The 72089-nt window shown below is 36.3% G+C and overlaps 4 protein-coding genes and 3 long non-coding RNA genes across 7 annotated transcripts in view; 5 read left to right on the forward strand and 2 right to left on the reverse strand.

The window, feature by feature from the left end:
* Nucleotides 1-14173: 14173 nt before the first annotated feature.
* LOC110453934 lies at nt 14174-16748 on the forward strand. The gene is made up of 3 exons (XR_002463322.1): nt 14174-14259; nt 16022-16112; nt 16563-16748. It is a non-coding gene; the product is annotated as an uncharacterized LOC110453934 (long non-coding RNA).
* Nucleotides 16749-21290: 4542 nt separating this feature from the next.
* Nucleotides 21291-23995, forward strand: LOC110453933. The gene is made up of 3 exons (XR_002463321.1): nt 21291-21632; nt 22957-23061; nt 23397-23995. It is a non-coding gene; the product is annotated as an uncharacterized LOC110453933 (long non-coding RNA).
* Nucleotides 23636-24138, reverse strand: LOC110453935. The gene is made up of 2 exons (XR_002463323.1): nt 23830-24138; nt 23636-23757 (listed from the first exon to the last, which is right to left on the reverse strand). It is a non-coding gene; the product is annotated as an uncharacterized LOC110453935 (long non-coding RNA).
* A 10630-nt stretch (nt 24139-34768) lies between these two features.
* LOC110453929 (carboxylesterase 1D-like) lies at nt 34769-41626 on the forward strand. The gene is made up of 3 exons (XM_021503176.1): nt 34769-34881; nt 35393-36946; nt 40121-41626. Exons 1-3 carry the CDS (start codon nt 34850-34852, stop codon nt 40293-40295), a joined length of 1761 nt encoding a protein of 586 aa, XP_021358851.1. The 5' UTR covers nt 34769-34849; the 3' UTR covers nt 40296-41626.
* Nucleotides 41627-51574: 9948 nt separating this feature from the next.
* On the forward strand, nt 51575-56039 carry LOC110453931 (fatty acyl-CoA hydrolase precursor, medium chain-like). Its single transcript, XM_021503178.1, has 3 exons — nt 51575-51700; nt 53324-54881; nt 55555-56039. The coding sequence occupies exons 2-3, from the start codon at nt 53332-53334 to the stop codon at nt 55727-55729; spliced, it is 1725 nt and encodes a 574-aa protein (XP_021358853.1). The 5' UTR covers nt 51575-51700; nt 53324-53331; the 3' UTR covers nt 55730-56039.
* Nucleotides 56040-62345: 6306 nt separating this feature from the next.
* LOC110453930 (fatty acyl-CoA hydrolase precursor, medium chain-like) lies at nt 62346-68467 on the forward strand. Its single transcript, XM_021503177.1, has 3 exons — nt 62346-62554; nt 64377-65937; nt 66276-68467. The coding sequence occupies exons 2-3, from the start codon at nt 64385-64387 to the stop codon at nt 66463-66465; spliced, it is 1743 nt and encodes a 580-aa protein (XP_021358852.1). The 5' UTR covers nt 62346-62554; nt 64377-64384; the 3' UTR covers nt 66466-68467.
* A 2500-nt stretch (nt 68468-70967) lies between these two features.
* The window catches only part of LOC110453932 (fatty acyl-CoA hydrolase precursor, medium chain-like), a 6866-nt gene continuing 5744 nt past the window's right edge, over nt 70968-72089 (reverse strand). The window contains exon 3 of the mRNA XM_021503179.1: nt 70968-72089. This exon is cut by the window's right edge and continues 756 nt beyond it. The gene's annotated coding sequence lies outside the window, so the exon portion shown is untranslated.

Genomic DNA, 72089 nt, shown 5'->3' on the forward strand with positions numbered 1-72089 from the left:
TCGTTATAATCCCCATTTCTGTGACAAAATGAGTAACAGTCGCCTTGCTTGGGTATTGGTCTATAGTATAACCTAAGTGTAAAGAAACAGAAAGAGATAGAAAAGAAATGGACTTAAACACAGCTACAGGCAAAATATCAGTGTTTGATTCACAAAAACCTATTAAAAGGTTAAAACATATGACGCCTGTGACCTTGAACGTCGAACAAGGGCATAAGGTTGAAAGTGGGTCAAGGTCATTCATTTCAACACACTTGGTAGCCTTTCATCCCAGCATGCTACTGGCCAAATATCAGGAGCCTCGACCTTTTACGGACGGACGACGGATGCCGTACCTTCGGGCCAGGTGACCTAATAACCCATGACTATAACCATGTAATACATGTTCACTACCACCGACATCTAGCTATTCCAACTTTAATTTTGATAATATTTCCAGGTGAGTAATACAGGCCCTATGCGTCTCTTGTTGTATCACCATATTGTTGATGATGTAGTGATTTCATTTCCACAAGGGCTTTAACTTTGTATAATGTAAAATATTGAAATATATTTCAGGTGGCAGAAAGTAGATGAACGCCAGCTCGGTATGCCTGTATTATAACATTGTGTGTTGAGTGAAAGACAAAACCAAATGGAATTCAAATATCGAACAACAACCTACAGGCAAAATATCACTATTAATGACTATGAGTCATTTAAAACAGCCTGTTAACAGATTTTAGATCATTTGACCCATGAGACGTTGATTTTCGAACAAGGTCATTAAGTTGAACAAATGTTATAGCCTTTCATTTCATCATGCAAGTTGCCAAATATCACCATCCTAGACCTTTTGGTTATTAATAACAACTTGTTTAAAGAGAAATATTTATGCCACACGACGGACGGACAACAGAAGCCGCACCATGGAATAAGCTCACTTGTCCCTTCAGGGCAGTTGAGGTAAAAATGTAAAACAAGGGGAGATAATTATGAAATTATCCCCCTTTGGTATTTAACATATTATGTTGTTTGCTTATAATGTAAATTATGTGCCCGCAACAAATCGTGAAACGTATTATGTGGACAAACTGTCCGCTCGTCCATCGGTTATTTACCTGTTGTTAGGTTTTCTAACACACTATGGATGAGGGGTTGTATGTTGTCATATGAGATTCCTCTTGACAGGAAGTCATAATAGACTATCCTGAGCTGCTTGTCAAACGGACAACCTTTCTCATCTCCCCTTCCATATATGATAGCTGTATCCTCATGTTGTATCACTTGATCTTGGAGATAAACAATCTGTTCTGCCATGTTTTGCATATTGCATTGTGTAGCTTTGTGTATTTTTTTTGGAAAATGATGTCCACAATGAAGATATGTCTTGCATTTTCCATACATTTTCAGTTGCGTTTGGTTTTCTTTTAATTTCTTTTTACAGGTTTTGATGTGTGCACATTTTCTTTTTAATTGCTCATGCAATCTTTTAATGTTGTTAGTTTTCAGTTTGCTGCAAGTTGAAACACGTTCTGCTTAAAATGGCATTCTCTTTTCCAATGTTAAATAGGGCCAAAGAGGTAGATGATTTCAATCCATGCTGCTGTCAATAAATGTTAACCACTTTCTGTTTTGACAGTTGAAATGTAGCTTTCAAGAAGGAATTATGTTTTTCTGTTCCTTTGGGTTTCCCTAATCTCTTATTCCAGGAGATCACAGGTTTCACTCTGGATATGAAACTGGTCAGTTTAACCGAGGCAGTTGACATGTCGTTAACCCAATTTTGCATGAGTTTCCATTTCCCTTTAATTTTGCGACAGTGTTTTGCCATGTGCAAAATGGTCTCATTTGTGAATGGTGAATCTCTGAACGGGTAAGAAGGGGAAGACATTTTCAAAACAATAAATTAATAAATACCCAAGTGTACACACCTGTGGAAGTTAATCATCAGTATGAATACTTTACAAATAGATGATTTAACTGCATATCAGTACATCACATGAAAAATATTTTACTTATTCATGTCTTGATCACAAACATAGGCAATACATAGACAGGTACATGTCGAATGATCACCAAGTTCCATGATGTAAAAGAAATATCAAAAGGCAAATGCATATAAATAATAAGTTGAGTTAAAATTAACTAATGAACTAAACATCATGAGATGTACTGAATACATTATTACCTACTTCTTTGGGGACGGTGCTACTAAAGTATTTCTCCAAGAAGTATAATAGTACCTTTCCCATGAAGCAATACTATACAAGCATAGTTAGCTTGGCAGAAGGTAATACTATATAAAAAGTGCTACTAAAGTACACACTTACAGACGGAGAAGGTTATTATGTATAAATAGTGGTACTAATGTAATATTTGTGGATTGACAAGATTCCACATGCTGAAGTTTGGACAATATTGTGAAGGCATACTTACTTTTGTTGTGCACTTGGATGTGTTAAAGAGTCACTATATCATATCATCAAATGGCTGTTAATTCTGAAATCAAAAGTCAAAGGATGCTTTTCATATTCATTCAAATAATTTAAACATTAGTAAACAACAATAACCTTATTAGGGGGGGGGGCAACCATTTAAGTTGTAGGCAATACTAAATATTTAACATATTTAACAAGAGGGGCAGCATTACCTTCATTACTTGTTGGTACAGGTTTCCACAATCATCATGATANCTGTATAAATCAAGAGGTTAATTACCGGTATTTCTGTCTATAACGTACGTAAAACAGGGTGGATGGTCGATGGTCGATGGTTGATGACCAGATAGGTCAATTGGTCGAGCATCCATGTAGAATTTGGAGGATCACAGATTCGAACCTTGGTGTGGCCGTTCATTTTTAGGAATTATGTTTTTGGACATGAAGTATTTTGTTCAAAATTCACCATTGATCATTTGAATGAGGGTCAATGGTGAAGATATAGGTGATAGTAACCTATGAAATAATATACATCATTTGGATCACTGGTTAAAATCAGCGGCCTCTTTATCTCCTGGGTCCGAAGTACCTTTGGAGACAGTTTCATTGGGCCTAATATGAGAATATTACCCAATAACATAATTAGCCCAACAATAGAAAGCTGTAAATATAGGAAAACATTCTTTAAGCATGGAAGTGCGCTCATCATACATAAATAAAATCTGAATGGTTAAGTTGTAATCCAAATGAAATATATTTGTTTTGTATTATACAATATTTGCGTTACTTTATATATAGTTATATGCATTATTATATGCATTATGGCCGAAATTTAATATGCTTTGTTTATTTATTTAACAATATAGGCAAGTTATTTTGCAGTATTTTTTTTTTTATTGTTTGAGGGTGTTTAATTGACAAAGATTGTAATATTACCTAATATATTCGTGTCATGGGAATTGAGAATAAATATGTATAAATATATATACATTTAGAAGGCAAGGGACGTAACCCAATGCATAGAAATATGCAACAGACTATGCTATACAAACGTGTCACAAGGGAAATAACTCATGCATGTTTACGCTTCGATATTTAATATACAAATAACTTTTGAAGGCACACCGCTACATATTTACAATTAACGTGTTGTTGTTTTTTTCAGTTGTAGTAAACGTGTAAAATATTGCTTTTCCTACGAAAAGCTAAAACAAGCGAGGAAAGCATTGACGAGCGTTCCGAATATTGATAAAACTTAAAAGTGATTTAACACAACTGTCAACATTACAAACATGGATTTCGTACATATTTATATCACATAAAACACTTTGGGCATATGCTTACCTCCAAAAAACACTTATATCAGTACAAACCAACGTACCCGTTTTTCAACGTGTCGGGTCGCACACAACAGTACCATAGAGTTATCTGCCCACTACGTCCTCCTTGCGGTAAATGTACTCCCTATATATAGGTCAAGCTGAAGAAAGTTACATTGTATGAGGTAGTGTGTGTGTGTGTGTATAGAAAGCCAATAAATACACTTTTTTTTCTCACAAAAAGTGCAGAAATAGAAAAGACGATGATCCCAAGCATTCTTTAATGTCCCCAAGCAGAGGACATTGAAAAAATAAAGCATTTATTTCAACTCACGGTTCCATAGAAAGTGTTCATATATTTGAGACCGAATCTATACGAAATGTATCTATACTTTTAACTAAAATATATACTTAATGACGAAATATATCTAACAAATATATCTATTTATATATATTAAGCTACCTTACATGTTTTTAATAAAAGTTTAAAAAAAACGCTTCGCTAAGCACTGAACTTCTCGGAAAGGGCCGAATGTTTAGTCTGTCAGAATCAATAAAAGTATTAAAACGCTTTATATATTCGTTCGCATGCGGGTGCTTGTTCTGTTGTTGATAAATATCATAATGGCTTCCGAATTTGTTACCAAACTTTTCGGGTTATCTATGTTTCTATGTGTTACAGTACTACTCCTTTGCGTCCAAATGGCTTGTGCAGGATGGACTGTTGATGGAGGATACGAAGGAGCGTACCCGGGTGGATGCACAAAGCTTACCGGGTAAGTAAGAATTTGGGTACTGACGTGTCACATCTCTAACTTGTAGAAGGGTCAACTTAAAATATAAAGTAATTCTTTCGCCTATGAAAAGTTATTTTTTAAATATTTCATGTGTCAATTAATTGAACAGTAAGCCAGGTTTTTACTGGTTCCTGCACAATTGAATGCTATTAATAATTCATACTTTCTGAGGTCAACTGTAAACTCACAATCAAGGGAAGCAATCAATATATCTAGTACTGAAGTAAAATCACAGCAAGGGAGGCAACCCTTCCATTATTGTCATCCTAAAGTAAAGTATAGTTTATTTCGTAAATCTCCACATTACCAATTACCATAGAAAGAATAGTAAGTTTTTATATCCGGCATATTAAATCTTAATTTTAAAATGTTAAACAGTCACTAACAAGAAATCACCTTAAAAAATTAAAGGACTGTTCTCCCTATCGGTAATAAACATGGATGAAATGTATTTAGAATTTGTTCAATATATAGACATTTACTATCCCTACATCATTTTTTTTTGTGGAAAACGACTATAGCACAGGGGATGCAACTCATGCAAACTGAAGTTGTGGTAGAGGGGAAAAAAATGTGCATCAACATGCACAAACAAATCGCATTATAAACAACATGTAAATCATTTACGATCTTTAACTAATGCACCAGTTGAAATCAGCTAAGGGTTAAGCTAACTACTTGAATAAAATTATGGAAAATAAAAATGAGGTCGTCTTGGGGCAACGCCATCACTATTGGGATGAAAAGTACGATATTTTTTAATACTTTGAAGAAGTGTTACTTTGTCAGCATTGGTGTGAACAGTGCATAATACCACGATAATAAGTTCCCCAACTAACTGAGTAGCTGTCATTCAATTATTACCAAACATTTTGTTAAACAAAACAAGGTACCATATACAGCATAACCAGCGAAAGTGTCATGGCATTTTCTAACATTGCGAAAGTATAAGAGTTATCTGCATTGGAGCGACCCCTGCTGACAATTGACATGCCTATAATTTGAAGGAATTATTACATGTGTTGAGCATTCGGGGAGGGGGTTTGCGTCGATGCGTGAAGACATTATCGGAAGTAAGCATACGTACTGATAAAATTTCAATAGGCATGGCTTTGGTACCGAAAATACAGTTCAGTTTTTACAGATCAGAGACATACGTCTCTGTACAGATCAGTGGAATTCAGGTCGTTCAGGTACCCGGTCGTTTAGGTATTCGGACGTTTCGGTACTTCTGAAATTCGTTTCGTTACTTATGGATAACACATTTTGGTACCAAGTTATAGTCAACGTCACCACTTTTTGCGTGCTGTAAACCTTCAAGGGAAGTAACTCTAAGTGTGGAGTCAAACTTGTACCATAATACATGTGTTTGTATCAGTTTGTTATTTTGATTTGCTTATGTTTCTAATATCTTTCTTTAATAGATTTTCTGAATTGGTCTTTGCTAAATTTTGATACAGTCCATGTTTATTTGATATAAGCACGACCTTGATATCTAATATGTCAGGGACATAAGTTTTTTTACATGCGAGGGTACCGCAAAATGAGTTTGTACTGTTATTTAATGTTTTATATCTAGAGCTGCTATTCAACATTATTTAATTTGGAAAAGACAGATCTTACATCAAGTTACTAACACCACCTAGTGTTGAAATGTGTAAACGGTCTGCCGCCATTACTCGAAATGGTTTTCTGCATACATACAATTGCTGCGAGACAAACAATAAATAAACAAGAAGCTTACCCTATCAAAAAAGTCACGCATTTCTAACACTTTTCTGATTGACAAACATGTCAAACATAAATTGACATTGTTCTAGTTTACATTAATTTTCTGATACGTTGACAATATGGCGGGACGAAATGGATTATGGGATGACGGACTTTGCACTAACGTGTCGCAAGTCGGTCAAACCAGGAACGTATACGTATTATCAAACCAACATATCATTGTGGATTTGAAACTTTTAATTAGTATTGTGATATCAATTTCATTTGTCAATATCAATGTATAATTAAATTTAAAAAATCTTCGGATATTAGAAAAAAACAGAGCTTCCAAAATAATCGTAAAATTTCTTCGGACTTCTACAGTTTTCTTCTGAGATTCACTTTTTCTTCTGCTGCTGAAGAGAGCTGACATAGACCACAGGGGCTTGTATAGACTTGTATGATAAAATTAGCTTGAAATACCTATATATAAAGACTTTATATATAGGTATTTCAAGCTATTTTATCATATATAAGTTGTATGCAAGCCCCCGTGCATTGACTATCAACTGCTCGCATTTTACGCCTTAGTAAAGATCTTTTCAGACCGTAAGTAAGCACAACCATATGTGATGTCTGTAATTGAATACTGTGAGAATACATTTTTCAATAGCAAATCTTTTTCAAAACGATGGAGAAGTGAGGATTTAGACGTTTTACAAGCACTATGCACGCATGACCACCATGACACTATTTACATTGATCACACAGAAAATAATTCTTTTCATCAACTTTACAGAGCAAGGAATACATGCCCTATACTTATATAGAATTTTGATTCAGCAGGTATTTATTTCAAGGTGTTGAATGATAACAGTTTAGTGTATCTTGTACATTCAGTAATTGGCACGTCGGCTATTCATGCATATCGGACCCACGCGTGTAACAGTCGCCATGACACCTTTCGAAGAAAAAACAACCCATTATGTTTATTTGCACCTAGTTTTTCATTAAATAACTTATTGAAAAGAAATCATCAGTTAATACAGCTGATATAGAAAACTTAATACCACAACATGGATAGTATTTTATGCACCCTTTAAAGTGTACCCGGAATGATTTGCAATATTAAGTTTGAAAATAATAAAAACGTCATAAAACAGAAACATTGTGACTTTCGTTTTTACCACACCCCCAGTGACACCTGTCCGATATCCTATCGACGTCCCAATAACACTACATTCCGTCCTACCACCCAAATCGGGAAAGAGGCTGAGCATGCCGGTATCTCCCAGAATTCACTGGGGATGTTACCACACCCCCAGTGACACCTGTTCGATCCTGTCTTGCCCTTCTATCATAAGTATTGGGTAGAAACATGTTCAGAAATGTCATCCATCATCGTAGTGGTAGCATCAATACACAATGTCAACATCCAGTATCCCTCTCCCAACAATTAATAATAAATCACAAAATATCAAACAACACAGTATTACAAGAAAACAATTTTATTCTAAAACCCAATATTTCTGTATACATATGCATATACTAGGTTAACAAAACTGAAATATTGACACTCACATTAATTGGTATCATCTATATGTTCACTCATTCTTTTCAAACGCATTCCTCAAGATAGCGTAATCTCCATATTTTCTGTAAAATTCCTGTACATTATCATTAGCTGACATACTTGCAACATTATCCGCAATCACACTCGCTTCACTGATGGACGACGCACGCGAGTAGTATTGTGCTGACCTCTCACTGGCCCAGCCCACGTGTTTCATCAGGTCATTTGACCCATTTTCTGTCCTAGATACCGACATACTGACAGCAAACCCTCCTCTCAAACTATGGGGCGTCTCCCCCTCATCAATTCCTAATGTAACAAGATAGCCTTTTAATCGCTCATATATTGCAGAGTAGCATAACTGATCATCAAGCACTCGCCCGTTCTCTAAAACCGGCCGGAACAGGTAGCCTACACTTAAATCGACCCCATTTAAACGTGCCCAATTGTAATAGAATTCAAGCCCTCTTACGGGACATATGTCATGATCTTGGCATTTTTTAACAGCGAAAGTGTTACATCTTCCATCTCCTCTCAATGTTTTCCCGTATGTATGACTAAATACATATCCAGACCCATCAGATAATTGCTTGACTTCTTGCGCTAAAATGTTTGTCATATCACTAGCACGATCTCCTGCAAAAAATTGCAATTTAAACAATGCTTGATCCCTTGCTAAAACATATTTCTCTCTAAGAGTAAGGTCTGACTGTAACTCCCTATCAATATATTTTGACATGGTTTTAATTTTATTTAAGAATAATGGTTTTGCTTGCTTTGGGACAATACGTGCCCGTGCAAGCTCCTCTTTGTAAGACCTCTCATATGTGTGGACCGAGGGCGCCATACAGGGGTTTCCTTTATTCAATGAAATATCCCAAATGTGTCCCCTCCCATGTTTCTTGAAAATATCGGACAATTGACTGATCAAATTACGTAAAGAACCCGCCGCCAATCTTAACGGACACCCACATTCGAACACACCTGACCGTCCAAGAAATTTGCAAAATACCCCACGTATCTGTGTTTTTCCAAAATGATCACTCCAAACCAAAAACCTGCATACATCCTTTGGACCCACATTATCCAGGTTTGGGGAGTGTGATAATTGCGACAAAAATGTTACAAATCTGCATTTCAAACTATCACGTTTTCTGTTATTTTTTGAGTTCCTAACTCTCTCGTCCAGAGTATTCAGTCGGTTGTCAATATCCTGCAGATCGATTACACCTACCGATGACACCTGAAATAATCAAAACGCATAACTAGACTGCGACTTATGATTGAACCTTATAAGCACAAAGATCCCATCTCAAACCAAATTTATCCGGGACAACACCTTTTCTTGAGGGTATTCTTAGTATGCCCTTATCCCCTTTTTTCCCCAAATGGAGTACAGCGATTTCCATAGATTTTATAAGTGGCCACCATACCGGCCTCTGATCAAAAACTGGAGCTACCACAGTACATTGATGTATTTTATGTTCTCTCAGTAAACAAAGTATTGGTAAAATTAAATGAAACGGTGGAAAAACATAAGGGTTTTCTTCTTGTCTCAAATCCTGTGCAAAAACATTGACACCTGCAGAGGTCGGGGTCGGATAGAGCGAGAAATATTTGAGCGAGTCACCATTATTCGAGCTCATGACATTTGTCTCTGTAGCCATCAAATCTACCGTATGCGGTCCAAAACAGTCATCTACATATTCCCAGGTTTTAAAATCGAGCATACACTCTGTAGGAGAAATGTCTCTAGACGGTGCATCAGCTACATTTTCCTTTGAAGGGATATAACTCATTTTCAGATCTATGTTTAGCGCCATTGACAACTGGAATATTTCTTTAATTATATTCGTGAGACGGTCATCTCTACCCCCCTGATTGTTCCATGCATGCAGCACAGCCGTATTATCAACAAATAAATCAACTCTGTGATCTTTTATCTCTGATTCCAGGGACTGTATAGCTTTTAAAACCGCATGTGCCTCTTTTAGATGAATAGGGCGATCATCCGTTTGATTCCAGAAATCGCCGAAACGTAATCCCTGACTTTCCCCCGACAGTAACGCGACCCCATATCTGAAAGATGAAGCATCTGTTGCCATAGATAATTGTAAATGACGTTCTACTCTCCACGGGGAGCACCCATCCCACGTGTCAAGGAAACGCCAATACTCAATCTCTTCGCGCACTGACCCCGATAGCCGGACACACCTACTATTCCTCAGGCCAGCCGATATCGCTAAATTTACCTCACGTGTGTAGAGTTTTGCGGCCGGGACAACTAATCCCATAGAAACACATTTACCAGCAAAACGCTGCAACGTCTTGACACTAACGTCTTTATGTGACAAAATTGTTTCTCTTAATTTTACAAATCGCTCTTTCTTATCATGTGGTAGCGTGTAAGCTTGTTTTTTAGAGTCAACTAAAAATCCCAAAATTTTTACACAAGTTGTCGGAATCACTTGACATTTCTGTATGGACAGTGTATAACCCAGACGCGTCAATATTTGTAGTAGTTTTTGAACCATCTCGTTTGATTCATTCGCGAGTTGTTTGTCTCCCCCCTTTATAACACCATTCAATGTGGGCCCCGTTACAGCAAACCTGTAATCTATGTACTGAATTGTACTGAGGCCACAGTTCCTCAGGTATGACGTAACTTGCATCCCTATTGACTGGTATATATATGGAGATCCTTTCCATCCAAATGGTAAGGTGGTATACGAAAACACCCAACCCCCAAATTGAACTCCAATGTATGTTTCGGACTCCCTCGAGAGGCGCACATGATCATAACCTGATTTTTCATCACAGCAAACTATATATGAATTCTTATCTACTAATCTATGGATGTTTTTCAATGTTTCTAATTTGAAAGGCTGATCTTTTGTCCATAAATTCAAAAACCTTTCGTCATGACAAAACCGTGGCTTAGATGGCTCAACGGTCAGAGGCATAATGATTTTGGTAATTCACATTCACCAACTTTCCCTCACAATCTCATGGAACCATTTCTTACTCTTTCACTAAGCTCTATTCTGATGAAATCGGTGAACGGTTTACATGAATGCGCATTTTGAAAATGCCTAGATGGATGGGTACTGCTGTCATATGACTGGTCTTGAAAATTCCCCCTGAATGACCTCATTAACGGCTCTATATGTACTCCCTTCTCAATCCAACCCTGTACAGTGCCTGACATATCGTCCGAATTAGACTTTGTAATCTCTAGCCATTCTGCACGAACCCCTTCCTTGACCTCTATAGGTACCCCCTCCCATATTGAAGTAGCGACGATTATTTGCATAAGGGTGACCCATCTGTACGGGGGAAAAAGGAGTGGCCTGTGGCATGATTTGGAGATAACTGGGGGTCTGGGACTGAGGCTGACCATACACATTTAGTAACGGAGACACCATCTGAAGTTCAGAGGCCTTCGGAGGGGACTTGGGCTGCTCTATCGGTTTTTTCATTGCCTTAGCGAGTGCCCTCCCAACAATATCAGAGGTTTCCCCCCCGAGTACAGATACACAAAATGCTGCAACATCTATTTTGTCCTGGTTGTTTAATGCTTGTCTGGAAAGTTCCTCGTATAGTAATTTATCGTCGTGATTTAATTTCCGTGTTATATTTGATAAATCCTCCAAACACGATAGTATCAATGGAACGCTAGGTGAACACTGCATGGCCAGATGCCTCACCTTATCTTTAATTTCCTCCATGGCACTAGTTTTCTCCTGTTTTTGCTGCTCCTCGAGCTCTTTTATCCTTTTCTCTAGCATGCTGGTGTCACTGCTGCATCTCTTTTTGGAGGTGGTTCTTTATGCTCCTCTACAGCCTCTGACAGATCCTGTCCACTCGGCTGACCGATCTCATTAGCATGGAGGATTGTGTAATGCAGAAGAACTTCCACATTATCTCGCGTGTCCTCTTTCCCTGCCATTTCCAAAATCTCTCGGGCCGTGTCACCCGTCAAACGTTTGAAATTACTAACAGGGCCTCCTCCTTCCTTCATGACTTCTCATCTTCTTAATTATAGGCAAGATGTTTTTTCCTTCCAGCGAGTGCGGCTTTCTCAAAACAGGAGGTGGACCCGTACTGAATTACAACAAACAACCGCAAATTATAGATAACATCTCTTTTATATCACAATATATTCTCATTATATCCTCTCGCTTTATTTATTATATAGATCCACCGCAAGCTAGCCGTCCCCTTACGTAATATAACAGACCTACACAAGTCTATACATTGTCACATGCTTCTCAGATCAATCAACACTACGACCAAAAGTCCTTCAGATCACTCATATAGGATACGCTTGCTCTCTTCAGCGCGTAACACCTCGTGTGTCTTATTACTTAGCTTTAACACAAATACCCTCATCGGTATTCAGTGTTTTATGCGGAACCAACATGGCATTTACTCAAACACAAAACCCTCATCGGCGTTCACTGATAGTGATAATAATAATAATGCCCTCTGCGGCATATCAATAGCATGCGATCAAAATAGAAGTTATTTACCTTGTTAATAAGTGACTCCCAAAAGCACGTCTTGTCCGTCTCGCGCCCAAATCGGAAAAGAGGCTGAGCATGTCGGTATCTCCCAGAATTCACTGGGGATGCAGAGAAATCACAATATTTCTTGAAATTTCGCCTGTGGCCCCACAGCGATGACCCCGTTTCAGTGTCCCAGACCTGTGACGTCACAAGTTCAATGGGGTCAACTCAACCCTATTAGATTTTACCAAAGAGCGATAGGAATACTGTGATATCTGCAGTCTGTCATGTGATTAACAAAGTTTTCATCTTCTTTTTATTGTGATTACACACCCATAGGCATTTGTTTTAACGCTGAGGTGTTGTGAAAGGTGCTCATATCGAGGAGGATTAAAACACGTGTTGTGTATGGATGTCGGAACACGCATGCAAATAGTTTCTCATTTCCACGCAATTCCCTTCAACTTATTAGTGTTTAGAAACAATGTGTACAGTTTGTTGAAAGTGGGAAAGACCTATGAAATGTTCCTATTGTGTTCATTTTATAAAAACGAACAAAGTCGTTCCGGCCTCTCCCGGTCCAACATCCTACTCGTTCACCTCGGCCCCTAAACAATGTGATGTCTGTTTTCTTCAACGACATACATAGATCTACAGGAACATATATAATTTGAATATATTTTTGATGTTATACAAATGAACTACGTCTTTCATTTAATGAAGGACCTTTATGTTATATTGGCTGAGAGCCATGAAATACCACGGACTTGTATATATCTAATATATGTTCGTGGAAGTACGAAAAGTTTTTTTTTTCAGCAAACGCCTTTGAGATCTCGTACTCGGGGAAGGGGGGTGCTCATATTTGTCAACAGAAACATTTACAAAGGGAAATTGATTCATATCTATACATGTATGTGTTATTCAGTGTCTTGACTTCGGGGTTTTTCAAAATCGTTTACGAGACAGCTAAATATAACACTAATTAACAGATTAAACATGGCTGACGTGCAACTAACAGTGATAAATTATGGCACTCAAAACTAATTTTATAACTTACAATAGCAGGATAATTGTTTATCACTAACACTATGATATTTTTTGTTATTGATATACGATTAATTTAACAGATAAACCCAAACCCGTATAAGGCGAACCGTGATTTAAATACACATCCTTTGTAAATCTTATGATTTGGGGCAACTTTATCTTTATTTGAAAATGAATTCTTAGACAATAGAGCTCAATAAAATATACTAAATTTGATGGGGATATATGTGGATAAAGCTACATATACATTTTGGTCTTCACAGCTATACTTCACCGCATTGATTAGTCTTTTTGGCCTGGCTGGAAATGGGTAGGGAGTCTTAAATTGGGAGGAAGCAGGAATACCCCCCCCCCCCCCAAAAAATATGGTCTTCAATCATCAAGACATGTGACCCTGTACCTTTCCATATCCAATTGGAGAATAAAACTCTGCTTTCTTGGTGACAGCCAAATAAAATGTCGGTACTTGTATTCTGAAAAATTATGAAATAATAAGAATTCATTGTTAGTCAGAAGTTCAAAGACAGCTTCCGGTAAAACACGGTTGTACAGTTAAGGATACCTTTATTACAGATAAGCCAAGAAACACCAAGAAAGCATTTTCTCTTGTCAATTTCTTTACATTAATTATTCATAAGGAGTATCATATTATATGACCATGAAGAATTCTGTGATAAGATTATATGAAAAAATAACTTTCTTCACTACATGGTTCGTTTAACATCTCTTCATTTAACCATAAAGTTGACAACAATTTAAATGCATAATATAAAAATTGGTGTAATTTGCCTTTGATCTACAGAGAATGTCCACAGTTTGAGTATTGCATCTATGATGAAGAAGAATGTCGCCCTGGAAGTAGTTTATGTCGCTGCATGTATGGTAAGTTTGATAGTCAGGAAAACCTGTTTTTTTCACTTTTGCTTGAAGAATGAGGTTAAAGGAACTTGCTAAGAATATAAAACTTTTTTTTAATTACCAGTACACTCGTATATTTCGTTTGGGTGGTTTTAAATCCGCTTCACTACCACATAAAATCTAGTTTGATTATCTAGACTACAGGACAAGCCAGTACATCACTCAAGCTTACTATATGCTATATTTATTATCCCCTCGCAACAAAAGAGGGGATTTGTATGTTACACTCTTTATCATGGCTTTTGCGACTTCATTCCTCAACAGAATTTCATGAAACTTCGTACCAGTCTTTGGTATGGAAGTACCTTGAGGAAGTTCACGTATTAGGTTATTGTGTTAAAGGTCAAGGTCACTTTTACTATTTTTACCAAAAACTTTGTTGTTGCTCTAGCAACTTCTTTTCCTCTTACACATGTCACAATTTGTGAATGTGAGGGTATTTGTATCACTTGTGATGCCTTGTTTTACTTGTACTTTGTTATGAGTGACCCTATGATCATTTTGGTAATAATTTTTCAGACTGTATAGGGGTGTACAATTTGATATTTTTAGTACTAACCTTTTAGCAAAATTCCACTTACCCATCCTATATTTTTAGGTTACCCACAGGGGTTTGTTACAAATGTCTAAAATACATATAAGATACACATATATATGGTATACAAATATGTTAAATGGAGCATAAACATACATGTGTGTTAATGTTAATGTGTGCTGTGACTCATATCAGTATGGTATATGTGTATCTTGGACATTTGTAACAAACCCCTAAAGGAATAAGATTAACCAGTCTCCAGACTATGGATTGCTTTACATTATTTTAATGTTTAAGTTGTTATTATGAGACTACAGATTGCCTCAAATTGTTTTGATGTGTAAGTTGTTATTATATTAGGAGACTATAGATTGCCTGACATTATTTTGCTGTGTAAGTTGTTATTATATTAGGAGACTATAGATTGCCTGACATTATTTTGCTGTGTAAGTTGTTATTATATTAGGAGACTACAGATTGCCTGACATTATTTTGCTGTGTAAGTTGTTATTATATTAGGAGACTATAGATTGCCTGACATTATTTTGCTGTGTAAGTTGTTATTATATTAGGAGACTACAGATTGCCTGACATTATTTTGCTGTGTAAGTTGTTATTATATTAGGAGACCATAGATTGCCTCAAATTGTTTTGATGTGTAAGTTGTTATTATGAGGCTACAGATTGCCTCATATTGTTTTGATGTGGATGTTGTTATTATGAGGCTACAGATTGCCTCATATTGTTTTGATGTGGATGTTGTTATTATGAGGCTACAGATTGCCTCATATTGTTTTGATGTGTGTGTTGTTATTATGAGGCTACAGATTGCCTCATATTGTTTTGATGTGTGTGTTGTTATTATGAGGCTACAGATTGCCTCATATTGTTTTGATGTGTAAGTTGTTATTATGAGACTACAGATTGCCTGACATTATTTTGATGTGTAAGTTGTTATTATATTAGGAGACTATAGATTGTCTGACATTATTTGGATGTGTAAGTTGTTATTATATTAGGAGACTATAGATTGCTTTACATTATTTTGATGTGTAAGTTGTTATTATGAGACTGTAGATTGCCTGACATTATTTTGATGTGTCAGTTGTTATTATGTTACACAGGTTATGGTGATAATGACAATGTATCACTTACAGGTATTGTAACATAACATTTAATATTTTTACTAAGGTTGTGTTTTGGAAGGACATTACTTGCGCTATCAGTATCGATATATTTCTGGTAAAGGAATATGTTTCGTGAGGACCCAACAAAAAATAAGGTAAGATTCAGAATTTGTAGTCATTTTACATGTACACTGTATATCTTGAATGTTTTCCACTATCAACATTTTCAAAAGGAAAACAGCATTATAATTAACCATGTATATCATGATTATTTTCCAATACCCAGTATTTGCATTTTCAAAAGGAAACTGGTGTTTCATGATCAGTTGACCATGTATTTTTTTTACCAGTTTAGTTTTTCACAATTTTCTTTTTCAAAATAAATAGAACTGTGCATGTGTTGAACCTGTTACAATTACATACAAAGCAAAGACAATGCAGTATGAGGAATACATTGTATTAGGTATTGGGAATGGCTTTAGAATGCTCTTGAAAAGTACAGAGGTCCAGAGAGACACTGCTCTACTTTAATTTGTAACATTATACAGTACACTGTCTATGTATGAAGCTTGTTAAATGTGCATATTGTTTTTTTTCTTTTTCAGGCAGATTGTAAACAGCAAGTGAATGAATTTTAGGACATCTATTTGCTATTCCAGCCAAAATGGAAATGTGTCAAAACCGTGCTGTAACAACTGAGGTGAAGTGGAAATAAGGGAGGGTTCTGGGGAAATAAGTGAGGGTTCTAGGGAAATAAGTGAGGGTTCTGGGGAAATAAGTGAGGGTTCTGATAATCATTGTAAATTGTAGTATACAGTCTCATATACTGCAATTTGGTTTACTAGCGACATATAGGCAAATGCAACACAGAATGTAAATATATGGTGTTAAATGACCATGTCTGTGTTTGTATAACAAAGACAGGTGTCAGTATGGCAATCTACTGTTGATTTTGTGTTTTTTTCACCATAATACAATTGGGCTCATTTAAATATACTTGAGACTGAAAAATATGCAACAGTCGTTTGGACATTCTTTTAGTTTTTGTGAAAATATCATTGTGACTTGGTGAATAGTCTAGTAAAAACTGAAACACTTATATAGAAATCCACATCACTTCATCATTGCATTTATTTATCTACAAAGTAGGTTAGCATAAGAAATCCGGATATGTTTTGTGATGGGTTTTACAGTAATTATGTATGGAGGCTAAAACTATCTATTTTATATATAGTGTATGTAGAAGTCGGTGGAAATCATTGATTGTCAAGTGCTGCACAAATAACCTGTGATCCTATAAGCAATAACTATGTAAATAACCTAACATTACCTTTATTCCATGAAAAATGCTCAATTACTTTACTTTGTTTGAACACATTCCTTTAATTAGTCTCTACTTGAAGAAACCAATTATGATACTTTTTTGTTTGAATGAACACACTGGTTGGACTAGTCATCAAATTAAGAAACGGGCCAAGTGGTCAAATTAACTTTGACCAAGACTTAACAGGCTTGTAGTTATTTCCAGAGGTCTTTGGCGAAGACTTACCAGGCCTGTAATCATTTTTGGGAGCTATTTGATTGTAATATATTTTGCAGGTCTGCTCAAAACATTTACAGGTAAATGAATTGATACAATCATATAAATAAAAATGCTCTGGTGTTTGGTAAGGATCTCCTGGTCAAGCCTTATTAACATTGTGATATCGTGCGTCAAATTTTTCCTATGCCAGTTTCATAATTTACAGAAATTGAATAATTATGAAAAAACATGTATTACAAATTTAATTCTTATCTTATCTGCGTAATTGAAGCTGCTACCTTTTCAAAATTCATGGCGGGATATTGCGCTGGCTAAATTTTGAGTCTAGTACCGACTTTTTGTGTGACACTCAAGAAATTTCTATGTTAACCGGAACCTATAAATATGGTAAAATATTGTCAATGTATCTTTATGAGATTTGCATCATGAATAATAATTTATATTTTGTATAACTTTCGAAATCAACTCATGCTGTTCTGTGTTTGATGACAGTGAGGCTTTCTACCGTATTGAAATTAAATACTACAGCCACAGATTCCAATCCTAGGAAGTGTGTTTGTGTGTTGACGAACCTGCATAATTGCCACATTCTACACTGTTTTGTATATGTATATATATGAGGGGTTTGTTTTAAATGTATTTATTCGTTTTGTTATATTGACAGGTTTTATATATTTGATGCGTGATAACTGAACTCGTACAGTTCAGTGCTGTTGATGTGTGAATCTATGTTTGACACTGGTTTATATCAGTATTGTACCAATTCATTCCTTTGCAATCTGTAGCAATGCTGATACCAGTGGTATATCATTACCATACTAGTGGTATATCATTACTATACCAGTGGTATATCATTACCATACCAGTGATATATCATTACAATACCAGTGGTATATCATTACTATACCAGTGATATATCATTACAATACCAGTGGTATATCATTACTATACCAGTGGTATATCATTACTATACCAGTGGTATATCATTACCATACTAGTGGTATATCAATACCATACCAGTGGTATATCATTACTATACCAGTGGTATATCATTACTATACCAGTGGTATATCATTACTATACCAGTGGTATATCATTACTATACCAGTGGTATATCATTACTATACCAGTGGTATATCATTACTATACCAGTGGTATATCATTACTATACCAGTGGTATATCATTACTATACCAGTGGTATATCATTACTATACCAGTGGTATATCATTACTATACCAGTGGTATATCATTACTATACCAGTGGTATATCATTACTATACCAGTGGTATATCATTACTATACCAGTGGTATATCATTACTATACCAGTGGTATATCATTACTATACCAGTGGTATATCATTACTATACCAGTGGTATATCATTACTATACCAGTGGTATATCATTACTATACCAGTGGTATATCATTACTATACCAGTGGTATATCATTACTATACCAGTGGTATATCATTACTATACCAGTGGTATATCATTACTATACCAGTGGTATATCATTACCATACCAGTGGTATATCATTACCATACCAGTGGTATATCATTACTATACCAGTGGTATATCATTACTATACCAGTGGTATATCATTACCATACCAGTGGTATATCATTACTATTCCAGTGGTATATCATTACAATACCAGTGGTATATCATTATCATACCAGTGATATATCATTACTATTCCAGTGGTAAATCATTATCATACCAGTGGTATATCATTACTATACCAGTGGTATATCATTACCATTCTAGTGGTATATCATTACCATACTAGTGGTATATCATTACCATACTAGTGGTATATCATTACTATACCAGTTGTATATCATTACTATACCAGTGATATATCATTACCATACTAGTGGTATATCATTACCATACTAGTGGTATATCATTACCATACTAGTGGTATATCATTACTATACCAGTGGTATATTATTACTATACCAGTGATATATCATTACTATACCAATGATATATCATTACCATACTAGTGGTATATCATTACTATACCAGTGATATATCATTACCATACCAGTGGTATATCATTACCATACTAGTGGTATATCATTACTGTACCAGTGGTATATCATTACTATACCAGTTATATATCATTACCATACCAGTGGCATATCATTACTATACCAGTGATATATCATTACCATACCAGTTATATATCATTACCATACCAGTGGCATATCATTACTATACCAGTTATATATCATAACCATACCAGTGGTATATCATTACCATACCAGTGGTATATCATTACAATACTAGTGGTATATCATTACCATACCAGTGGTATATCATTACTTTAGCAGTGGTATATCATTACCATACCAGTGGTATATCATTACTATTCCAGTGGTATATCATTACTATACCAGTGATATATCATTACCATACCAGTGGTATATCATTACTATACCAGTGGTATATCATTACTATACCAATGGTATATCATAACTATACCAGTGATATATCATTACCATACCAGTGATATATCATTCCCATACCAGTTGTATATCATTACAATACCAGTGATATATCATTACCATACCAGTGGCATATCATTACTATACCAGTGATATATCATTACCATACCAGTGGTATATCATAACCATACCAGTGATATATCATTCCCATACCAGTGGTATATAATTACCATACCAGTGGTATATCATTACAATACCAGTGGTATATCATTACCATACCAGTGGTATATCATTACTATACCAGTGGTATATCATTACTATACCAGTGGTATATCATTACTATACCAGTGATATATCATTACCATACCAGTGGTATATCATTACTCGACCAAGTTTAATGACCACTTTCAGTGGACTTATAATAGAGTTATGGCCCCTTGAATAGCAAAAAAAAGTCATTATCTGCCGTCCTGTGTAATAACTGCAACAAATGTTAACCGTTTTTCTTCAAACTTTAGTACCAGTGTTGAATGCCTCAAGGGCTTGACCAAATTTGATGACCACTTTCAGCAGACTTTATTTGGCTGAATTATGGCGCCTTAAATAACGAAAAACATCATTATATGCTGTTTCTGTTCATTAACTCCCACCAATATTATCTGCTTGTCCTCAAACTTGGTAACACATTAAGGGCTCGGCAAAGTTTGACAACCGCTTTAATCGGACTCCATTATGCCGAGTTATGGCCCTTTGATTAACGAAAAAAGTCATTATCTGCAGTTTCCGCTTAGTAACTCTAGCAAATATTAGCCAAATTCCTTCAAACTTAAGAAAAATGTTTGTGTTCCTCTGTCTTTCCACCCATCTCGGGCACACTTTGGTTTTCGTGTAATAATTGCTGTAGATATTGTTTACATATTTCAACAAAATTCTGTATGCACATCCGACTCATGCTAAGTTTGCAAACCCATGTCTTCTGTACATATTTACAGATAATTAATGAGGTTAGTAAATTCTGATGGATTAAACGATTAATTTACACCTTAAAGTTTCAAGCTATACATTATGTCTCAACGGCATGATACTCACATGTTTAAACCTTACCTCAATCATGTTAACCTACAATATGTCCTACAAGCGGGGGATATATATTCCACGAATTTGCTTGTTGCTTTACTGATGGTACATGTATAGCTATGCTGTACCAACTGTATAGCATTGTTTTACAAGTGGTATAGCATTACTTAACCAATGTTATATCATTTTCATACCAGTGATACATCATTGTTTTACCAATGGCATATCATTGCCTTGCCAATGGTATATCATTGCTTAGCAAAGATGTAATCTATAGCTATAGTTCATGGGAACAGTGGTTATTGAGTGATATTGGATGTCAATATTGTTGACCAATTATCAAACATATCTTTGATTTAAGTTAATTTGAAATACTTGTTTTAAGTCGTTATCAATTTTTTTCATGTGCATTATGTACAACATTTAGCAAATATTACTGAAATCTCAATGACATAATTGTTGTAGGTCTGGTTTGGTCAGCATGAAGTGTTATGAAGTGCCAGTTTGCCAACCTGATCACTGGTTTTTGACAGCAGACCGTCTACTTCCTTGATACTCTGAATAACTCCTACAGTGAAGAGGCATTTCCTGAACAATGGAGGTAGTGCATATAAAAATGTATCATGTTTCACAATGTTTGAAACTGTTTATATGCTGGTATACATGTAAATTATTATTAGGTCACCACCCGTCTGTAAACTTTTAGATATTTTCTTAAGAACCGGGGAATGAATCTTTTTAAACTTGGTAAGCTTCATCCTTGGTGTCCACTTGTCCTGAAGTCGAACAGCTCAGTGGGTTTTGACTACATTTGGCCTTGAGTTCGAGTATCCTTGGTCAAAAGGGACCCAATTTTGTATAAACAGAGGGTGTGACCCTCCTGGGGGCAGAGGAGCGGGGTCCAATAGGGGGGAAATATTGATAAGTGTTTAAATTATTCTCTTTCAATATGCTGAGAGACAGAGCCTATAGTTGCAGTACATGATGTATTTAATCACAATATGTTCCCGTGGTTGTTTCAATATCCAGTTGAGGGATTCAGGCCCTCTAGGCCTCTTGTTTGTCTTTTTTTTTTTTTTACATCTAATGGTAACTAGTGATGGGCCAATACTTGATAATATGACTCAAAATTGATAAGCTTGCCTTTTCAATTATTGATTACGGGTACAAATTCCATAATTTGATCTGTCCATTACTGAACTCAAGTGTCAAATGTAGATTGTAAGTCTGAGCTATTTATTTTGTTAAAGGCTTAACAAAAATAAATCAGGTTGGCTTCCTGTTACATGTTAAGTGATTCCTTGAAATTTTACCAAAATAATAGGTAGGCATAAAAAAATAGGATGGTTTCCTGTTACATGTCTGAACAAAAATAGGAATTAGGGTTGGGTACATGTACATGTAGTTAATGTTTTTTCCTTTTTCACAACGCTTATGTAGGAAGTGATCCTGACTTTAACAGTGCTTCCTTGAAATTTGACAAAAAATAGAGGAGGCACAAATCATTAGGGAGGGTAACTGGAAACAAACAACATTTCTTGTTTGGCTCAATATTTATTATATGATTGATGTTATAGTTAATTATGTAAAATACTGAAGCAGGAAACCTAATGTATAGTTAACAACTCTGTCTATTGATTCAGTAATTAAGCACCATAAAATTATAGACTTCATAATTATGCAATCATTCATCCATCAGTTTACTACTTCCAGTAAACTGACCATCGGATATGCTTTTGAAACCAGATGCCTGTCACTTAGGTGACATTTAATGCAAAGACATATTAAACACACTACAATTAAACTTCATGCTGATCAATAAAAGAATTTAATATTTTGTTAAGTTACCTAAATGGAATGTCAAGATTTATATGGATAACCCGTCATAGTTTTAACTTGTTATTTGAATTGTCCTCTTTATTCAGCGACATCCTCGAGACACAATAACAGAAGCTTTCTAAAGACATGCAAACCATGAGATGGAAACTTGCTTTGTAATTCACTACCAGTGACTGGCAGTCCTGAAACAGGTGGTTAGCTTAAGTATATTCAAAATGAGGTGTTATTATAATAAATTAGTCCTATTATCATAAACACAGTTTCGAAGTTCCATAGTGGGATCTGTATATATACTTAAAATATATGTTTCTTCTATGAAATGATGCTGATGTATTCAAGGTATATTATGTTTTATTGTAGGTTTAGTATGAACCAACTTTTAGTCAAATTTCAAAAATTGAATGGGTGACCTCGCAGAGTATATATTGCTATTCTCCCACAAAAGCATATCATACAGTTACAACTATCATATCTACAGTGTCTATGTCTGATTCATGACAATATTTTATTTTTATTTTTTCTCCAGAATGTCCAACTTTTCTTGGCAAATCCAGACCTACCATCAGGATGCAGTGTCATGTAAGACACTGCAAGAGCTTTGTCTTTCTGGGATTCCTAAGCCTTTGAATGGAGAAAACAAGACATTGCTGCATATATGACGATGAAAATACCATATTGTTGGACATTAATTAAAAAGAGCATTGACCAATGACATGTATACCGTGGCTAGTGATTGATAATTGTTGTGATTTTTCTGATTTGGCCATACAGTCAGAATGAAGGAAAGACAAATATCATGGTTCATGAACTTCAGATACACTTTTAAGCTCCTCTGGTACAAACTGTCATAATCTTATGGTATAGTGAAGTGTCTGTCATAAGTCTGTCTGTCAACTTTTTCTTTAAATTACTTTTTTAAATTGAAAATCACAGGGCCCTTATATTTGGTCAGCAAGTACCTGGGATAAATACTTTAAAGTTTCATCATGTAGATTACCTTGACCTTCTTTCAAGGTCACAGGTGTCCAAAACAGGCATCAGTTTCTTAAAAACTGGTCTTGAGTCATGATATTTCATGATGATTATATTTTATTCAGTATTCCTTTGCATTGCTTTGTTTAAAAAAAAAATGTTTTAAATTGTTCCATCAAATATATGTACATGTATGTAGATATATGTAATGACAGCATACTTGTTGATAACTTTGTTGTAGTGATTGTTTTGTTAACTTTTATGCATATTGATATTTTTTATGAAATTAAATCATTGACTTATGTAAATATGTATGTTGTTATTTATCTTCATCTTTGTATGTTTGCCTCACAACAGAAACGTATACGTCTCTGCTCACAAGTTACATTTTTTATTCCCAGCCCCTACTCAACGAAGTTTGCAGAGGATGAATAAATGGATTCGTTCTCGACCTCCATTCCCATTAAGAAAAACTGTTGGGTCCATTTCTGGGTACATCTAGGTAATAAATTCATAATGATGGCATCAATGACACAGCTATAGGGACACTGATTAATGCGTGTAGATGCTGAATTTGACTTACATTTTAGACTCCAGTGACTTCCTTCTACATTGTACATCAGTGCACATTAGGAAAAGTTGTGCATCCCCATATCTCAGTAACAAAAACTATTATATGGTTAATACTTAAATTAATGATGCAGGTAGGGTTGCTCTACTGAATGCATACATGCATGATGAGGATGCTTAAGCTGACCTTTCATTAAACACTTCAGTACCTTTCTTTTATTTTAAATATAAATGTAACAGGAAAGAGAATAGTGTGCTTCCACCGGGGATCGAACCCTTGATCTCCAGGTTCCTAGTTGGACGCTCTACCACTGAGCTAAAGGGAAATTCCCTCTAGCTCTAAGCTAGGAGGCGACCTTAATCCTAATGTACAATTGAACCCTGCCACACTACTCCAACCTTTTAAAATGTGTTCGCCCTCGGACACCACAACCCATGTTCTAACTCCCTGTCACTACAGGAAGGGCCACAGACACCATTTGTAACAAGAAAGAGAATAGTGTGCTTCCACCGGGGATCGAACCCTCGATCTCCAGGTTCCTAGTCGGACGCTCTACCACTGAGCTAAAGGAAAATTCGCTCTAGCTCAAAGCTAGAAGGCGACCTTAATCCTATGTACAATTGAACCCTGCCACATAAATAAACTTTAACCTTAAAAGGGAATTGCATATCTTGGTAATTGTAAACGCTGCATAGATATTAACTTTAAAAAAATGTTCAGTGTTGCAAACTAAATATATTTGTCATTATATTAGAGCAATTAAAGGTTATTTATTTGATTTGAATTATTCTGTTAGAAATATATAACCATTCACAATTGTATAATTTACCACAGAATTAAGTCTGTGAATTTACTAAATTTTGACATGGACATCTGCTATGGACTTGTCTATGAAGCAGTGGATATTGATGACAGCACGTTTTTGTTGGGTTTGAAAGTTTGTATGATTTTGTTTCAATTTAACATTCTTATCAAAAACTCCTGTTTCATTGGTATGGACAAAAACAGATAATGGTTTACTCTGATTGACTCTAAAAATAACTTGTTAGGTGGAGGAAGTTGGTTCATATTCTTCTATCTTTGACCTATGGTAATCTTGCCTCAAAAGCCACTTAAAACTCTTCTCCAAACTTCAGCTAAAATGTATATAAGAATATGACATGCACAGTACAGGTGATAAAGAATTAATTGTAATTGGGGTGGTGGTGGGGTGAGATTGTCATAGGGGGTAAGAGATTGTTAATTAAGTTACTGCAACATTTAACCTACATACTTTTGCTTATTTTTTTTTCACTTTTGTTTTAAATGTGTGTATTGGAGTGGGGAAGAAAAGCTCTACGCTCTGTCAATATTAGACTCGCATTTAGTTTATGTGATTATTTTCTGGACTTGAGCAAGTCTAATTGTTCTTCTTGTGCAGGCCCTTAAAATGTTTCTCGCACTGTCCGAGTCTACATCAATATTGACGGCGTCATTAATATGTTCTTGAACATATATTTAATTTATGCAGTAATGAATATAAGAACCTTAAAAATACAATAGTCAAAACGTAAACAAATAACGACATTGCGTCCGTACGGTGATCCGGATGCGGTTGGGGAGCGGTCCGTGTATATTTAAGACGATCGCAGCGCAGCTTGTCGTCATAATGAGGAAACCTAACGTATTTCAACTGCTGGCTTACTCGTTTACTAGTTGACTAGCTAGCTATTTCTGAATTAAAACTTTGTTTCGAATTTCTGTTTTTACAAAAATGACGAAAGCTTCAGATCAACCGATAGAATGTACTGAGTATATAACATCACGTAAGTCTGGAATGGATTGAATACTACAAGCTAACACGAAATCGCGATCGGTAAAACTAGCATAGCATGAAATGAAAACTAGCATAGCATGGAATGAACACGCAATATATTTGTAAACGAGTGCAACAACACAAATGTACATAGCATGGAAAAAGACACTTATCAACTAAGGAATTAATACAAATGAACATAGAATTAATACAAATGAACATAGAATTAGATTCAAAACCAGAAGTAACTAATTCTATAACTTATCAACTAGGGAAATAATACAAATGTACATAGAATTAGATTCCAAACCAGAAGTAACTAATTCTATAAAAAATAATTATGGCGACTGATACCTTCCATAAAAACACAGATAAAAACACGGATAAAACGTGATTCGTTTCAGTATACAAGTATAACGGCCATACAAATATTCTAACTAGAATCTTAGCAATACAATTTTTCATAAAACGTCATTTAATGACCACAGGCATTGGCCTCGTCTGTTTATTGACCTCAACTGACAGGCTGGTCCGAGTTCATATCTGTGGTAACATCTATATTTACTTAAGTTTACTCAACTTAACGATTGAGAAATGAATATATAACCGTTACTGAAACGAAAAAGAAAACGCAAATTCAATCTAATTAAAATTATATCTTCACATCGCTCCCGTTTACTGATATGTCGCGTTGAAGATCTAACAACATCCCATAGAGGGTCGCGTCAGAGGTCAACTTGAATGCATTATCGTATTTATAACAAGCCAATCAAAACGCGACATACCTCTTTCTTTCAACCATTCAGAAAGCAGGACCTGTAGCATTTAATGCAGACACCTCGTAGCCCAAAATCCACTTTTTCGTCTGGTCCAGTGATAGTTTGAATATTGCGAAGCCTGTCATTGGTTAATTTTAGTTTCAGGTTGTTAAACTTTTTAACGACAACATCACCAGAAAAGGAAGTCCCTCTTATTTCAAAGCAAAATCCACAAATTGTACAAACGTTGTCTTGTAGATAGACACGGCGTGGTGTCATGGGCGCCGCCATTTTCGATGCTCATTTGACACCTCTCGGTCTTTTATCATAGCAAGTGTGTTCCGAAATCATTACATCATCACTTACAGAAATGCGTAAGCTCTCATCTGATTGGTTAATGCAAAGGTCGCCTGAACATGACCCTCTACGGGATGTTGTTAGATCTTCACCGCGACATATCAGTAAACGGGAGCGATGAGAAGATATAATTTTAATTAGATTGACGCAAATTAAAACTTAATGTTTAGAAAAATAAAATCTTCTAAGAATTATGTCTAAATTTCAGATGTATAACCGTTTATATTGAATATTGATGTTACCTGGTCGATCATGATTGACTTGAATCAAAGTTCAAATGGCAGCAGTTTTGAAACTTATCGAACAGCTATATAGCACCTCTAGTTCTTCGTTGCATCCAGAACGTTCAATCTTTGTATTTGAATTTCGATTTATTCTTGGAAAAGTGCTTTGGTTAACTGGAGAAGGGTATTTGGGTTGGTTGGGTTGGGTTGGGGGTAGGGAGAATCCTTGTACGCTTCAGTCTATTGTAACATGTGGCTGTTATCTTGCTGCAACGTTAGATTATGCTGCCAACAAAATGCACAACATGGGGAATATAAGGATCTCCTCCCGATAGCGTACGTACGGCCGTTAAATGATTCCCATGGACAATCACCAACGGTGTCTTTAAACCAATGGAGATATCCCCAAACCATAACCGAACCACCCCTAAATTGGTCATGCGTCAAAACAAAGGCGTCAGCAAAGCATTCGTCTCTACGTCGGTACACTAGTTGACGGCCATCAGCGCTGAAAATAATGTGAATCGAGATTAAACTGTAAAGAGCATGGACCTCCAACGTCTCATAGAAAATAATTAGATTAGATCTAAGTCCGTGGTGCCGTCATCCATTGCATACGACAATCAAAATATAATCAAAATGGTATGCCTATATTTTACCCGAATAAATATTCTTATTATTAATTCGACGTGCTCGACGTTGCGGTGTTGGTGGTAAACCAACGTACTTTCTCCGTGCACCCAAATCAGTCTCACGTAGTCTGTTTATCAATGATTGAGGATCAATCCGATGGTTAAGATTACCGGTCGTATTCCTTGCTGTTTCGGCAGCCGTTAACCTCCTGCTACGCAGGTGTGCCGGTCTTGGCGCATACGCGTAGCGACGTTACGCGTGGACTTCCTGATCGCGGCCGGTCATCGTCTTTTCCCGTACCGGCGTTTTGACGTAACGCTTAATGACTAATTATCGTTGATGTTACACTTGCTGACCCCTTTATAGTAAAACAACATTGTTGGGTAATGATACATATCCTAATGTTGTGTAACGTCCCGGATATGACGAAGGATCGGCTCTAGGGAACAACATTTTGGGGATGTCCGGACGGATGAGAGTCCGGCAACAGATAAGAATTAAATGAATACTGAATCATTTCAAACGATAAAGTTAACGTTGGCTGTACTAAGCCCTGGTAAATGTCAGGGTACAGAAGGCTGCGTCTCAGATACACATACCGGTATACGTAATATCTTCGGTCTACATACTTGCATACAACGGTTAGAATACCGTCGTGTTTAGTAAACAAGCATGGCGCTACATGAGCAAACAACGGTTTTATCATTAAACATTGATGCTTAAGTTGTACAAAAATGGTGCATGCAATGAGTTTGTGTATCCGGTTAAAATAAATTGGTACGTTTTATATTCAATTATTACTGAATGAATCATATTCAGCACCGTTTATGGGCATGATCACATGTACCTGAGAATTTGTTACAGCTATATTTCGACTAGATCAACTTTCAATGATGATATAAACGCCTATATATCATCATTGTGGGTGGCATTTTAACCGAAAGTGGATCTAAACCATATGTCCAAATATAATTTTAACAATGCTCAGGTCCCTGTGGTCATGACCGGCGTATTATCGTACTTTGAAGTCACCTAAATAAAAATGATGTAAATGGCGTTTTACAAACCAAATCAGTACCAATGAAAAAATAACTCTCTTGTATATTTACCGAAAAAGATTTACACAAGTATGTTTTGTTCGACAATGTTATGAATTTAAAAGTACATTATGCAAGTATTATGAAAATTGTATTGAAATCCAGTCGTGCCGTAAAAACTGTAAAGAATATGGGGAGGATTACATCGAGGAACATGCCAGTAGCAGTTTGTGATAATCGTTACTGTAAAAGGAATTATTGTTTGAAAAAAATATTTGCGATGATGGGTCTCCATGTTAGTGATAAATGGATACTGGTTTGAATGAAAAGGAACGCATTATTTTGTGCAGGCACCTGTATTTTGATATTTTAGCAGCACCGGATGTGCATACGGTTATCGTCCCACCTGGTTGATTTTAAACATTGCTTCGGCTTCTAGACAGGATGCACTTTTATTTCCCCGATTTTTATATAGCTATATGTATATTTAATTATATACAAAATACATAAAAAAAAATTCTTTTTCGTTTAAGTATATACATGTACATCCGAAGGAGTATATTGTAAGAGGCTGCGGTGTGGAACCCCCTACATTATCATGGATGTGGAACCCCCTACATTATCATGGATGTGGAACCCCCTACATTATCATGGATGTCAACTTTCATTCCTTAAGTTTGACAACATATTGGATAACCATAATTTACAATAAATTACAAATGATATATATACGTATATATTGTGAATTCAACAATCATTATCACTCCCACATCAGTATTGTGCATTCAACAATCATTAACGCTCTCACATCATCATCATCATCATCAACAACAACATGTAAGTTACATAACCCGTAATGACACAAACATATTCTAAATGCCAACAATACATACATAGACATTTATATACATTATATTGATATGTATGTTTTACGTCACTCGTGCCTTATTAACCTCAAATATATATCTAGCAAGTTTACGAAGATCGCTGATATTGTCAACACTTAGTAACTGTACAAGTTTATACATGGAAGGATTTCGCCAGTAATATGGTTTTAAGTATTTAACTCTCAGAATATGGTAATTTCTGCATATCAAAATAAAATGATATTAGTCTTCTTTATCTGAATTGCAGCTCAGTGTCTGTTCTCTCGTTGTGTTATTGTATCTACCAGTCTCAATAGCTAAATTATGTGCAGAAAGACGAAGTTTAGATAAACAGATTCGGTATTTCATAGGAATATACTTTGTCAAATAGTATTGAAGAATATGATGATTTGCTAAGTGCTTATATAAAATACATTTAGGTGAGGCTTCTAATAGCCCTCTCAGATATTGTTGACTTTGATCAAATATTCTTTGCTTTATCATATACAAAATACTTTTATGGTTTTATGAATAGTAATTTGTCCATACATCTGCGAACCCGAGAGAAAAAAAGACAATGTTTGACATAATTAACCCAGTTAAAGCAATTGCCTGTATTGCTATTACTTAAAAAGGAATACGCAGTTTGCAAAATACAATTTTTCGAATCCATTAGTTTTAACCAATATTTTATCATTCTGAATTTTCTTATATATTCCAAAGGATATCGACCTTATTCTAAATACACCATTGCATTGCAAGTCGACTTCTAAACTTTTAAAATCTTCTTATATACATGTAAGTTTAAGTGTAACCTCTCAATATCCGTACCTTTTGTAGATCCCCAAACTTCACATGCATAATGCAATATACTGCAAACATACGTGTCAAATAAATGCAATAACGTTGTACAGTTTAGGCTCAAGTTAGAAGGGCATGCATGGCCTTTCGTCCTTGGTCAAATAACAGTGGTTAAGAACTATATGAGGCACAGATCTATTAAAAGATATGTGAATACGCCCGTGTTTGTTCGTCGTTGATGTTTTATATTGTGGACAGAATAGACTATACCTGAAATCGTTTTGCTTTTTCCCGTCCGTTATAAAATACTTGAGACCATATATTACATTTACAAATTGAGATGTATCTATGAACCTGATAATGTTTCTGTATTGTATATATATCCATAAACACTGCCATAGAAAGCAAATTGCTTTGTACAAAACCTGCAATATAATAATATTTTTTGATATCATTTATACTGCTTAAGAACCGCATGTGATTATTAAGACCAATTGATTTTACGAATGTTGCCGACTTTTCGTATTTCCTTATAGTTAATCCCCTACATATCTATTAGCAGGGTATCTATTGAAAGTAAAAAAATAAATTAAAAAAAATACAGAAATATTTTGCTAAATTTGGAAGCGCTCTGACTGTGACGTGAACGCACTTTTCACTGTTAAGCTAACTTGAGATTTCGTTGGTTTTTTTTAAACTTGGCTTAAAAATGTTAATTCAAGAGGCTTTGTGGTGCCATGTGGTGGCTTTTGGGAACAGTATTTGAGAGTTATTTTTTTCTTTATTAAGGTTTGTATATCGTATTTGTTTCAGAATTTCTGAAAGAAAAAAAGAAGGAGAACTGTTACTAGTATCGCAGAAAATGTAATATATATATAATATAAAATTCCTAATGATAACAGCGATCCCCAGTACCCTGTATTCAGTACACTCTGAATACGTAATGCCAATTTGGTTGGTAGACAATGGTAGTCGTTATCTATTCCGTCTTTGCGTATTGCAGAGTTATCTTCTCTTGTGAGCAGGTATTGATTGTTACGTCATTGGTTTGTGAGAGTAACATCATCAATTTTTGAGAAAACGACGTAATTTTCTCACATAAACCAATGACGTAACAATTAATACCTGCTCACAAGAGAAGACAACTCTGCAATACGCAAAGACGGAATAGACTAATATAATAATTAAAAATAACCGTTTTGAAAACTCCTTAAAACCAATTCATACATATAAATCACTATTTCGAACCACACACAATAAATAGAAGTGAAAAAATGCACTTGAGATTTTTTGATACTAGTATGCAGCTTCGCGACTGCTGGCAAATATTGAATGATATGATACGAACGAAATGTAATGAAAAACTACATATTACAAGACAATGAAGATACACTCATTAATTTTATCCGTGTATGACAATTTTACGAAAATGTTTAAATCAGATATTTATCCCAAAGTATTACACAGGTATGCTGTATGTACATCAAAGACGTATACATTAGCATATACGTCTCTGATATACACATATATAGTATAATTTATCAAAGTACATATCGGAGTTAATTGAATTACGTTAAGAAAGATTTATGAATGTATAGCCACGGACTTAGAAAAAGCTATTTATTTTAATAAATATGAAATGTTTCAGCAAAAAACATTTATGGAACTCCCAATCATATTTTCTGTCCTATACTGCTGCAAAGTTTTACTTTTTACACAATCAACGTATTAAAATACGTTTAATATGTACATTGTTTATTATTTATATATATATTACATGTTTCTAAACTGATACATGTATCTTATTGAAGACATTCACTGTTGAATTTATTGTTGGTATCGCCTAATCACATCACATTAAAACCTATCAATGCACTGAAACTAGATCCGCCTTTCATTGAAAGTGAATAATTCACCTGACACGCGGCACTATTATGAAATAGTCGCCCAATAGCCCATTCAGCTTGCGTGTTCACGGGCGGGATCACTGATAATTATAACGCCTAATTATAAACCAAAAATCGCAAGCGGAGTGATCTGTGTAGTTCTCTCGAACTTTTATATTATACCCAGACATGTCATTATCCCTTCTACGTATGTCAAATGTGGAACAGTTATAATATAAGGCACATTGAGGTTCCCGAACGAGTGATGGTTGGTTATCATGTTTATCTAACTCGAGTTAGTTAGTTAATTTTCAAATTGTATAAAGACACCAGGTTTACCGAGTGTCTTTTACAATTTGAAAATTAACTAGCGAGAGTTTGATAAACATTATAACCTACCATCACGAGTTTGGGGTCCATTTTCTCTCATAACGTTCATATTTTATCTGAAAAGCCATATATTTCCCTTGAACATACACTATGTCGGCTTCCGATTGGGGGAAACAATTGCTGTGAATCATGACGCCACAATGGAAGATGACGTCGCAAAGCATTGTTACGTGACGTCATAAGTGAAAAATTGACCAATAAAATCACGTCCAGGGTTTTACCCACTAGTGGGTAACCAAAAATGCTTACCAACTCCTATATATATATAAGGTTATTTACATGTACTTAATTGCATTTTTGTTTATATATGCAATCAGTTCTTTCATAAGCACATGTATGTATGACATATAATGAATATCTGTAAAGAAGAAATAAAACACCTGTCTGTCTGTCTTTTGTTTACTTTGATAGAGCAACAACTTGATAAATATGTTTAGAATTGTCATAGAGTCAGAGTTTCGGTCCCTTGTACCTGATAGTGGAAATTTGACCCGGACCCGGAAAATATCAGATACTGCCAATGACATAAACCTCGCTATTGACAGTATATTTTTTTCTCCTGGTATTAACTTATATCCTTATAAGATTGTATAATGAACCATTATTAACTTCATTTGCTCACTGAAAATATGTTTCATTTCTACAAAAATGCATTAAAGTCCGATATTTTTTAATAACATTTGAATCGATTAAGTTAGTGAGTAAAGATTTATTTTTAATCTTTCATCACACATACTAAAAACATTTCTTCTTTTATTTACATATCTCTGGAAAGTTTGTTTGCGCCATAGACATTTAGACACGGTTCATATTTAAACTTTACTTGTAGACTTATATACTAAATACATATCTTGAAATACGGAGATGCTGACTTTTTTTAGGTTAGTAGATTTTTTAAGTAGAAAATTGCATGTTTCGAGCATTTTAATTATCAGTTCTATGAAAGATTAGTGACTCTTTAATTTGCATAGGATGGGAAAAAACTGGGGTTTATAATTCCTTTCGTGATTCCTGGTGATACCATATCCGATTTATTATGTTTTGCAGTCAATGAGCACAATGGATTACAACACCTTCATGTTCATTTGGATTACACATTGTGTCATCTCGTGACGGTGATGGTGAGTGCAATATATTACATAACCAAATTAAATATTTGTTTAGTATGATTATGTCACAATTGAATTATAACACAATTAAAATAACCTCTTGTGCCGAGCTTTAAAACTTTGGCGCGGTGCCTCTCAAGAGTTACTCCCCTTCAATTGCATATAGTGCAAAAGCCTGCATAATGTCCAGACTTTGCACTGTACCGTACGACCGACTTAAAATGTTGCATGTAGTAATTTAATTATTAAACAAAATCTTTTAGCGTATTCGTTGGCACGTAAGAACCTCCCTGGTTATTCCTGAGACATTCATTCCTCCCTGGACATGCGCTAAAACTACGAAACAATAATTCATGAAGGTTATTCTCACAGCATTCCTTTTCAATTGGTTTTGAAACTATTGAATTTGTCTAGAAATTTTAAATCGTTAGGATGAGCCAATCGATTCAAACACATGCGAGCTAAAATTTCAATATCACTAGTCAGTGCTCCTGTCAGAAAAACAGCGGTGGTAGTGTACTTACTCGTGCTATGATACATATAGAACGGGTCCGAAAAGTGTGACTTATTCTATCTATAGATGAACAGAGATCAACTCCTCCACATTTCAAGGTAAATAGCCGTTTTATAATTTCCATGTGTGATATGTATTTAATATTTAAGAAAGCAAACCTATGCAGGCAATGCTCGTTTCATTGTTGGGTAATGCTGTTGTTGATAAAACAATAACAGCCATGATCGTAGTACAGTGAATTACGGGGTCGTGTGATACAGTAAGGAAACTCGACTCAGTTGAAGCCTGGTTTTACGTGATATCTGAAATGTAATGTGTTGTATTGTGGTGTTTCTTATTAAATTGTTTGGGTTATGAATTTATTGTATTGTATTGTATTTTACTGTAAAATGGTTCTGATGACGGTAGGCAACCACACAGCGATTTCACTCACTATGTACTTTGTAGGTGTATGACATATTTTCTGATACATCTTTGCGACTATGGGGGCAGTTTGGGGGACTTATGTAATGGTCCCCCATTACAATTACTACTTGCTGTAACTGAGTCTATATGTACTAATTTTATCGTGAAAATACTCAATAGCCAAGATGCATTGTTTCTTTACAGAGACAAGATGATGACGATCAAGACATCGTGCCAAATAGCATGGATGGCTTCATTCCTAATATTGGCCACCTGTCAGCCTCCTCCGATAGTCAGCACTCCCTCTGGTCCCATCAAGGGCGTTATCGTCCCAACTCTTGGACAAGATATGGTGCAGTTTCGGAACATTCCCTATGCTAAACCTCCCGTTGGGAACCTCCGATTTGAAAAGACTGTCCCTGTTGAACCATGGGCAGATACTTTAGACGGCACATTTTTCGGTCCATCATGCATTCAAGACACCCAATATTGGTTTTGGGAAAAGGCGGAAAACAATATTACTACAGAAGACTGTCTGCAACTTAACGTGCATGTACCAGGAGCAGTATCAACAACGGAGAAAAAGCCAGTAATGTTTTGGATTCATGGTGGTAGTTTTCAAATAGGAAACTCCTGGTTCCTTGATCCGTCATTCTTAGTACTCAAAGATGTCATAGTGGTGACCATTAACTACCGTCTCGGAGTATTCGGGTTCCTTAGTACGGGAGATTCTGCCTTACCGGGTAACTATGGACTGTGGGACATGATCGAAGCTCTCAAATGGGTAAATAAAAATATAGCATCATTTGGCGGCGATCCTGAGTCTGTTACTATTTTCGGTGAATCGGCAGGAGGTTTTGCTGTATCCTACCTAGCAGTTATTCCAAGTAATGAAGGGTTATTCAAACGTATTATTCCACAAAGTGGAACTGCAATAGGCGAATTGTGGAAAGTAAGGAATCCATTTAGAGTTGCTAAGAAAGTTGGAAGCCATGTTGGTTGCATCACGAAGAATGACTCGATAATTAACAAGGATGCTCTTGTAGCATGTTTGAAAGAAAAGTCTTCAGACGATTTATTCAAAGCTCAGAGCGACCCCAGTACATTTAACTTTGGTGGAATATCCGTAGCTCCTGTGCTTTGGCCAAATGTGGACGGAGAATTGCTCCGTAGGAATCCGTACGAAAGCTTGGAGGACTTGACCTCAAAAGAATCGATTTTCTTTCGGTCTCTTGATGTGATGACAGGAACAACGGATAACGAAGGTTCCGTTTTTCCATATATAGCGATGCCGTTACAAGAATCCAAGAACTTTAATTTGTCTGACGGTGTTCCTACTGCTGTCTTGTGTGATGATTTAGCCCCACTATTTGCCAGAGATGCATTTAACGATGAAACCGTCGTGCCGGAAATGCTCTGTAAAGGTTATGGAGAGGATAACATGGAGGAACAAGCCAGAAGCGCGAGCAATTTATATGCTGATACTGCGTTTATTGCTCCAACAGTGCAATTTCTTGGTTTCCATTCGAGGGGAAAAGCGATTTCTAACGCTTACCAGTATCTGTTTACGAAAGCCATTTCGTTTCACTTTTTAGTTCCAAGTTTTCCCTGGAGTAGGGGTTCTGCACATGGAGTGGACATGCTCTACCTGTTTGGTCCAGGAACAATGAACCAGTTCGACGACTCCTTATCCAGTCCTGAAGGACGAGAGATAACCGAAATTCTCACCAGATATTGGACAAACTTTGCCAAAACAGGGTAGGTCATTTGTATTTTTTCTGTTGTATTTAAATGTCTGATTTGTTATATTGTTATATGTGTAACAGGAAAGAGAATAGTGTGCTTCTACCGGGGATCGAACCTTCGATCTCCAGGTTCCTAGTCGGACGCTCTACCACTGAGGTAAAGGGGAATTCCTTCTAGCTCGAAGCTAGTAGGCGACCTTAATCCTATGAGCAATTAAAGTCTACCACATATGTATCAAACTGGGGTCACACATTATTAAACGGTAACATATTGTACATAATATACAATTGTGTATGAGTGTATTGTATTTGGTCATCTTGGGGTACATTTACGAATATTTACACTCTGCATTGACATTTATTCAATAACATGCAAACTTGAAGAACGTGACAATTTTTTATGACGTCGACAACACTACATGTGAGCGGAGTTATGCAAATTTTCTGCAAACAAGACACAATTGTGTGACGTAATCAACAGTACACATGGGCGGAGCTAATCAAAGATGCAGATTAAGGCTGTTACTTGCATTGAACCGACCACAAGTTATTATATATTTTAATACGAAATTCGTTTCCACTGATCAGAGTAAAGAATGAAATAGTTATGAAGCATTCACATTACTATACTGTAAATGTAAGGAATAGTTTTCTATTTTCGGCATCTGTGATAAATTTACTCCTGCTTCACTGGAGTTATCGCCTTATAACCTGATCTCCATCTGTGATATATTTCCTCCTGCTTCACTGGAGTTATCGCCTTATAACCTGATCTCCATCTGTGATAAATTTACTCGTGCTTCACTGGAGTTATCGCCTTATCACCTGATCTCCATCTGTGATATATTTACTCCTGCTTCACTGGAGTTATCGCCTTATAACCTGATCTCCATCTGTGATAAATTTACTCCTGCTTCACTGGAGTAATCGCCTTATAACCTGATCTCCATCTGTGATAAATTTACTCGTGCTTAACTGGAGTTATCGCCTTATAACATGATCTCTATCTGTGATAAATTTACTCCTGCTTCATTGGAGTTATCGCCTTATAACCTGGTGACTCGACTGTAAATCAGCTTTTATCTATGTATCACATAATGGTTAGTAATTTAGATAGGGGTAAAGAAGTGCGATTTGTATTTTGTGATGTGAGCAAAGCTATCGATCGAGTATGGCAGGATGGTCTTATATTCAAACTAGAGTCATATGGAATAAAAGGAAATTGTTATCTTGGTTCAAAGACTATTTATTTGAAAGAAAACAGAGAGTGTTTACAGAGGGCCACTATTCAAATTTTACTAATGTTAATTTTACTAATGTTAATGCTGGAGTTCCTCAGGGATCAATTCTTGGGCCTTTTTTTATTCTTACTGTACATTAATGATATAACAGATCAAGTTAATAATAATATTAAATTATTTGCTGATGATACTTCCTTATACATAATTATTGATAATAATCCAATACAAGCAGCAGAAAGTCTAACAAATGATCTTCAGAATATAAGTACATGGGCAGAAAAGTAGGACTTGAAATTTAATGCTGCAAAAACTGAAACTGTTATTTTTACTAGGAAAAAAGAACCAAATCACCCACCTATTTCTTTCTTGAATGAACCACTAACTAACAATAGATTTCACAATCATCTTGGTCTTACTTTCACTGAAGATGGTAAATGGGCTGAACACATACAAAAAGCATATGATAAGGCATATACAAGAATACACATTCTTAGAAGTCTAAATAATTCTGTAAATAAAAAATCACTTATTATAATGTATACCTCTTATATCAGGCCAATCTTAGAATATGCAAGTGTAGTATGGGACATTGTACAGAACAGGAAAACACACTTCTCGAATCAGTCCAATTAGATGCAGCCAGGATAATTACAGGATTACGTCGAGGAACGTCTCACGTGAAACTTTATGAAGAATAAGAATGGGAAACATTATCTGAAAGAAGAAATAAACAAAAATAATTTTAATGTATAGAATTCTGCATAATGACTCCCCATCTTACTTATTGAATATCATAGATCCATTTATTAATGATATTTCAAGTAAAAGATATGAGTTAAGGGGAAATAGAATTTTTAATCCGCCTCTCTGTCGAACAGATCATTAGTTGAACAGTTATTTATCTACTATTACGAACTCCCAGTCCCTATCTCAGTTTAAAAAACACATAAAAGAAATTAACAAACCTCATAATGATGTAACCCTCATATCTAAATATTCAGGATGCAGAAAAAATAATATTATTTTATGCCAACTACGAAATAATGCCAGTAACTTGAACTTTGACCTTTATGATGATCACTTGTATGAATAACCTACTTGTGATTGCAGACAGGATCAAGAAACCCCCGGGTACCACTACTTTTTTGAATGTCAAAATTTCAATAACCAAAGACATGTGCTGATGAACTCCTTACCGAATGATGATCATATGCATAACAATATAATGTCTTACTCAATGGTTGTTCACAATGTAGTGATGATGTTAATGCTACTATGCTTGAAAAAGTATCAGTCTTAACACTGATACAAAGAGATTCTTTAACCACCATTAGTTGGTACTGTACTGTGCATAACAAAATTCATCATGCTTGTAAGTCTTTCTATAAAAAATAATTCTTACTTTATAAATTTGTAAACTTAATTGATGAATGTAGGTGGTTGGATGATGATGAAAAAAATGATGACTTCTGCTGAAAATATTTAACTATATACATTGTATTACCAAAAATCTCCTAGTTTTGCATGGCTAGGATCCAAGGTCTGCTGGGGTGAATGACCTAAGCCAGTGTATGGCTAAGGTTTTTGTATGGTCAGAATTCCTAGTAGCTTGTGGATCTCTTGCTGTCTAATATTGGGGGGAATCCTTGGTCTCAATAAATGAGGCTTATTTTTTATTTTATTTAATTAGATTTTTTTCTGTGGGAGTTACTCCCCTTGCATCACTTTTCTGTGACTACTTCATGTAACATTTCTCTATCTTTCCTTCTCTCTCTATATATATAGTTTATATTTGTTTGTAATTCAAGCTAGGAGAGGACATATATAGGCATAGCGCTTTGCAAAGTTAGATAAACATGATAACCAACTATCAATCGCTGGGGAACCTCTATTTCCACAATTAACCTGTTTTATCTTTAAACAGACATATTTTTCTATTATTTCAGAAATCCAAATAGCGAGGACCTTGTGGAATGGAAGTCGTACAATCCAAGTGGACGCTACTACATGAATTTAAATTTGAAACCTTTTATGGATCAGGATGTTTACGCAAAGCGGATGAAGTTGCTAATTGAGGATATTCCTAAAAAGCTCAAGCATAGTGCTAAAACGGAATTGTAGATAATACAGATTAGTACTTTTGAGCATTTTAAAGTATAGAAATAAACGAATTAAATCAACTGTTTGTGTATTTGACAGCAATGTTGTGCTTGTTAAAGTGTGGGCGTGAATTATCCATCATATTGCTTCATATAGCTGGTCACTTTACGTGTAAACATGTGTTATCAACTTATCAATCCTTTGAACATATGCTTAAATGCAATAATTAAAAGTTTAGAAATGTCTAATCCTTAGCTCAGAATAACGTGTTTTTTTAAAGTGAACGATTTACTTCTCGTGTGTTATAAAGTTCCCTTTGTTATATTATTTTATTAACTTTGTTTTCATTTGTCTTGTGTTTTGAAGTTGTAAATAAATCATAGGTATAGGGGAAGAACAACTTTTCAAATTTGTTCATCTTATTTAATTTCAAAATTGTTTCAGGAGACGTTTTTGTTAGAAATATATTTGTTTGCTGCAGCAACCCGTATTGAACACGAAAGGCATTGAACATAGGATAACAAATATAACTTACTCCAAAAACTCATATTCCATAATCAGCTCCCTTTCGAATTATTCCTCTGCAGAAGTAGTCTAGTCTACTAGTATATACAATGTACGTTTATATCTGAAGCTTTCGTTTGTTTTAAATATGTAATCATCAGCAGGAACAATGAAACCAGTTTGAACAAACTAGCCGGAATGATGGCTTGTTTTCAAACCGTTTAAGCAGTTTAATGTAACTGTGAAATACTTACTGAAGGTTCTCGGTTGCGTATGATAGCCGCACCTAAAAAAAATGTTCCTCATCTTCTAGAACAAGACATTTTTCTTATTCTACCACATGCTAATCCCTCTTCCAGCATTTCAACATTAATCTATGTTTCTGAAATTAGGAATTAGAAAATTGAAATTAAAACACAGAAACAACCGGATAATTCCTATTCGATGATTTCAGTATAATGCAATGCAGGTAAATTGAACCGTATGACAAATATAACCAAAATGGGTCATAATTCAGGTCGTTAATGCTAGTCTCTACAGGTTAACAGGATCAACGACTCGCTGATTTAATATAGGGCACCGAATTTATCACTCGTTACGAAATCTCCTTGTCTTTTTGTTGCCATTATGTTTATATGTTGTACAAGTATGACAGCCGAAAAAACATGGTACAGAAATGCATGTAACCCCTGGATTGTTTGAAGATCACATTATATACGTGAACAAACAAATACTTTACAAAAAGAAAGGTTCAAAGACTATATATGTCTTCAGATTCACTTCGTCAAAAAAGGATAAATAGAATCGTATGTATGTATATCATTTGTACAAATAAACTGTGTCTATAATACAAAATGTAGTAATTTGTATTTAACGTTGTATACATAGTCAACAACACACATAAGCTTTGAGCTTTGATTACGACGCCGCTGAGAAAACAGATGGTGTTTTTCGTGGTGGAGGAAAACCCACGGGGGAAAAACACCATACCAACTAACCCTATCGGACATCACTCTCTTTTTCCGCCATCGCTTGGATCGAACCGAAGTTCTTGAGAGAGTGAATGGTCTGAAGCTCACGCTTGATTGCTCGCAGAAGAAACGATCACGGCTACCGAGACACCCCTAGTGTCTATTATTGTATCCCATGGCATGTACGTATGAGGAGACTTGTATCGGGGTTTATATTTGCGTCTTTTGTTTATTGGCATTGTAGAAACCAGAACTGAACTGTTGATCTTCTCCATCCCTTGCTATGGACCAACTACAACACCCTGATGCATTAAATTGTCTCTCACTTTTTATTATTTCATACGGTATTTTATCATAACCTCCCTTGGATCTCATAAAGAACAACCGATAAGGTATTGCCCGATAGTGCGGAAAAGCTGTGGCCAAAAACCCGTAGCGAACACGAAGTTTGATGACTAATCAAAGGTCATTGAAAACCATAGTTTGGTTGCTATGAAAACGGCCAGAAGTCGGCAAGAATTGGGAGTCGCATCACTTAGGTTTAACTTACAAGCCAATTGTAAATAAGGTTAAGGGGGACCCTCTGTTTACTTACTAGACTGCTGTCAGGACAAAGGGGTTACAGGAGGTCAAAATGTCAGGATGGCTGATCAAAGAAATAAGACGAAAGATCCCTGCCCTTTCTGTACCCATAACGTACAATCAAAGGAGAGGTTCTGTGATAAGACTGTCTAGATCCCATGTGTCCATTCAGGGGTCCATAATACCTTCTAAACTATATGTACGTTCTGCTGAAATGTATAAACCTAATAAGAATCAAATGAAAGACAGACACACTTAGTCTATATGCTGTACAATGTTGAACATTATAATATATTTCTTTATTTTATTCTTTAAAGCTGCTGGTATTATCAAGCTTAATGCAAAAATACGATTTAGAAGTGCAGTACTGTTGAAGTACGTGTACCGAGTAGTGATTTGTGGATGTGAACATATAGGACAGGTTAAAATTGAAGACGTTCTCATCGGCCTTTTTGAAGCAGGATATAGTTCGACAGCACACTCGAAAAAGGAACACACACAACATATCTGATACAACAGCGATTTCAATGATAATAAAACTAATACTTAATTTATTTAAAAATAATAACAAACCAAACAAAACAACATCAAGTTGAAGCATCATGAAGTTTTAAGGTAAGAAGTATTTATATGCAACAATATATCAGCACCAACTTAATAAAAAAAAAAAAAAAAATAACTGATATGACATAATGCACATTATTTCGTTATGTTGTATGTGCAAATACACAGGGTGGTAAAATGGTCACTTCCACATTGCTATAACATTGTAGGCTATAGTGTATCGTTGTTTTGTCAATAGTTTTTGTTGATATTGCGAAATCACCTAGACTACTCGACCTGTACCCCATGCAGTGGTATCAGGCGATAGGCCGTTGCATACACCGAACGCTCAGCAAATATGTTTTTTCAATTCAATTCAAGCTTATTCCGGGGGCCTTACGACCCGTAGTCATACATAAATATAATACATAATATTACATACACATTTGGAGAGTGATCTCTCATGACATGCATACAGAACACAGAAAGTAACATATATACATGTCTGTATACGATACACAAACAACATACTGACAGAGACGAGAGGTAACTCCGCGGCAATGTTATCTTGATTGCGATTACATAAATGCCGAGTCAATCTACCAATTATTACTAAGTTTAATGAATATACATTAATAGCAATAATACTTGTATAATACAGACCGACAGACACACACAGACAGACAGACACACACACACAAACACACACAGAAGTATAAGTAATAATTGTTTTTCAGTATAGGCATGCTTTTCTTTGCATTCGAAATGATACATGAAATACATATGAAAGGTGTTTAACGATAACATTCGCTTTTAGTCAAAGTATGTTTTTCTTTACTTAACGGCAGAATGCTAAGGTATACATGGTTACCTATTGCATACGTATTTGGAGAGTGATCTCGCATGACAAGCATACCGAACACAGAGAGTAACATAAAAATGTATGTATAAAATACATCATAAACATAATAGTACAAGAAAAAATAACTTAAGTTAAATTTAACTTAACAGACACATACTGACAGAGATGCGCCAATGTTACCTTGAATGGGATTACATTAGTGCTGAGTCAATCTACCACTTATGTACCACTTATTGATTAAGTTTAATATTAAATATATGTTGTACAACATCAGCAATCATACTTCTATTATACAGACAGACAGAAGTAAACGTAATAATTCGTTTTCATCGATGACATGCTTTTCTTAGAATTCGAAATATACCTGAAATACATATGTGAGGTATATAACGATAATATTCACTTTTAGCCAAAGAGCGTTTTTCTTTTCTTAAAGGCAAAATGAATATATTTTCCAAGATTATTTAGTTCCTTAACATTATTTATACTTAACAGTTGCACAAGTTTGAAACGCTAGGAGATTTATAATAATACCTTTAAATATACGTTAGTCTAATTTCTATATAAAATGGACATTGCAGTATAAAATGGAACTCATCTTCAATTTCAAAACTTTGTCAACATTCACATATTCTGCGTCTCCTATCAATGTTGTGATAGCGGCCATTTTCAATTTTTAACTGGTGTGATGACAATCTAATATTGGCTATAGATTTTTTATGTATATTATCAATAGGTTTCAGTAAATAATATTGCATGCAAAAATGATCAATTAGATGTTTATATAGGTCACCTCTGGCAGCATTTATAATTCTTGCTCTCATTTCCTGGGTGTAACAATCTTTAAATCGTTGCTCTATTACTTTGTACATATTACCATTTATAGTATCACTAGTCCAAAAGTAAGATTAACCAAGTTTATCTAGTTCTTGTTTAATATTGTTTATCCAATCATCATTCATTATTAATCGCTCTTCTAAACATGTGGCCAATATAGAATTTTTGGTTTGGATTCTTTTAATTTTAACCAGTATTTTATAACTTTTAACTTTCTATTTATGTAACGTGACTGTCTACCAAGCTCGTAATATACAAAATCAGTACCTGTACTTTTTTTGACACCAAGCAATCGTTTACAAAACCCAGAATTGAGCTTTTCTATCTCTGGTGCTTTATGAAAGCCCCATATCTCGCTTCCATACTCGAGTATGCTGTTGACATATGTATCAAACACTGAACATTTTGTACTAATATTGAAATTATTTTTCTTCAATTTACTAATAATTGCAAATAAAGCTTTTCTTCCCTGGTTAGCAATCTGTTTCTGAGTAACATTGAACTTTCCGTTAAAATTCATCAACATTCCCAAATAATTAAATTCATTAACTATATCGACTTCCTACTTGTGATAGGTCCATTTTTCAGCATCTCTTATGTTCCCCCCATTTCGAAAGATAACAATCTTGGTTTTGGAGATATTGAGTTTTGACTTCCATTCTAGGTTATATACATATAATGAATCTAAAAGTTTCTGCAATGCTTCTGGTGTCTCCGCAATCAATACAGTGTCATCGGCATACAAAAGTAAAAACAAGTTTAAGAGACCTATTTCAATAGATGGACAATTTTCAGTGATAAATTTCATTTCGCAATCATTTACATAGAGGCTGTATAGAATCGGTGACAGAATTTCTCCCTGGAACAAACCGATTTTGTTTGGGTAGTATTCTGATAACAAACCATTAAACTTTATACATGATTTTACATTTTTATATAGCGGTTGAATAATTTTCAACATTTTCCCTTTGATTCCATGTTTTATGAGTTTAGACCGCAAACAACTTCTTTCAATCAAATCGAATGCTTTTGTGTAATCTATAAAGCAACAGTATAGTCTCTTTTTCGCTTTTAATGTTTTATTAATTAAGGTTTGTAATGCGAAAATGGCATCTACCGTCGAAAAACCATGACTAATTGCCAATCGCTGGTCACATTCTGTAAAACAAATATTAAGTCTAAGCAGATTTTATTGCATATTACAACAATAGTATTAGGCGCAAGTTATCACAACTTATTTATACCTTTTCCCGATTGAATTACAAAACAATGCATGATAACGCAATAGTCTAGCCGAAAATATAATTGACACATTTAATAAAATTAAAAGTTGAAGTGCTTGAAAGTAGGAGGTAAAATATTTTAGTAGATGGTTTTAGTATAGTCATATACACATATATAGATAATAATTTACAATTTGAACACATATTGCAAATTCATTCAATATTTGTTAATGTATTAGGGAAAGGGGTGGGAGGAGAGGGAGAGCTTACAGTGTTTAGTGGATTTTTGCATTGCCACACATCTATTGACCATGTTCCTGTTTGTTACCAGCAAATATTATAATGGTCAAGCTGATAACCATTAAATATGCATGAATTTATGATAATCAAATCAAAGTATACAGTAAAAGACATACATTCCATACACGAGACATGGGTTTTATACAAGGGACCTGGATTCCATACACGAGACATGGGTTTTATACAAGCGACCTGGATTCCATACACGGGACATGGGTTTTATACAAGGGACCTGGATTCCATACACGGGACATGGGTTTTATACAAGGGACCTGGATTCCATACACGGGACATGGGTTTTATACAAGGGACCTGGATTCCATACACGGGACATGGGTTTTATACAAGGGACCTGGATTCCATACACGGGACATGGGTTTTATACAAGGGACCTGGATTCCATACACGGGACATGGGTTTTATACAAGGGACCTGGATTCCATACACGGGACATGGGTTTTATACAAGGGACCTGGATTCCATACACGGGACATGGGTTTTATACAAGGGACCTGGATTCCATACACGGGACATGGGTTTTATACAAGGGACCTGGATTCCATACACGGGACATGGGTTTTATACAAGGGACCTGGATTCCATACACGGGACATGGGTTTTATACAAGGGACCTGGATTCCATACACGGGACATGGGTTTTATACAAGGGACCTGGATTCCATACACGGGACATGGGTTTTATACAAGGGACCTGGATTCCATACACGGGACATGGGTTTTATACAAGGGACCTGGATTCCATACACGGGACATGGGTTTTATACAAGGGACCTGGATTCCATACACGGGACATGGGTTTTATACAAGGGACCTGGATTCCATACACGGGACATGGGTTTTATACAAGGGACCTGGATTCCATACACGGGACATGGGTTTTATACAAGGGACCTGGATTCCATACACGGGACATGGGTTTTATACAAGGGACCTGGATTCCATACACGGGACATGGGTTTTATACAAGGGACCTGGATTCCATACACGGGACATGGGTTTTATACAAGGGACCTGGATTCCATACACGGGACATGGGTTTTATACAAGGGACCTGGATTCCATACACGGGACATGGGTTTTATACAAGGGACCTGGATTCCATACACGGGACATGGGTTTTATACAAGGGACCTGGATTCCATACACGGGACATGGGTTTTATACAAGGGACCTGGATTCCATACACGGGACATGGGTTTTATACAAGGGACCTGGATTCCATACACGGGACATGGGTTTTATACAAGGGACCTGGATTCCATACACGGGACATGGGTTTTATACAAGGGACCTGGATTCCATACACGGGACATGGGTTTTATACAAGGGACCTGGATTCCATACACGGGACATGGGTTTTATACAAGGGACCTGGATTCCATACACGGGACATGGGTTTTATACAAGGGACCTGGATTCCATACACGGGACATGGGTTTTATACAAGGGACCTGGATTCCATACACGGGACATGGGTTTTATACAAGGGACCTGGATTCCATACACGGGACATGGGTTTTATACAAGGGACCTGGATTCCATACACGGGACATGGGTTTTATACAAGGGACCTGGATTCCATACACGGGACATGGGTTTTATACAAGGGACCTGGATTCCATACACGGGACATGGGTTTTATACAAGGGACCTGGATTCCATACACGGGACATGGGTTTTATACAAGGGACCTGGATTCCATACACGGGACATGGGTTTTATACAAGGGACCTGGATTCCATACACGGGACATGGGTTTTATACAAGGGACCTGGATTCCATACACGGGACATGGGTTTTATACAAGGGACCTGGATTCCATACACGGGACATGGGTTTTATACAAGGGACCTGGATTCCATACACGGGACATGGGTTTTATACAAGGGACCTGGATTCCATACACGGGACATGGGTTTTATACAAGGGACCTGGATTCCATACACGGGACATGGGTTTTATACAAGGGACCTGGATTCCATACACGGGACATGGGTTTTATACAAGGGACCTGGATTCCATACACGGGACATGGGTTTTATACAAGGGACCTGGATTCCATACACGGGACATGGGTTTTATACAAGGGACCTGGATTCCATACACGGGACATGGGTTTTATACAAGGGACCTGGATTCCATACACGGGACATGGGTTTTATACAAGGGACCTGGATTCCATACACGGGACATGGGTTTTATACAAGGGACCTGGATTCCATACACGGGACATGGGTTTTATACAAGGGACCTGGATTCCATACACGGGACATGGGTTTTATACAAGGGACCTGGATTCCATACACGGGACATGGGTTTTATACAAGGGACCTGGATTCCATACACGGGACATGGGTTTTATACAAGGGACCTGGATTCCATACACGGGACATGGGTTTTATACAAGGGACCTGGATTCCATACACGGGACATGGGTTTTATACAAGGGACCTGGATTCCATACACGGGACATGGGTTTTATACAAGGGACCTGGATTCCATACACGGGACATGGGTTTTATACAAGGGACCTGGATTCCATACACGGGACATGGGTTTTATACAAGGGACCTGGATTCCATACACGGGACATGGGTTTTATACAAGGGACCTGGATTCCATACACGGGACATGGGTTTTATACAAGGGACCTGGATTCCATACACGGGACATGGGTTTTATACAAGGGACCTGGATTCCATACACGGGACATGGGTTTTATACAAGGGACCTGGATTCCATACACGGGACATGGGTTTTATACAAGGGACCTGGATTCCATACACGGGACATGGGTTTTATACAAGGGACCTGGATTCCATACACGGGACATGGGTTTTATACAAGGGACCTGGATTCCATACACGGGACATGGGTTTTATACAAGGGACCTGGATTCCATACACGGGACATGGGTTTTATACAAGGGACCTGGATTCCATACACGGGACATGGGTTTTATACAAGGGACCTGGATTCCATACACGGGACATGGGTTTTATACAAGGGACCTGGATTCCATACACGGGACATGGGTTTTATACAAGGGACCTGGATTCCATACACGGGACATGGGTTTTATACAAGGGACCTGGATTCCATACACGGGACATGGGTTTTATACAAGGGACCTGGATTCCATACACGGGACATGGGTTTTATACAAGGGACCTGGATTCCATACACGGGACATGGGTTTTATACAAGGGACCTGGATTCCATACACGGGACATGGGTTTTATACAAGGGACCTGGATTCCATACACGGGACATGGGTTTTATACAAGGGACCTGGATTCCATACACGGGACATGGGTTTTATACAAGGGACCTGGATTCCATACACGGGACATGGGTTTTATACAAGGGACCTGGATTCCATACACGGGACATGGGTTTTATACAAGGGACCTGGATTCCATACACGGGACATGGGTTTTATACAAGGGACCTGGATTCCATACACGGGACATGGGTTTTATACAAGGGACCTGGATTCCATACACGGGACATGGGTTTTATACAAGGGACCTGGATTCCATACACGGGACATGGGTTTTATACAAGGGACCTGGATTCCATACACGGGACATGGGTTTTATACAAGGGACCTGGATTCCATACACGGGACATGGGTTTTATACAAGGGACCTGGATTCCATACACGGGACATGGGTTTTATACAAGGGACCTGGATTCCATACACGGGACATGGGTTTTATACAAGGGACCTGGATTCCATACACGGGACATGGGTTTTATACAAGGGACCTGGATTCCATACACGGGACATGGGTTTTATACAAGGGACCTGGATTCCATACACGGGACATGGGTTTTATACAAGGGACCTGGATTCCATACACGGGACATGGGTTTTATACAAGGGACCTGGATTCCATACACGGGACATGGGTTTTATACAAGGGACCTGGATTCCATACACGGGACATGGGTTTTATACAAGGGACCTGGATTCCATACACGGGACATGGGTTTTATACAAGGGACCTGGATTCCATACACGGGACATGGGTTTTATACAAGGGACCTGGATTCCATACACGGGACATGGGTTTTATACAAGGGACCTGGATTCATTACACGGGACATGGGTTTTATACAGGGGACCTGGATTCCATACACGGGACATGGGTTTTATACAAGGGACCTGGATTCATTAAACGGGACATGGGTTTTATACAGGGGACCTGGATTCCATACACGGGACATGGGTTTTATACAAGGGACCTGGATTCCATACACGGGACATAGGTTTTTAAACACGGGAAATGGGTTCCATATACGGGACCTGGATTCCATACACGGGATATAGGTTCCATACACGAGACCTAGATTCCATACGGGGGACATGGGTTCCACACACAGAACCTGGGTTCCACACACGGGACCTGGATTCCACACTCGGAACAGGTGTTCCACACACGGGACATGGGTTCCACACACGGGTCATGTGGTCCATACACGGGACATGGGTTCTATACACGGGATCTGGATTCCATACACGGGACAAAGGTTTTTTAACACGGGATTTGGGTTAAAATCTAAATACCTAAAAGTGCAACAATAGCTCGAAATTGATGAAAATAATAATAAAAAAAAAATCCTTCCTTTAATAAGGAAATTAACATAATCTGATTTTGTTTTCCTCTTGTTTAATCGTTAACCGATTTACACAGCCATTATTACTTTACCGTCTATTTGATAATTATTATGTATTGGCGTTATGCTATACTGTCATGCCTCATTTCGATGGGTTTTATATGCCTGGAATTCATGTCCAATTGTTGATCAAAACTTGTTAAAGTAATGGCTAACATTAATTTGTACGTTTTGTAATTATTTGTTAGTGTAATAGGATGGAGGAAACCATGCTGAACACCGTCCTCATATCAATATGGCTGTTGCAATGACGTGAAATCCCAAACAAACAAACCATGACGACACCATTCATTACATACAAAACCTAACGGCTTGTTGATGACATAATAGATAGCAGTTAAAATCTAGGTATAATATGGTGATATCGTCTACTCAGTGCAGCGCCAATGAAAAAAACCCGAATGCACGGAGAATCTAGGCCTGAAATGGCAAAGAGGCAGTGAGCGTCTTAGCTGTAATTAATATGGTATTCATTTTTTTTTGGGGGGGGGGGGGAATGAATTAAATTTATTTCGAACGAAATTAAGAACATAATCGTTAATAAAAAAAATACTATGTCATCACCTGCTGGCTATCATTTGAAGGTCTTTTTAAATATAGGTGAAAAACAGTTTTCAGTATAGTAGTCTGTACCGATTTGTGAATCAACTTTTATTTAGTTCAGGCAATGGGTACTGACCTACTTTATAAAAAACACTTGAAGCACTGTAGTACCAGGTACCAAGTTGTCTATGAATATCAATGGGTACTGCACGAGTACTCGTTACAGTACCTAATTACATACGTATCACACGGTACCGTGTTGTGACTGTAACCTTGAATTGGGTCATAATGTACAAAACCACTGCGGTTGAAGTGAACAGTGGTCAACGGACGTTGTGAATCTAACCCCCTTACCGGGTAAGTATGTATGTGGGTTATCACAAAAATACGTTATCATACAAACTCTGTGTACATAGTGTATATAGTTACGTGAACACAAGTTTTTTTGTAGATTATCAACATATTTACTACAGTACTGACGTTATGGTCATGTATATTATATGCGAACGTGACAGTGCATGTCTAGCTTGTCGGTAAGGGGAAATCCCCTTCAGGTCATTTGGTAGGACGACCTACTGGGAAGTCGGGGTTGGAGGTTCGATCTGTGAAAATTTAGCAAATTTAAATAATTTCCATATTTCGCCGGGAAACTGGTTTTGCCTTTTCTATTTAGACACGCGATATGTAGTATAACCATGCATGGTTTCAGAGGCGTGTATGTTACGTCTCTGACGGTATACATTTGTATTAAGAATACAGTCTGGCTGAAAAAAAGCACGTTAACATTGTAATAGGTACCTAAAATAAAGTACAGTAATCAGATAACATTCCTTCATAACTATTGCAATAGATCCTCTGGAATTCGTTTCCTATTGTTATCTCCTAGTACAAACCATACTCTTAGGTTGACTTATTTCTAACAAGTTTGTTTATTAGGAACAAAATAAACATGTTAATGTTATATGTTTTCTTTTCAATCGTCATTGCAAATCAATATACACCAAACTAATAATTTACTGTCGATTATATCAATAGACATTATCAACATCTACGTACTCAATTCCACTCGCTGACCCAGTGTTGAGTTCGACCATGTCAAGACTTTAAAAAAAAATCGAAATCTTTTGTTGTCCCATGGCGCAATATATTGATTATGCTCAGCACTAGTTTTTGCTAGTTTTTAAAATGTCATACATGTATAACTTAAACAACCCTTAACATTTCTAAACAAATGAAGACTTTCTAGGCAATAGGATTTGTGTTAACACAACTGCCTATCATCAGTGGAAGTTAAAGTTTATTTACATCACAATTCTAATTTCACAAACTGTTGTTGATATTTTAATCATCGAAAACTTTGAAACTCTTGACTGTTAAAACACATAAATATTAAATTTAATTTTACAGCTTCTCTGAATCGATGTAGAACACGATAAAATGGCTTTGGTTCTAAATCTGATGTATCTAGTCTACATTTAAACATGTACAGATTCGTTTGAGTGGTTGACACATACTTGGGTAGTCGAGAAAACGAGTCGGCTAGATATTGATATATACCTGCCAAACGGTATGATGCTATGTTCTCTATATAGTTATTTATTAGAAGAACGATTAGAAAGCTGTCGATATGACAGAAAACAGGATTTTAATATCTATAACAAAGTCACAAGGCATTTCGTGTAAATGTTTGTTGTGAAATATAGACACTTGTTATACTTTATCACATGAAATAACAAATAGTATGGATGATTTTCTCTTGAACAATATAATTCGAACAGGAATTTGTAGATGATCAAACGGAGGTGAAATTTCATGTGTAGATTGTGATTCCCTTTCTTCGAGAATAAAGGCAAATGTAAATGTAAAACCGGACAAAGACGTCGATGGCACTTCTCATGGAAATCTTGAAAATGATGATGATTTCGACAAAATGAAAATTAATTCAGGTTATGCGTAATTCAGCTTCATTTTTTATTACAGAGGACACGATGAGACAGCGTTCACTGCTGTGTTTGTTCTTTCTGTCTACCGTGATAGTACCTGCGTCATGTCAGTCCTTCCCAATAGTCAACACTCCTTCCGGTCCCGTCAAGGGCGTGGTGGTGCCGGTGAATGGACAGGATATAGTACAGTTCCGGAATATTCCGTTCGCCCAACCTCCAGTAGGAAACCTCAGATTTGAGAAACCAGTCCCGGTAGAACCTTGGAAAGACACACTTGATGGAACTGCGTTTGGACCTTCTTGTATGCAGGATAAATTCCTATTTCCAGAGTTGTGGGAAAAGGCAGAAAAAGCTGTAGTAGACGAGGATTGTTTGCAACTAAACGTCTATGTTCCTGGAGCTGTATCAACTACAGTGAAAAAACCTGTTATGGTTTGGATCTACGGTGGGGCCTTCTCAATGGGAAGTACTTTTACATATGACGGGTCTTTCCTGGCACTTAAAGACGTTCTAGTGGTAACGATCAACTATCGTCTCGGAATTCTCGGGTTCTTAAGCACAGAAGATTCCGCCATGCCTGGTAACTATGGACTTTGGGACATGATCGAGGCACTGGAGTGGGTTAATAAGAACATTGCATCATTCGGAGGAGATCCTGAATCGGTGACCATTTTTGGTGAATCGGCTGGAGGCTTCGCTGCGTCATACCTGGCTGTGATTCCAAGTACTGCAGGTCTATTCCAACGTTTCATTGCCCAAAGTGGATCGGCTGTAGGATTCATGGGCATAGCACCGAATCCTGCCAGAGCTGCAAAAGCTACGGGGAAATTCGTTGGATGCCTACCGGACATAGACGGAGACGTCAACAGCAGGGCTCTTACAGACTGTCTCAAGCAAATACCAGTCGAGGAATTAATGGATGCTCAGAGAGATCCAGGGACACAATTTTTCGGCTCTTTCTCTGTATCACCCTTACTCTGGCCAACCATTGATGGAGAACTACTTCCGAGGTCACCTTTGGAAAGTTTGAAAGATCCTATGTCGACGGAATCAATTTACTTTAGATCTTTAGACATGCTGGCAGGTACAACAAGCAATGAAGCTTCGGTGATTGCAATGTTTTTAGGTGGATTACAGGAACCGATGAACTTCAGTATGGCTGAAGGAATACCTACGGCTGTCTTATGTGACGTATTTGCTCCAACATTAGCCAGGGAAATGTTCAATGACAATCCAATTGTGTCCGATTTACTTTGTAAGGAATATTCATCTGATGACATGGAAGAACAAGCAAGGAAACTTTCAATTATGCATGCGGATACTTGGTTTGTTTCTCCTACAATTCAACTTCTTGATTTCCATGCTAAAGGTAAAAACACTCCGATTACTTACCATTATTTGTATAACCAGCCGATCGACTTTTTTTATATGGCCCCAAGTTTCCCTTGGATGGAGGGAGCAGGACATGCGACCGAACTGCTCTACATGTTCGGTCCGTCAGGCCTAAACGAATTGGACAAATCATTATCAACTGACGAAGGCAGAACATTTTCTGACGTCCTTGCAAGATACTGGACAAACTTCGCCAAAACAGGGTATGGATTTTAAACTCCTAATTAGTATGAATATTTTTTCTTACATTTTATTCTATTTTTGGTTGTGTTATCAACTTTATTTATTTAATGTATTTATACATGTATTTTGTGCTAGTATTTCCAAATGAAATTTGAATAAGTTTGATTCAAGATTTTAAACCATAACAAAGATTTTGGTATTCTTTGTATACATGTGTACTGACATGCTATTGCAACTGATGCATCCACTTTCATATAGAAGATCATGCTTTTTACGTCATCGCCATGTGCCAGACTCTTATAATATCGGTCACATCATGCTCTCCGTATCTTCATCTGCATCTCATAGTCCAATTGATCAAAAATAATGTCAAATGTAAATTTTATTTTGGGAAAGACCCAAAAGTCAAAATATTTATGGATTTTGTTTTGTGTGTGATTTTATGTTTTGTTGTTTGCAATCCCAATATTTACAGCTTTTGTCTTGAATTTCACTCTTACATGCATGTTTTTGCTTAGCTGGCCAGGCTTTGAATAACTTGGACCTAACGTGTTTTCTTTCTGTATAACAAGGAAAGAATTCATCTCACTTTTCTCTTTCTCCTTACTTGTCATATTTATTTGATTATAGACGACTCACTTACGAATACTTTGTTGTTTTCTTCTGTACTAAAGCAACGTTTGTTTGACATAGGAACCCAAATGGAGATGGTCTTGTCCCTTGGAAGGCGTTCAGTACCGAAGGGCGGGACTACATGGAGTTAAAGTACCAGCCAGTTCCGGGCAAAAACTTGTACGCAAAGAGGATGAAGATTCTTTTGGAGGATATACCAAATAAAATCAAGAATAATGTCAAAACTGAACTGTAGAAATACACCGAGATTTGTGATCTGAAATCAAAGGGTATGACATCATCAGTCACATAGAAAATGTTTCCTGTTTTTGTTTTGTGTGTACATGTACAGGAAAAACATCATTGTACAGTTAAGTATGACGTATACTAGTACCTTCCCAAGGGTGTCCATCGAACTGAAACCTTTTATAACATGCATGATTCACGAAAGGGAAATTGTACAATCACAATCAATCCTTACTCGTTCACTAGTCATTCCATAGAATATGAGCAAAAAATATTATAGATACAACAGGCTCAGAATAATGAACACTTTTTAGTATTAATGTGTGTTTTACGTTCATCTTTGAACTGCAAAATGTTGAACCGTAAGGGGAAAATAGAAATGGCGGTGAATGTTAGATGAAAATGTAATTTAACAGGGTTTTAAAATATGTAATATTATAGAGAGCTTGCATTGATTGTATAGACATTAAATTTGGAACCTTTTTGTTGACGTTTACCCGTAAAACAAAGTGAGTTGTTTTTACTTCAGCCAATGTTTAGAAAATATCAGACACCAACCTGCATTTCTGACTAGAAAATCGCACTGTAGAACAACATGTTGTCAAATACAAGTGTTCACAGACCATGGTGTGTCCCGTAACTGTTCACACATAAATGTGTGATATAACACCGATGTATATAACACGCAGCACTACATTTAAGTAAAGTGTGGTAAAGTCAGGTACTGGCAGACAAAGTAAGCGTTTGCTGACCCGTCAAAAGATCAAACAAAACAATTGTCCTTTGAACATTTGCGCAGTTAGCAAAACACAAAATTACTGCAAAAAATACATTATTATAATTAGACCGTCTGTTTTGACGTGTGTGAAATAAGCGGCCTTCAGTAAGGATTTGCTGAAGAATTCACTGGTCGAATTCTACAGATGGTAAGGAAGAATGAAAATTCGTCGTATGTATATTTGACAAGGATGAAGACGCCTTGAACGTTGTATTTATGCAATTTCTGGAGAAATGTCAGCTAACAAATTGCCGAAGACACATTCAGACGTAAAGACACCACGTTTACATGTTAATTTTGTTCTCTCTCTATATTTTCCCTATTTCATTTTCACCTGTTCTATCTCACACGTAGTATGAGCCGCCAATGATAGGGATTTTAACTGATCTCATGTCAAAGTCGTCGTTTTTAGATAGTGCCGGTAAATTTAGATAATCGATAAACTTATTTCAACAAAAGTAGTGGCACTGTTAGTTTCAAGGTCACAGTTTACCGCCGTGCCGTTACTGATAAATAATCCTGTGTCATCTATACAAGCTCAAACATGATATCGTGCATGTGGGAATACCATAACACGTCATACACATTATCGCGCATGTATAAATGTACGTAAAGACTGCAAACACATCGTCACCATGAAAGCATACGAATTTCATATCATTACGAATGTAGATACTAGTATATTTTTCACCACACATGTATAAATACCCCTACACAACACATGCATAAAAACCCCTTCACAACGTATGCATAAATACCCCTACACAACACATGAATAAATACCCCTACACAACACATGCAAAATAACACTACACAACTAATGCATTAATACCCCTACACAACACATGCATAAATACCCCTACACGACACATGCATAAATAACTCTACACAACGTATGCATAAATACCCCTACACAACTAATGCATAAATACCCCTACACGACACATGCAAAATAACTCTACACAACGTAGGCATTAAATACCCCTACACAACACATGCATAAATACCCATCCACAACATATGTATAAATACCCAACACAACATATGCAAAATAACACTACACAACTAATGCATTAATACCCCTACACAACACATGCATAAATAACTCTACACAACGTATGCATAAATACCCCTACACAACTAATGCATAAATACCCCTACACGACACATGCATAAATAACTCTACACAACATATGCAAAATAACTTTACACAACGTATGCATAAATACCCCTACACAACACATGCAAAATACCCCTACACAACGTATGCATAAATACCCCTACACAACACATGCATAACTACCCATACACAACATATGTATAAATACCCAACACAACATATGCAAATAAAAAACTACACAACGTATGCATCAATACCACTACACAACACATGAACAAATACCCCTACACAAAACATTCATAAATACCATACACAACATATTCATACATCCCATACACACCATATGTTTAAATACCCAACACAACAAATGTATAAATAACCATCACAACATATGCAAATAAAAAACTACACGACGTATGCATCAATACCCCTACACAAAACATTCATAAATACCATACACAACATATGCATAATATGCAAATAAAAAACTACACAACGCATGCATAAATATCCCTACACAACACATACATCAATACCCCTACACAACACATGAATAAATACCCAACACAACATATGTATAAATACCCAACACAACATATGTATAAATACCCATCACAACATATGCAAAATAACACTTCACAACGTATGCATAAATACCCATACACAACATATTCATACATCCCATACACAACATATGTTTAAATACCCAACACAACATATGTATAAATACCCAACACAACAAATGTATAAATAACCATCACAACATATGCAAAATAACGCTACACAACGAATTCATTAATACCCCTACACAACACATACATAAATAACTCTACACAACGTATGCATAAATACCCCTACACAACACATGCATAAATACCCATACACAACATATGCAAAATAACTCAACACAACGTATGCATCAATACCCCTACACAACACATGCTTAAATACCCATACACAACATATGTATAAATACCCAACCAAACAAATGCAAAAAAAACACTACACAACGTATGACTCAATACCACTACACAACACATGAATAAATACCCCTAGACAACACATGAATAAATACCCCTACACAACACATGCATAAATACCCATACACAACACATGTATAAATACCCAACACAACATATGCAAAATAACACTACACAACTTATGCATAAATACCCCTACAAAACACATGCATAAATACCCCTACACAACGTATGCATAAATAACCCTACACGACACATGCATAAATAACTCTATACAACGTATGCATAAATACCCCTACACAACACATGCAAAAATACCCCTACACAACACATGCATCAATACCCTTACACAACGTATGCAAAATAACTCTACACAACGTATGCATAAATACCCCTACACAACACATGCATAACTACCCATACACAACATATGTATAAATACCCATCACAACATATGCTTAAATACCCAACAAAACAAATGCAAAAAAAAAAACACACAACGTATGCATCAATACCACTACACAACACATGAATAAATACCCCTACACAACACATGAATAAATACACAACGCAACATATCCAAAATAACACTACACAACGTATGCATAAATACCCATACACAACATATGTATAAATACCCAACACAACATATGCAAAATAACACTACACAACACATGCATAAATACCCATACACAACATATGTATAAATACCCCTACACAACACATGCTTTAATACTCCTACACAACGTATGCATAAATACCCCTACACAACACATGCATAACTACCCATACACAACATATGTATAAATACCCATCACAACATATGCTTAAATACCCAACACAACATATGCAAAAAAAACCACACAACGTATGCATCAATACCACTACACAACACATGAATAAATACCCCTACACAACACATGAATAAATACACAACACAACATATCCAAAATAACACTACACAACGTATGCATAAATACCCCTACACAACATATGCATAAATACCCCTACACAACACATGAATAAATACACAACACAACATATGCAAAATAACTCTACACAGCGTATGCATCAAAACCCCTACACAACACATTCATAAATCCCATACACAACATATGCTTAAATACCCAACATAACATATGTATAAATACCCAACACAACATATGTATAAATAACCATCACAACATATGCAAAATAACGCTACACAACGAATTCATTAATACCCCTACAAAACACATGCATAAATACCCATACACAACATACGTATAAATACCCAACACAACATATGAAAACTAACACTACACAACTAATGCATAAATAACTCTACACAACGTATGCATAAATACCCCTACACAACACATGCATAAATACCCCTACGCAACATATGCAAAATAACTCTACACAACGTATGCATAAATACCCCTACACAGCACATGCATAACTACCCATACACTACATATGTATAAATACCCATCACAACATATGTATAAATACCCATCACAACATATGCAAAAAATATCCTTCACAACGTATGCATCAATACCACTACACAACGTATGCATAAATACCCATACAAAACACATGCATAAATACCCATACACAACATACGTATAAATACCCAACACAACATATGCAAACTAACACTACACAACTAATGCATAAAAAACCCTACACAACACATGCATAAATACCCCTACACAACATATGCAAAATAGCTCTACACAACGTATGCATAAATATCCCTACACAACACATGCATAAATACCCCTACACAACATATGCAAATATACCCTACACAACGTATGCATCAATACCACTACACAACACATTCATAAATCCCATACACAACATATGTTTAAATACCCAACACAACATATGTATAAATACCCAACACAACATATGCAAAATAACACTACACACCATATGCATCAATACCCCTACACAACGCATACATGTATACCCCTACACAACACATACATCAATACCCCTACACAACGTATGCGTAAGTACTCATACACAACACATACATAAATACCCCTACACAACATATGAATAAATACCCCTACACAACATATGTATGAATACCCAACACAACATATGCAAAATAACTCTACACAACGTATGCATCAATACCCCTACACAACGCATACATGTATACCCCTACACAATACATACATCAATACCCCTACACAACGTATGCGTAAGTACTCATACACAACTCATGCATCAATACCCTTACGAAACGTATACATAAAAACCTCAATACAACGTATGCATAAATACCCCTACACAACACATCCATAAATACCCCTACACAGCATATGCAAAATAACTCTACACAACGTATGCATAAATACCCCTACACAACACATCCATAAATACCCCTACACAACATATGCAAAATAACTCTACACAACGTATGCATAAATACCCCTACACAACACATGCATAACTACCCATACACAACATATGTATAAAAACCCAACACAACATATGCAAAAATGCCCTACACAACGTATGCATCAATACCCATACATAACACATGCATAAATACCAATACACAACATATGTATAAATACCCAACACAACATATGCAAAAATACCCTACACAACATATGTATAAATACCCAACACAACATATGCAAAATAACGCTACACAACGAATGCATAATTACCCCTACATGTATACAACACATGCCACTAACCCTGCCTAGTCACTACACACATGTACACTTTACTGACATGTTAAACCATGTTTTATTACATACTTACTAATAAATACGAGGTTTTTGTATATGCGATACGACACAATTGCTCTTACCCATATCAGCCCTCGCCGTATCACATCCCAAAACCCGTATCAGCCCCCGCCGTATCACACCCAAAACCCATATCAGCCCGCAAAACCCATACCACACCCCTTTTGGGAAAAAAATCGTTTTTCAATATTCCAAAAATAAAAACAAATGATAAGATAGGTTTTTTTTATTGGTAAGTATGTAATAAACAGAATAAAATACGTCTTTTTCCATATCACACCCAGTATCAACCCTCGACCAATATCAGCCCTCGGGCCTTCGGCCCTTAGGCTGATATTGCAGTCTCGGGTTGATACTGGGTATGATATAGAAAAAGGCATGTATTATTCTCTATATAATGCTCCCATTTCATATATACCATTTTTTAAACAATTACTGCCTTGGCATTGGTAAAATGATTAATAGAAATCCCCGTTTCTCTTATTTGATAGAAACTATCCTATCTTTTCAGTCAGATTCTTTAACTACCTCTCTGTTACAAAATTCAAAATGATCATTCTGAATGGTTATTTAAAGTTATTTGAAAGACACTTTTTATAGCCTTTCTTTTATTAATGAGGTTTCAGGATCAATAATAGAAAATATATCCTCTTCCATGAGATATCGGGAGAAAAGGATAGAATAGAAATTAATTTTATATGTTGTATTATAGCACTGATAATGTATATGATTTCGTAAAATGAAACATTCTGTTGAATAAAATCAATTTTTTCAACATTTCATATTTATTTTTCATTCGTGATCATGCGTAAAAATGGTCAACCATATAAGAACAGACGTCTACACTCTCGAAACAAACATACACAGTGTTCAGTTAATATCAACAAATCGTCGAAACACATCATTCAAAGATTCACAAGTACATTGTAGGTGTTGTCTTATCCCGACAATATAGTACCGGAATATTTCTGTTGAAGTGAACAGGTTTTCTTAAGAAGTAGTTTATTTTGTCATGTTGACCGCAGTTTATGTTTGCCGTCCTACTTTGTAGCATACTGTCCACACGGTCGAGTAATAATTGTGAAAGGGTCGTGGGTAGAGCGTATTTGCTGATAGAAGTGGAGGTATACTTAAGCTGGACGTTAAACTGGACGTCCAGTACACCACCTCATAGGCCTCTCCCCCACTGCACTACCAGGTATGTTATTTCACTAGAATAAGATAAAATTGGTTCCAAATCAAATTTTCTATTTTTAACTTTTGCGTATTTGTCTCCATGCTGATGTGAAGAATAAATGTAGTGTAGTTTTTGTCATCTGATCAAAAGTCCTACTAAGTCGATTTATTTTATTTCCCATATTAAGCGAAAATGAGGACTTAAAGGAAATACTTGCGAAAATACCTTGTATAAGGTGCAGCCATTAATGCAACAATACCATACCAGTTGATGGTAGTACAAAGTAATGATATGCTATCGATCAATGCTTAATATGGCTTAATATTCGACTTCTTTACAAATTAAAACACTGTATATGTATTGTAAGCTTATGGCTAGAGAGACGCTGCTCAGGGAATCAAATATTCTTTGTACATTTGACAAGTTTCACTTCAGATGGATAAAGTCACAAAGCTTCGAATATTGTTTTGATTTCAAAACAATTGAATTATGAGGATCGAGGATCAATATTTAGTTAACATATAGGACGAATATGTCTTTACTTTCCTCACTTAATCAACTAATTAACTTATTTTTAAAAATAAATTTCATGTATTTTTCACACACGAGTCTGGAGGTGTTGAGTTATAGGGTAGGGAAATGGTTGGAAGGTATTACATGGAATATTCAGAGGTTTACAGATAATCAATGCTGTTCATGTTCTACTATCTAATAACCCTCTGAACTCCAGCCGACATTTAACTATAACGCTACACGATATAGCCACAGAGGGTTATAAACTGGAACGTACTAGGTGTAATGTGTAACATGTTACTATTTGGACAATATTCGACCAACGGTTTCGTTCATATTACTGGAGCTGTTCAAACAGTGACAGAACTGTGTTTATACACGAAGTAAAGTGAGAAAGTAAGTGGCGGGAACGCCGTGGTGAGAATGAAGACTCGTCGAACGGTTAAGCTGATCAGGTCACAATTACATGTACATGTTAAAATGGATGTCCATAAGCAAAATTACAGGCTGGAGATCTGTCACTATTTCAAAAGTTTAAAAATTAAGTTTGTTTACATACGATATGATCATCGAAGATATCCGTGGAAAGCGTCAATTGTTAAGCATAAGGACCGAATTGTTCAAAGTTTAGTTAACTTAACGACACTTTCATTTTGTATTTTCCCAACAATATTTTTCAAGAATCAAATCTGCTGATATCGGGGTTTCACAATTTTTGCTCATAGACATGAAACAAAAGATTATTTTCTGTTTAGATACATTTATCTAAAATTATATTTTGATCCTTTTTGTTTGTGAGTTGTTGAACTAATAAGTAATTGTCCAGTCGGTCACAGTCGTACCTCCTAACACCTATGTTGTAAATACATCAAGACAATGTGTCTATGTATTTATATTTATCACATAATATGTCTGTATTCCCTATCAACCACTGTAAACCTTCACATACAACTTCATATAAAGAAAAAGAGCCAATTGAAATAGGTTATCCCTCTTAGAAAAACAGATCATCAGTATACTGTGAGAGTTTTGTTTGGATTGAGCAAAGATAATCCTTTTTTAGATAGATAGTTTAGGAATATATATCGAAAACATCATTTTATACTTAGGAAACACCTATATAATACATCCCAACAGATTCAATGAGAGAATTTCTGTAGATTATTGTTTGAATAAAAAACTTAACTTTAATGAAAGAATTGGTACTACAGACTTTCAGGTTACGCGTTCTAGTTGTCTTTAATACTGTAAAAGTTCCCAAGCAAACCTACCATATACATATGTTATCCTATAAATATTGATTTTCATAGCATCATCATTTTTATTAAAGAGACAAGGATGACATCACAACTACTCCTATTTGTTTGGCTACAGGCTGCCATGATAGTGCACACGTCATGTCAGTCCTTCCCAACAGTCAGCACTCCTTCCGGTCCCATCAAGGGCGTAGTCGTTCCTACTCTCGGAAAGGATATTGTGCAGTTCCGGAATATTCCATATGCTAAACCTCCTGTTGGCAACCTCAGATTTGAGAAACCACTTCCGGTAGAACCTTGGACGAAAATGCTTGACGGGACGATGTTTGGCCCTTCTTGTATGCAGGATAAAAATATATTTCCAGATATGTGGGAAAATGTAGAAAATGATGCAATATCCGAGGACTGTTTACAACTTAATGTCTACGTACCTAACACTGCTTCGATCGAAGCGAAAACGCCAGTTATGGTATGGATTCATGGAGGAGGCATGTTTATGGGAAATAGTTCGAGTTACGATGCATCATTTTTCGCAATGAAAGACGTTATCGTGGTAACTATCAACTATCGTCTCGGAATATTCGGGTTCATGAGCACTGAAGACTCTGCTTTACCTGGTAACTATGGACTTTGGGATATGATCGAAGCATTACGGTGGGTGAATAAAAATATAGCATCATTTGGAGGTGATCCCAAATCGGTAACTATATTTGGTGAGTCGGCCGGTGGGTTTGCGGTATCCTACCTGGCTATGATTCCCAGAACTGAAGGTCTGTTCCAACGTATCATTCCACAAAGTGGGCCTGCTGTAGCATTTATGGGAATTGCACCAAACCCAGCAAGGGTTGTCAAGGCCACAGGCAAGTTTGTTGAATGCATAGCTAGCAAGGACGAAGAAGACATTGACAACAGTGTTCTCGTAAACTGTCTGAAGCAGAAGTCAGCGGAAGAATTGTTGAGGGCCCAGTCGGATCCCGGAACTCAGTTTTTTGGCTCATTTTCTCTTTCTCCAGTTATCTGGCCTGCTATTGATGGAGAACTACTTGTAAGGTCACCTTTGGATAGTTTGAATGATCCTAAGTCGGAAGAATCCATTTACTTTAGATCTTTAGATATGCTGGCGGGAACAACAGACAACGAAGCATCATTAATCCCCTTGTTTTTCCAAGGCCTTCAAGAACCTATGGAGTTTAATATGACGGACGGTATACCTACCTCTGTTTTATGTAACGTTCTCGCACCAACAATAGCCAAGGAGATGTTCAATGACGAGACTGTTGTATCCGACTTACTTTGTAAAGAATATTCTGCTGATAATCTGGAGCAGCAAGCAAGAAATATTAGTATTCTATATGGGGATGCCATGTTTGTTTCGCCTACAGTACAACTTCTTGATTTCCATGCCAAGGGTAAGGTATCTCCGAATACATTCCAATACACTTTTACTCAGGCAGTCAATTTTCCCCTTCTGGTGCCCCTTTTTCCGTGGATGGAAGGGGCAGGGCATGGAACTGAGATAGTTTACATGTTTGGTCCTACAGGCGTCAATGAAATGGATGTATCTTTATCGACCGACGAAGGAAAGGCATTTACCGACGTTCTTGTTACCTACTGGACTAACTTCGCTAAAACAGGGTAAATACCGAGTTATGTTTTATTTTGGTATACCAATGAACAAACGGCATCCGTTAAAAAATCTGTAAGTTTGAATAACTTCAGCATTAAGAATGATTTCAGACTGGTTATGTAACTAAAATAATGTAGCAACGAAAAAAAACATATATTAAAGTACAAGTGAGTGGTGACCCTTATAGGAATAATTAAGCTGTCAACTCACGAAATAGTGCAACATTTGTCATTGATTCAGTATTTCTTGATATTTTCCTCAAAGTTTACATTGGACATTGTCTATAACTATGTCCCTATTTTATAATGTGTAATTTAATTCTATTAACATATTGTCTTTGACACAGGACCCCTAACGGAGATGGTGTGGTACCGTGGCAGGCGTTCAGCTCCAAAGGTCGAGACTACATGGAACTAAAGTACCAGCCAGAACCAGGCCAAAACTTGTACAAAAGGAGAATGGAGTTTCTGCTGGAGGATATACCAAAAATACTTAAGAACAAAGTCAAAACTGAACTAAAGATAGACAGAAAGTGATAATATTAAACTAATTCTTATGTTTACACATCGTCGAAATCCAACGCTTCCCCTCTCGATATCACAGGAACCTGAGAATATGTTACAGCTATATTTTGACCTCAACTAAGGTGTTCAGAGTAATTTAACAAAATTAAGGGGTTTAGATCGGTAAAAATGACACCTCAATGCTCGTATAGTCGATCCAAAACCCATAAACATTTAAAATTACTCCAAACACCTTAGTTTAGATCCAAATATAGTTGTAACAAATTATCAGGTCCCTGTGCCCGATATGTGTACATATGCGTACCTTGTAGTTTTGCAATATAAGCCGACGTCTAGCTCTCAGGTCGGCGAGTCCAATACCTTACCTGACGTACAACTGAACAATGTAACATTCAAACACACATGTACCTGAGTAATATCTTTTTAAATGCTGTCCTCGGTACACGTGTTCTAGGGATTATTCAGAGTTGCTCCCATTGTTACTTATGCAATATGATATCACAATTATTTTAGTTTGTGCGACGAAACGTAATGTTATCTGATTGTCTATTTTACAGAAAATCTCTTTTTATATCGATATGAATGTGTGGGTTAACATTACAAAGAATAAAGATAAATGAAGATATTTCTCTCATAATAGTAAATCATGCAAATAATAAACACACAATTATTGAACTATAGTTTATAATATTAACAAAACATCATTGTCCACAGTTTTATTGTCCTAGACCCGGTCATAACCGGAACAAGGACGTAAAGCCCCATCAATCAATCAATCTACACAATTTCTTTAAACAAAAGTACAGATACCCATGTAGAGGAATTAATCTAGAAGTTGTTTATTGTGTTTAGTTTACATGTTCAATCATAATAATATTGCTACATGGTATAAATAAGGAACAGTTTAATATGTCTTCAATATAATAAATCCAACATGAGCTTATTTTTTAGTTCGGTTTGAGTAATCTAGTGTTATTTTAAGGAGTAAGGGAAGAACAAAAATACAATACCAAAGTGTTAACAAACCGTAATTAGAACTGAAGATCTATAAAAATGGTTCTTTAAATTAAAAAAAGAGATGATATTTTTTGCTAACTCCCCCACCCACCCCCGAATTGAATTGATATTAAAGTTACTCTTAAGCTACGTCTATTAGCAATACTACTATAAGCTATTTTTTAAAGAAATATCATTCCACACCCAATAGTGCAAAAAACAACATGCCCTCTATATATTTTAGTGATTAGATTGAATCTAGGTCAAAACGGCCTCACTGTAAAAACGGCCCTAGTGAAAACGGCCCTAGATGGAACGGCCCCACTTATTGAATCGTGATTAAATACAATTTGATTGGATTTTAAATAAACTTAGTATTCAATTTATTTCAAATCAGATACTTGTTGAATATATTTAGAGGATGTACTTATAACGGGACGTATATATATGAACATTGATGTATATTTCAATAAATTGCTAAGTATAACGGTACGTATATATATGAGCATAACAATTATGATATAAGTATAACGGGACGTATAATAAATAGCAAATAATGTATTTTAATTAGTACAAGAAAAGCAGAAAAACAGGACAGTAGAAAAAGAGTCAGAGATCAGATTTTTTTTTACTGATAGATGAATTGAGTATTTCAGTGCAGGAGTCAACAGGTAAGTATATATAGATGACACTATATATTGACCTGTATTCACGCAAACCGTTTACTATCAACCATAAATGTTTGAACATGCTTACAAATAACTTCGTTTGATTTTATATCTAACCACGGAATTAGATTGTTATCATAAGTCCGTGATCTAACGAAATATCACCTAACAAAAGGCTTTCTCATGTAATATTGGTTAACCATATCAAATGTTGAAACACTTAATTTCTTTGTACATCATACATTGGACAATAAAAAAATGGTTTAGCGTCCTTCATATTATGTCCATATCTACAGGATGGACTGTCAATACGATTGACATGGAATAAAATATGCTTTTTAATATGTTTTGTATTTACTTCTTTTCTCTAAATAATTAAATTAAATTAAACACTGAAGTAGAAAACACTACCGTTGCAAAAGTATTTGAGACTGAGGAGTTATCCGTAATTATTCGTAGTACATCCCCGCCTCAAGACGCCAATGATCGGTACGGTTGGATACGGTGAACTACATATACGTACTTGTACTAACCCGTACTAAAATCAGAGTTAAGTTGTGGAATGAGCACGCGAGCGCGGGAGTTTGTACACGGATTGCTTACCGTGTCCGTGGCGCTCCAAGCGAGTTTGTACTAATTCGTGCCAGACCGTTCTAATTCGTGCTAACCGTACTAAAACCGTTCTAAAATCGTAGCGAACCGTTGTTTATCCGCAGTGCATACGCATCGACACGTGTCATTCCGTACTAAATCTTCAAGTGGAAAAGAAAACATTTTATATGAACCCAGAATAACAAAAACACTCACGAAGGACTGAACCAGCGGAAAGTAGCACCAAAAAGGGTAAAACATTTTGCTAGCCTTGAAAATCCCAGATGTTTGGTGAAATTGTATTCGTTGTGCTTGTCTATAATTCCTAGGAAAGGAAACTTTTACAGAAAACCCATGCCATTGTCGGATAAATATAAATATCCCCGTTTCAGTGTAGTAAATATCTCGAAGTAAGACATGAGAAATATGATGAAAAAGATTTAAAATGACGCCGGTATTGATACTAGAGGCAGAAACATTTCAAATCATAGTGGACGAGTTACATGTTGTACTATGTATATAATCAGGGTTTTGATGACAAAGCTGTTACTTCTAGAGCATGGCATCGTAGCTCTGCAGTCAATATGTACAAGCGTTAACGCACTCCTATATATGCTCCAGGATATAAGTAACTATCTGAACACCCGAATAGTCGAAAAGCTAGGAAATTCACGCACTGGAAAACTGTTCATCCCTTTCACATCCGATTTAAGTGTCCATGGACTATCTACTAATGCTGCGTGTACCAAGGAGAAAATAAAATCTGAAAACGACGAATCGGAGGAAAATGTGCCGGACAATTCCTTAAACTCGAACAATGTCAATGCTTTAACCATTCACATTTCGGAATCAGTTTGCGAGGTTATTGCTGTAAAGGGCAGCAAAAAGGTCAAAATTGAAATTTGAATGTTTATCTTGTAAAATTAGAAAGTGAGGAAAATAGTTCGAATTTGTGTACTTTTTCTCTCATGATTAACATTGTTTTGTTCTTGAAGATGTTTTTAATAAGGAAATGAACTCGGTGTAATCTCTTCGACTGTGATTGGCTTGTGTTACTTACTGACGAATCATAGTCGAGAAGACCCGTCCCTAATCTCTTCGTTTAAAGAAACTGTCTATGAAAAACGACCTTCGTCATGAAGATCGCTTTCTATAAGATTATGTCAAGGGAAATCCTTGGCTCCGATTGGCTGAAATACTCGAAAAAGCCAAATTCGCCGTCTTAACCTGTTACCGAACCGTAGCAATTCATATCACTCCCCGTTGTCAACTAGCCCATACCCGTAGTAAACCCGTGGTGCATCTGTAACCGACCTCCGGCGAGACAATCCGTTTATGTGTGACCGGGCATAAACGAGTATAGTATGAATTGCTTCAAAGTTATCATACAACCCGTAATATCGGAACATCTCCTTCCTTCACCAATATCAGGCTCTTTCGTACATTAAATTTCTGGCTACACTCAATAACAAAATCACAAAATACCCCTTCCTTTCTTCCTTTCTTTATAAAACAGATAGGTATTGAATAACAGGAAGCGAATTTAATTTTTTGTACTTTTTGTTGCAAAACACACTTCCTAATACATTTGCCAATAGATAGTTTTAATTATGAATAAGAAGTACAAATAAGCAGAAAAATTATCCTTACGGACGCAGAAATAATATAAAAAGAAAAAAATCTCAACAACGAGTCTTTAGTACTTTCATCTCGTTAAGGAGATTCTTCGGTCTGTTTATTTGAATACAGTTACAGAATGGGTATTAGGTAAATAGCAAATGTATGGTCCCCCGAGGTAAAGAAACTATTTCCAGAGGCGACAAGTAGGACATTTTATCGTATTTATATAGGGAAAACTCAGAAGAGGTATAATAAAAGTAGATGTTATGACGTCACACAATAGTTTGCTATAGCGACGTCCACTATATGCGAACCCGCCATAGCGATATCACAGCAATAGAAATACATAATGATGGAGATAAAGAGTACTATTTGTTTAGGATTTAGAACTACTATCAATACTATTATTTATGAAATAAAAATGAAAATCTTATGTGGGGCGAACTCGGGACCATTACATTACTGATCCGCCACACTACCGATGTCTATGGTGGCCGATATATGACATTTGGTCTTTTCGCTTTGTCGCCCGCGAAATAATGCCAAGCGAAAAAACGAAATAACGCCAAAGCGCCAAAGCGAAAAGACGAAATAACGCCAAAGCGCCAAAGCGCCAAAGCAAAATAACGAAAAGACGAAAACCTACCAAAGCGAAATAACGAAATAACGCCAAACCGAAGTGAAAATAACGCCACCATAGATGTCACTACAACGAATCAATTAAGGGGGCATTTTATAAACTGAGAATTTACGAGCACGCGCTAAATGTCACGTGTAAATTGACGGTCATTTTGCGTGACCCTGTTCCGTTCTACTTCAGTGATTTACTAGAAGGATTTTCAAAACCAGGTCCACGTGTAGTATTTCCCGACTAACGTTTCAACAAAGTTTAACTGGAGCCGTGTTAACGAGATTTTGTGGAAATATCTTCCTTTGAGATAACTGAATATTTCTTCCAGCACTTACACGGCTTTTCAACTGATTGGAAGAAAACCTAGATGACAAAATAATTCGTACTGGTAAATATACTGTACCACATTTCAAAGTGCGTTTTTGTGCATAGATACTTTTAAGTGACTTTAAAATGTTAAAGTGTAAAAGGTTTACAACTCGAACAAAGTTACCCACTTGCTGAGTAGAAAAAATCAGGAACACTACTGGATATCCCCACCAGTTTTATAAACTGAGAGTTTACGAGCACGCGCTAAATGTCACGTGTAAATTGACGGACATTATGCGTGACCCTGTTCCGTTCTACTTCAGTGTTTTATAAGAAGAATGATTATTAAAATCAAGTGCACGTGTAGAATTTCCCGACTAACGTTTCAACAAAGTTTATCTGTAGCTGTTTTAACGATATTTTGTGGAAATATCTTCCCTTGAGATATTTCTTCCTGGACTAAACGGCTATTCAACTGATTGGAAGAAAACCTACATGACAAAATAATTCGAAAGTAATATCTTTTAAACAGTATGGGATCAGCATCCATGAATATTTGCTCATGCCACAAGTTTCTATTTCATTAAAAATCATTTGATTGGATTACAAGACATGATATGGCAATGTGCATTTGCTACAGTATTATACTTTATTGTCCTTGTTGTAGGGGGACACCCCTTTGTTTCTCATTGATTAATCATGTTACACCTTCACCCTCGCGTTACATGATTTATCTCGGAGAAAGAAACATGGGCAAGAAATGTTCTATTATACCTAAATGAAACAATAACACATCAGCACAGATGATCAGATGGACGCCT

Source organism: Mizuhopecten yessoensis, unplaced genomic scaffold (assembly GCF_002113885.1).
Source record: "Mizuhopecten yessoensis strain PY_sf001 unplaced genomic scaffold, ASM211388v2 scaffold7547, whole genome shotgun sequence".
Taxonomy (NCBI): domain Eukaryota; kingdom Metazoa; phylum Mollusca; class Bivalvia; order Pectinida; family Pectinidae; genus Mizuhopecten; species Mizuhopecten yessoensis.

Bases quoted from the DNA above. Each gene is read 5' to 3' on its own strand.
- LOC110453931 (XM_021503178.1), top strand. From the start codon at position 53,332: ATGAGACAGCGTTCACTGCTGTGTTTGTTCTTTCTGTCTACCGTGATA. The intron at 54,882-55,554 runs GTATGGATTTTA...TGTTTGACATAG, and splicing joins ACAAACTTCGCCAAAACAGG to GAACCCAAATGGAGATGGTC.
- LOC110453929 (XM_021503176.1), top strand. From the start codon at position 34,850: ATGAACAGAGATCAACTCCTCCACATTTCAAG. The intron at 34,882-35,392 runs GTAAATAGCCGT...GTTTCTTTACAG, and splicing joins CAACTCCTCCACATTTCAAG to AGACAAGATGATGACGATCA. The intron at 36,947-40,120 runs GTAGGTCATTTG...CTATTATTTCAG, and splicing joins ACAAACTTTGCCAAAACAGG to AAATCCAAATAGCGAGGACC.
- LOC110453930 (XM_021503177.1), top strand. From the start codon at position 64,385: ATGACATCACAACTACTCCTATTTGTTTGGCTACAGGCTGCCATGATA. The intron at 65,938-66,275 runs GTAAATACCGAG...TCTTTGACACAG, and splicing joins ACTAACTTCGCTAAAACAGG to GACCCCTAACGGAGATGGTG.